The sequence below is a fragment of the Morus notabilis genome, unplaced genomic scaffold (assembly GCF_000414095.1).
Source record: "Morus notabilis unplaced genomic scaffold, ASM41409v2 Scaffold42, whole genome shotgun sequence".
In the NCBI taxonomy this organism is placed as follows: domain Eukaryota; kingdom Viridiplantae; phylum Streptophyta; class Magnoliopsida; order Rosales; family Moraceae; genus Morus; species Morus notabilis.
In genome coordinates, this window is record NW_010360565.1 from 901,076 (window position 1) to 953,421 (window position 52,346).

General features: G+C 35.3%; 6 protein-coding genes across 6 annotated transcripts; 3 read left to right on the top strand and 3 right to left on the bottom strand.

Moving 5' to 3' along the window:
* The first annotated feature begins 10,228 nt into the window (after positions 1-10,228).
* LOC21409033 (uncharacterized acetyltransferase At3g50280) lies at positions 10,229-12,081 on the top strand. Its single transcript, XM_010096763.2, has one exon. The coding sequence runs from the start codon at positions 10,361-10,363 to the stop codon at positions 11,801-11,803; it is 1,443 nt and encodes a 480-aa protein (XP_010095065.1). The 5' UTR covers positions 10,229-10,360; the 3' UTR covers positions 11,804-12,081.
* A 3,731-nt stretch (positions 12,082-15,812) lies between these two features.
* On the top strand, positions 15,813-17,280 carry LOC21409034. The gene is made up of 2 exons (XM_010096764.2): positions 15,813-15,890; positions 16,075-17,280. The coding sequence occupies exon 2, from the start codon at positions 16,398-16,400 to the stop codon at positions 17,013-17,015; it is 618 nt and encodes a 205-aa protein (XP_010095066.1). The 5' UTR covers positions 15,813-15,890; positions 16,075-16,397; the 3' UTR covers positions 17,016-17,280.
* Positions 17,281-17,527: 247 nt separating this feature from the next.
* LOC21409035 (26S proteasome non-ATPase regulatory subunit 7 homolog A) lies at positions 17,528-20,982 on the bottom strand. Its single transcript, XM_010096765.2, has 10 exons — positions 20,627-20,982; positions 20,080-20,172; positions 19,896-19,977; positions 19,695-19,791; positions 19,510-19,585; positions 19,253-19,311; positions 18,912-19,034; positions 18,467-18,524; positions 18,254-18,339; positions 17,528-17,907 (listed from the first exon to the last, which is right to left on the bottom strand). Exons 1-10 carry the CDS (start codon positions 20,811-20,813, stop codon positions 17,836-17,838), a joined length of 933 nt encoding a protein of 310 aa, XP_010095067.1. The 5' UTR covers positions 20,814-20,982; the 3' UTR covers positions 17,528-17,835.
* A 1,408-nt stretch (positions 20,983-22,390) lies between these two features.
* On the top strand, positions 22,391-37,143 carry LOC21409036 (deoxyhypusine hydroxylase). The gene is made up of 7 exons (XM_024164748.1): positions 22,391-22,740; positions 23,395-23,528; positions 29,078-29,304; positions 29,391-29,529; positions 36,278-36,404; positions 36,531-36,649; positions 36,742-37,143. The coding sequence occupies exons 1-7, from the start codon at positions 22,575-22,577 to the stop codon at positions 36,772-36,774; spliced, it is 945 nt and encodes a 314-aa protein (XP_024020516.1). The 5' UTR covers positions 22,391-22,574; the 3' UTR covers positions 36,775-37,143.
* Positions 37,144-40,038: 2,895 nt separating this feature from the next.
* LOC21409037 (WUSCHEL-related homeobox 5) lies at positions 40,039-40,774 on the bottom strand. The gene is made up of 2 exons (XM_024164762.1): positions 40,376-40,774; positions 40,039-40,278 (listed from the first exon to the last, which is right to left on the bottom strand). Exons 1-2 carry the CDS (start codon positions 40,772-40,774, stop codon positions 40,039-40,041), a joined length of 639 nt encoding a protein of 212 aa, XP_024020530.1.
* Positions 40,775-45,082: 4,308 nt separating this feature from the next.
* On the bottom strand, positions 45,083-49,902 carry LOC21409038 (eukaryotic translation initiation factor 3 subunit F). The gene is made up of 6 exons (XM_024164745.1): positions 49,587-49,902; positions 48,532-48,611; positions 48,164-48,393; positions 46,506-46,627; positions 46,312-46,425; positions 45,083-45,429 (listed from the first exon to the last, which is right to left on the bottom strand). The coding sequence occupies exons 1-6, from the start codon at positions 49,797-49,799 to the stop codon at positions 45,340-45,342; spliced, it is 849 nt and encodes a 282-aa protein (XP_024020513.1). The 5' UTR covers positions 49,800-49,902; the 3' UTR covers positions 45,083-45,339.
* Positions 49,903-52,346: the final 2,444 nt, after the last annotated feature.

Sequence of the window (52,346 nt, forward strand, 5' to 3'; positions counted from 1 at the left end):
GGAACCAACAATATATATATATATATATATATACTACAAGAAATTTGACTTTTAATAACTAATTTTTTAGTCGTAGAAAGTCCAAATTTATTATATGCTTAAACCTTTCTCATGAATTTTTATTTAAACTCTTTGGCTTAATGATGAATGAACTTATTGATTGACAAGTATACTTTTGGTTGAGGTACAAAACTTTTTTATGTCCCTATTCCTCTACTATATATCAGGCACGTCCCTTTTTTTCACTTAATATTTAACATGTTAATGTATTAATACATACCACATAAAATAAAGTTGATATCCTATATAAACTAATATTAATGTAAAAGAAAAATATATTAACATAATATATTAGTAATATATTAATGATATTTATACAATAAATAACATAATTTATTAATGATGTTAATATATACTATACAAACTAATATTGATATTATATATACCATATAAACTAATAATACAAAAAAATCAGGAAAATAAAAAGTTGGAAGCAAGCAAGCATAAGTAACATAAATTAAAAATATACTATATAAACTAACATGGATATCATATATACCATATAAACTAATAATACAAAAAACAAAGAAAAAGAAAGAAAGGAAAATAAAAAGTTGGAAGCACACGTCCCTTTGTTTTCACTCAATGTTTAATATGTTAATGTATCAATATATACTATATAAACTAATGTTGATATCCTATATAAACTAATATTAATGTAAATGGAAAAATATGTTAACAAAATATATTAGTAATATATTTTTTTGAAATGGATATTAGTAATATATTAATGATATTAATATATACTATATAAACTAATATTGATATTATATATACCATATAAACTAATAATACAAAAAAAAAAAAAAAGAGAGACGAAAATAAAAAGTTAGAAGCATTCAAGCATACTGTTGAAGAACGAAAATTTTAAACCAACATCCAAGCTTCTTTATATACTAGTATGAGGGACGTGCCTCCCGAGTAACCAAAAAAAAAAAAAAATACAATAAGCTAAATAAACAACACAAACAAAAAAAAGTACAAAGGATATTTTATAGTAGTAAAAAATAATCAAAACAATTCAAGAACAATAAAAAAATGATGAAAATACAAACAAAAAAATGTAGACCATAAAGTAATTTATAACAATATATGTATTAACATACTTAACAAAAAAAAAATGATGTCTACTAATATTAAAAAAACAAAAGAGAGTAAAAGATAGAATATATATAACATTTAATACATACTAAAAATATATACAAGTAACACAAAGATGTATATATATATATAATATATATACTAATATAAAAGATAAAATAAAACATGAACCATACTTAAATGTATTAATAAATAAACAAATACATTGATACATTAACAAAATAATAAATATATATAGTAATGGTAATATATTAGTGTACGCTAATAGATAAGGTAATAGAAATTTAAAGATTAAATATATTAACATGGTACTTATTAATATAACCATAATATTAATATTTAACAAGTCAACTAATAGTGGTGTGTGAGAATGATTAAGCCATGTGGATAAAACATGAACCATTAGATTGAAAAGAGAGTAAAACTCTTGGATTGGTTCAATTAATGGTTGAAGGGAAATATACAGAAAAGGAAAATAAAAAGTTGGAAGCAAGCAAGGATAGTGTTGAAGAACAAAATTTTTATGTTGCGTTTGGAGTAAGGATTCGTGTCATGGTTCGGATCATGGTTCATGACACGCTACAGTGTTTTCTCTTAAAAAAACAGACGTAAATCGAGAATAGTTCTGAATTATAGTTCTGAACCCATGAACCAAACGTCCACTTAGACTCACATCCGTGCTTCTTAATATAGTATCGGACTAGCTTGGGAGACGTGCCTTAGGCACATCCCCGTTAGTAACCTCCTTTTTTTTCACTTTACAATTTTCATGTCTTTTTTAAATTTTATTTAAAATTATTAAATTTGATAAGTCATGTATACAAATATTTTTTTTAATAGTTTCTATATGAAAATAAATAAGTATGCTGATAATTCAAGTTATAATTTAAGTTGAACTTAAACAAGACATGCTAACAATGTTTTTTTTTTTTTTTGGGATGCCAACAATGTTTTAATAACAATAAGCATAAATAAATAAAGCCAATTGAAACTAAAAAAATGATATCATAACATTTTTTACAGTAACAATGTAAACTTATTCTAAAGTTTTTAAATTTAACCTAAATAAAAATTGTGGTTGTATGAAAATCAACAATTTCATGCATAATAATGGTTGAGAAAAAAAGTTGAAAAAAATAGATACATCTTCTCGATTATAATAGTATAAATCTATAGTAAAGAGTACAAAGGTTCACAAATTAAAATATTTATGTAATAAAAAAATACTAAATGAGGTGATTAAAAAGAAAATTAATGAAAAATATTTTACCTGAAAGCAAAATACAATTTTTAATAAAGATTCGGAAAAAAAAAAAGAACAAGCAAAAGCGTGCAGCAAAATGTGGAAGAAAAAATTCAAAGTGTGAAGGTAAGAAGTTGAAGAACAAAAAGTGCAAAATTCATCCACACATGCTAACTTATATTAAGTATCTAATCATTTTTTTTAGGGATGCCAACAATGTTCTAATAATGATAAACCTAAATAAATATGGCCAATTTATAATTATTTTTAAAACTAAAAAATGATATTCATAAAATTTTTTCCCATTATAAGTTTTAAATTTTAACCTAAATAAGATTATAGTTTCATAAAAATTAATGATTTTATATTATGCATAATAATAGATGAAAAAAAATTGAGTGTCTTCTTCTCTATTATAAGTATATATTAATTAGTGAAAATACTAATGAAAGTAAAAAAAAAAAATAAATGAGGTGTTTAAAGAAAAAATTAATAAAAAAATATTTCAATGGGAAACAATGAAAAATACAAGATATAAAAAAGAAGAAGAAAAAGAACAACTTTTGAAATACAATCAAGAAAATGGGAAGGAAAAAAGTTGAAAAAAAAAAAAAGCTTGAAAGCAAAAAAAAAAAAAAAAAAAAAAATTTGTATTTTTTCCTATAAAAAAATATTTCAATGAAAAACAATGAAAAATACAAGATTTAAAAAAGAAGAAGAAAAAAAATAACATGTAAAATACAATCAAAGAAAATGGGAAGGAAAAAATTTGAAAAACATAATTTAAAAAAAAAGAAAGAAAGAGAAGCAAGTAGGCACAAAGTTGAAGTACTAAAAATTTAGCTGTCCATCCGTGCATCCGCGCTTCTTATATATAGAATAGTATAAGATAAAAATATATATATATATATATATATTGGCCCCGTTTATTTTATCTATACGAGTTTTGTTACAGTAAAAAACTCTAAAAAACAGTTATATCTAATTTTTTTATTATAATAAAAAACTCTTACATAAAATTATATCTCAACTCAAATTAAAAATTCAAATCAGTGAACTAAATGGCCACTTGAATATATAAATTATGGATTTATATGGGGAAACTGCTCTGCGCATTTTGACAAATGAGGTTATAATTAAGCTGCAAATATCATGAATACATTCAAAATTCTCAATATAAATATAAGAAACAGTGTATACATTCTCTCAACTTTTTGAATTATTTTTTTTCTTTTTAATATATATTTGTCCCCTCGGACATAGTATTAGGAGGGTTGAAGGAAATAGAAAATATATGTTAATTTTGGAATCAAATTATGTTACTTTAAAAATTATAAAATTTTCTCGATTCTTAAGAAATATTCTCTCTTAGTTGTTAAGAATTGATCTCTTTCTCTCACTATAACTTTCTCTCTTTTAATTCTAGTAAGAAATTCTCAAATGGCGAAAAAGATCCCTTTTCCATCGGGGTACAGGTATTTATAGGTTTTTATTTATCCTTTCGGAATTTATTCTCTTGAAGTTTCATCTTAACAATTAATTAGTGTTGCATATTTTTCTTCTTCTTCTTCTTCTTTTTTGTTTTCCTTCTCGTTTCTTATATTGAAATAATCAGCTCCTTAATATGTACTTTATGAGATGTTCATGCATGAAACCATGTACAAACAATACTGTTGCAAAAATAGTCCTTTAGCACACGAATTATTTATGCTCTCCTCCACACAGAATAAACCTTAAATTATATATTAACACTCTAAAAAATTTAAAATAAGTGGAACTAATGTTTGATTGACAAAGTATAGTTATGATATTCCAGGTTAAAGGCAGTTATGGTAGTTTATGGGGTTGACAAACATGCATATATTATGGGGGCAATGACCACATCTTCAAATTCCTTTAGTTTTGGACCTGCAAAAAGCATGTCTACATTTATGCTTGGAATCAATGTCAGTATCTTCATCATCCGAAAACTACCTCTGCTTTCTCGATCTAACTACTTGTAGAAAGACCATATTGCCCGTACCCATTCACCCTCCAATAGTTCTTTCATAAGGAAGGAATAGAATGAACAAAATCGAGTAATGGATGTTTTAATTAGCACCATTGTAGTGGGGACAATTGCACCCTTGAGTTTTAATATCTTTTAATTTTGAGATATAGGTTTTAATTGTGGTCTAATGGTTGTTAACCTACGCCAATTGATAGACAAAAATGTCCCGAGATCGTTACACAAATACATCATAAATATTTAGTGTGTAGGCAAGTTAGACTCTAAACTCTCTTTAATTTGGGCGTGTTGGATTGGATTGTACTATTAAGAAATGTCAAATTTAGAGTCTTAAATGCTAAAATTAAAAGTTTTGGTTCAACTCACAAATGATGAAAAGTTCATGATGCATGGGTACGAGACAAAAATTAATATTGCAAGGATTATATCTTTCCACCAAGGCTAATTAGTTGGCTAGAACCTACACTCTTTGTGGACGGTGGACCTACACCACAAGAAATGCTGTGAAGAGGCTCGACTGATGAGGTTCAAATAAGGAGGCTCGACCAGGAGAAACCCTACTCGTAAATCATTCCTCTTGCTATACACGTTGCAGATTATGGTTTGGACTTAGTATGAGCCCGTTTACTTCGCTGATTCGAGTTGAGATGTGATTTTGTGTGAGAACTTTTTACTGTAGTAAAAAAGTTAGATGTGATTATTTCTGAGAGCTTTTTACTGTAGTAAAACTCAAATTCTAAACTCGAATCGACAAAATAAACATGGTTTAAAACGATTGGTTTAAAATTTTAGGAAGATGTGCAATTAGAAACTTTTTGTGACGAGAGTCTTGTACTGACATTGTACGTTTCTAAACGTTACATCACTTCAGTAACTATTTAAAGTTGTGTAATACATTTCAATAGAAAACAAGAACAAAAGAGACAAAATAAAATCAATTGGTGGCACAAACTTGTCAAAGAAAGAAAGGGGACCGGGGGAGAGTCACCGGCCTAGCCAGACCCAAGCCCTAAATTCAAAGAACGTCAACGGGAATAGAGATGCAAAGAACTGCGTATGCACATCTCCAAATGGCACAAAAATCAGGTACATGAACTCTCACCCTATCTTTTTTTTTATCTAATAAATTCCAATTTGTTAGTTTCATGAATCACAACTCTTGGCCAATATAATTGTCACGCCTAGGAGATAAAGTAATTAAGATTTTTGCCCATTAATGACACGTCCGCATTAGGTACCAATACCTTGAATGTACATGAGTTTGTTGGGTGCTTGTCATCTTCTTATCTCATCCTTGCAAATTCTGTAAAATTATTGATCTTTTTATTGCAGTTTCCCCCTTAGGTCTTAGCATCTACTCGTTTGGACTTAATTAGTTTGGATTTATGTGTACGTTCATACGCAGGGCGAAGTGTTTTAAAAAATATACAAGAACCACTAATGTTACACTTTTTGTCGTTTAACAAGAGAATAAGTAAAGCTCAATACCTTTTTCTAATTATTTTTTCTTACAAAAAAATTGGGGAAGAGAGAGAAATCTTGAAGAATGATCAAGGAATTATTGGTGTTGGTAGCTTATTGTCAATGTTTCATTTGTGTTCCATAATGTGAAGCAAAATGCGTGAGTGCACCCAAAACTTCAAGAGCATAGAGCAGAGAGACAATTCTCTGTCCCTGTTTTCTGTTTCTTTTGTCTCTGAACAAAAAGTTTCCCCATCCCTTATTGTTATGTTATTATTTAATTGCTCATAGAACCACTTATTCTGAATCCTACTAGATCACTACGAGAACATTTGCTATAAAAGAAGGAAAAGTTTCAAACAAGGTGGTAACTTTTCAGTTTTCACAACCTGTAAAAAAATGTTTTGTCTTAAATTTGAAGGACACTAACATCTCCTGACGGTTATTCACAGGACAGAAACTAAAACAAGATTTCTACTCCTTTTCTTCTAATATCATGGTGTGATATGATATTATTTTAGACCAAAAGAGAACACAAACAAAGGAGATCTATAAAAAAATATAATAATAATAAAAATAAATACATTCCATTAGTAGAAACTAGAAAGAGACACCATTATTGTTAAACATCACAACTAAAAAAAAGTGAGCACCACTTGTTAGTCCCATATTGCGGGACTTATATTTTATTATAGGCACCACTAATACCTTATAAATGTTATAGGGCACCGGTGGTGTTAAGCACTACTATTTAAAAGAAGGTGGATCCTGCAACGTGGAATTCACGTGTGAAACCCATCTTTTATTAGATGATAGTGCTTAACACCCCGATAGTGCTCTTTACCATCTTTCTTGTTTTTAACAGTAGAGGTTTGTTTTGTATACCTCTTATTATTATTATTTTAACATGATTAATTTTGAAAACGTTTAAAGCACTATTGAATTCATATGATAAAAAGTGGCCTCTATATATATACATAAATTTATTTCACAGAAAAGTGAAAAGCAATTTTGTGTGTGTGTGGTTTTTTAACTCTAATGGATGAGAAAAGAAAGGCCTTATGATTTGCATGCATGGTTGGTCTTGAACTGTCACTAACGTGTGGGAGATCTCAAGGTTCACTTCACTGCAAATAAACACACACACACTATTGAGTAGTACTTGTGATTAGGAGCAAAGCACTTGACCCTTAATTTCACTCATATGGTTGGTCTTGAACTGTCACATATGTGGCATTTGTATCCAGGTACGCTGCAACAAGCACCTGGACTCCTAGTACTTGTACAACCCAATTTTGTTTCTCTTTCTCTCTCTTAACACTCATAATTTTCCAAGACACCAAAAAAAATTAATTATTAATCAATTAAAGAAGCAATTGGACCTTCCAAGGGAAGCAATTAATTTACAAAAGCTACATCCATATATCCATATAATTTATTTTTTTTTTTGCTGATTATGCATGTAAATATATCATAGTTACTAAAAATGTGCTACATGTTTAGTATTTAAATGCTCTCTAGCTAGCAAAGTGATTAATATAATACGTACTTGGCAATTAAAAAGTGCCACACGCCGACAAATCAGAAAGTGGCCGGTATTTGGAGATTCTTAATATTTAACTTAATAAACCGACCTTTTTTCCCATTGGGTAGTCTCAAACATAAGATATGTATTTCTTTAAAGTAAGGAGACTTGTATTAATAATGGATTATTCTTATGAGAATATATAATACTATAACGTATGACGTTACAATATAATTAATTAGGGTATTACATATGCTATTATAATAGTGAAGATATATCTCAAGTAACCCTTTTATTTATTTGTCATAAGACAGTTCAGTGTTATAGCCAAACAGTTGAGATTCTTTGGGGCCGACTTTTCTAGGGATTTGGAGAATGACAGCCAACTTACAGAACGTAAATAGTCGGCGCGCGCTATAATATTCTCATATTTTTGGATAATTAAATTTCAATTGTATCAAATGGATCACATATTGATTAATCATTGGTATTTCCTTCATATTTTGTGTGTGAATTTGAAGTTAAGCCGAATATACAAATTCAGTTTTCAAATTCTAAAATATAAAATTAACAAATAATCTATATTTGGCATGTGTACTTAAATCATTGGAACAACCTCTTCATAGATAGATATCAATAAACTTTGTCATAACCTTGTCATCCACTATGTAAGATGATATACAAAATTACCCTAAAAATCATATAAAAATAATGTGAAACAGTATAATATCCAAACCAGCAAGCATATACATCCAAAGTAAGTTGTATTATATTATCGCATGAGAAATAGACTAATAAATATTAAAGGAGGAAAAGGAAATATATAGGGGTAAAAAGATGAGATTCACGTCCATTCTAAGTAATGTATATATAAACACAATTAAAATCCTAAGCCCGTTTGAGAACAAATCTTTGGTGAGAAAGATAAGCGTAATTTGATTGGATTTGGATATATATATATATGTAGGCATACAAGCGTACGTGCATATCTGCCAAATATATATGTATGGAAATTGTGTAAATCAAGGCCGGCACCTGTGGATTCTGCCGAGTATACTCAGATTTTGAGAGATTTGAAGAAAATATTTCAGGGAGATTCTTGGTAATCTTAGTGTTCGTTTGATTCGTGTATTCAGAATCATGATTCAGAACTATTCTCATTTTACGTGTATTTTTTGTGAGAGAAAACACTGTAGAGAATCATGAATCATGATTCAGAATCAATGATGAATACAGAAAACAAACGGGCTCTTAGTAATCCCAAGTTGGCATGGCAAGATCTAAACTGCCAATTAAAGCCTCCATTTTCTATTATAAGTAGTCAATTTTGTTACGCTTGGCCACATATCTTCCGAGTCAACAACGAAGAACTCTAGGACGCCACGTGGCTTTAAACGCAAATTATGTGTTGCTCAGCATGTCAAGATCTTATTGGCTAAAAGAAAATATAATGTTTTTTTGCTAGCATTTCTTACAAAGAAAGTCATATCCTCCTTGAATAATACCAAGTCGTTATCCAACTTGTTGCTTCAAATACCTTACTTTATTTTCATGGGCTAGCTTGTATTTGATCCGAGGACTGAGAGCTTCTTGAGTTGTTTCTCTTCTCTATTCGGTCTTATTTAAGGCTACTTAAATATATATTTATTTACTATAAATTCATAATAAGAGATAAAAATTCCTTAACATACGTCTATAATCACTAGGTCGAATGACATAAAAGTAGAAAAAGAGAGCGCATATATTCGAAATTATTGTACATGAAAGTACTAAATTATCATTAGACATTTATGTTGTCTTTAAGTTAGTCTGATGTCAAATAACTTGATACTTTTCTTCTTGTCTTTTGGCTCATAACTAAGGGGAAATATGTAAAAAAGAAAGAAAGAAAGACTTGCACTATAATTTATTATTTTATTTCTATCAATTTGATTGAATAAGAATATCAAACTTTAACGATACAATTCATCTAAGCTCTTTTAGTTAAAAGTTGTGCATTAAACTAATTGTATGTCAACATCTTTACAATAGACATGGAAATTCATGTTTAAATAAATGATTATTTTGATTAATTCAACATCATGATACAGAGATATGGAACACACATGTGGAGAAATTGATGAGCCAAGAACTTAAGATTCTTTGAATTACTGGTCTATTCAGTAATCTCTCCTCTACACACACATTATGTGTATATGTATGTATGTATATATATATATATGTGTGTGTGTGTATCACCTTTTTCTTCTTCTTCTTCGTTTATTTATTTTTTCTTTGTGATGAGGTATGCATGCATCACTCAGTTTCAGTAACTTACCCCTCCAAGAATACGGAAGAATAATAAGAGAAGAGTAAGCGATGAGATCACACCAAACTCCAAAGAGATGGAGAATTGAAAATGTATAGTTTTGGGATCAACACAATCAATCGCTAATGTTAAAGCCAAATTACCTGTTCTTTTTCCCTCCAAGTAAATTACGGGGGATATGCATGTTTTCTATCATCGAATAAATAAATAAATATATATATATATATATAAGAGAGAAAATTTGGATTTCAATCATTATTATAGATCAAACAAATGCATCTCAGATAGACATCCACAATGTCCACATAATCTCCAAAAACACACAATAAATAAATAAATAAATAAAAAAGGGTCCCCCCAATAAAACAAAACCCCATGACGTTGAAATCACTAAATTAAAGAAAGAGGCTAATATTAGCAGGAATCCACCTAATAAGCAGCAAAGTGCATGAACCCAAACCCAACTCGCTCCCCTATATATACCTCTCCCTCTCTACTCCCTACTCCCCACACTCTCTCTTTCTCACTCTTTCTCCCTCCAAAATCATATCAACCCATTTGGAGACAAAGAGAAAGAGTCACTACTACTGCTACTAACTTCATTAGAAAGTGATCAGATTGCACAAAAACTCAACACCACACATCAGAAAAAAGATGCCTTGTTCGCCGGTTATTAGCGTTGTCTCCAAATCAACGGTTTTCCCCGACAGGAAATCGACCCTCGGAGACCTCAAACTCTCCGTGTCCGACCTCCCCATGTTGTCTTGCCAATACATCCAAAAAGGCAGCCTCTTCACTCGCCCACTGCAAATCCCAAACGACTCCCTAATCTCTCTCCTAAAGCAAGGCCTTTCCCGTACTCTCTCTCTCTTCCCTCCGCTCGCCGGTCGCCTCACCACCGATGGATATGGACACGTGTTCCTCACGTGCAACGACGCCGGCGCCGACTTCATCCACGCCAATGCCGCGGATGTCTTCATCCGCGACATCCTGGGACCCACCCACGTGCCGGAGCACGTGTGGGACTTTTTCGCCTGCGACGGGACGGTGAGCTACGCGGGCCATTTCAGGCCCATCCTGGCCGTGCAGGTAACGGAGTTAGCCGACGGCGTCTTCATTGGCTGCGCCGTTAATCACGCCGTTACTGACGGAACTTCCTTCTGGAACTTCTTCAATACTTTCGCCGAGGCCTGTCGGGGTGTGAAGAGGATTTCTCGGCCCAGCCCGGATTTCAGCCGCGACTCTATCCTGATCTCGAAGGCCGTACTGAAACTGCCTGAAGGTGGGCCCAAAGTCACGTTTTCCAACGACGCGTCGTTGAGGGAGAGAATATTCAGTTTCAGCAGGGAAGCAATTCTGATACTGAAGGACAGGACAAATAACCGAACGGCACTGATCGAAAACGACATCGAGATTCTGGGGAAGCAAAAAAACGACACGTACTCGCAAAGCGACAACAACAAGGTGGCGTCCATAATCGAGAACTGGCTGAAAAACGGCGTCATTTCAAAACAAAACGCAGCAGTAGCGGAAATCTCGTCGTTTCAATCTCTCTGCGCGCTGCTGTGGCGGGCGGTTACACGCGCGAGGAAGCTTCCTTCCTCCAAAACGACGACATTTAGAATGGCGGTTAACTGTCGTCACAGGCTGGAGCCGAAGCTCGATCCGCACTACTTCGGGAACGCGATCCAGAGCGTGCCGACGTGCGCGTCGGCGGGGGAAGTCTTATCTCGGGATCTGCGCTGGTGCGCGGAACAGCTCAACGAGAGCGTGAGGGCGCACGATAACGCTAACGTGCACCTCTTCGTGAAGGATTGGGAGAGCAACCCGAGGTGCTTTCCGCTGGGTAATCCCAACGGCGCGTCAATCACGATGGGAAGCTCGCCGAGGTTTCCGATGTACGACAACGATTTCGGTTGGGGACGGCCGTTGGCGGTCCGGAGCGGGAGGGCGAACAAGTTCGACGGCAAGATCTCGGCGTTCCCGGGGAGGGACGGAAACGGGACGGTCGATCTCGAGGTGGTTTTGTCGCCGGAGACGATGGCGGCGTTGGAGAACGATTCGGAGTTCATGCATTACGTATCAAGCGTATTCTGATGAGTTTCGTGGACGAAGAGGGTAGTGATTGGGTACGGTAAGGTGTAGTGGTTGATGTGGTGATCTGGGTTGTGATATTATGACCGTTCTATTTTGTACTTTGTGGGGGGTTTTCAGTGGATATTAGATTTTAAATAATAAATGGGTTGAACTTTGAAGTTTGAACGGTGTTGATTTGGTCCGGAAGGGTGGGGCATGTTTCTGCTTTTTGTGACATGTATGTTTTGTATTTTGAGTTATATGTATGATGTATCTAATATTCCTTTTGGCTTTCTTAATCATTTAAGTTAATGTGTTCTATTGACTAAAATATAGTTGGTAATTTTTGTTTTTAGGAAAGATGAGGCATGCACAAATAAAGAAAGGGGAAAATTATGGGAATATATCTTTGAACTGGAAGGGAAAAAAAATTTGGATTAAATAGCAGGATATTATTTCCCATTCCTTACCCACCCAAAATTATGCATTTTCACACTTTCGTATGTTTCACGGGTATAAACTACAATTCCAACATTTGCTAAGATTTTTCTCTTATAAAAATTTTAAATTTCTAATTAAACCTATAAACTAAACTGGTCGTTAATTTTTCAATGTCCCAGTCAATGTTTGTGTCAAAATGATTTACTTTTGGTAGGATGAGAAAAAGAAGAGATGGAAAGGGATAGTGAAATTAGTAGAGGGACCTTAGGACTTGTGGTTAGGGGTGTTCATAAGTTGGATTTTATGGGTTAGAGGTTGATCTGTAATTCAATTCAAAATCATCAGATTGAAGAAATTCAACCCAATCCAATCTAAAACTAGGATTTTGCGGATTTTATAGATTTGAATTAAGATTGAATTATGAATAATGATGCTAACCTCTAAGATTCTCAAGTGGGTTGCGTTGTTTCAAAAAAAAGGACAAATAAATAGACTGGCACATGTTATTGTTAGTACCGGGATTGGAAAAAAAAAATGCATATATATAAATATATATTACTAAGAACTTAATCAAAACTATATAATTTATATTTTTATACTGTAATATATAGATAATTTGGATTCACGGATTTCACTAGTCGAAAAATGCTCAATTCAAAATCTTGAATTAGAATTTTTCAATCGGTTATCAATCTAAAATGCATCTCGATCCAATCTAATTTAGTGCATTTGTTTAGATTGAGAAGGTTGATCACGTTCATTAATTTAGTGAACACCATTACTTATCGCGTTCATGGATTAGCTGAGTGATTTTAAATTCTTCAAAAAACCTCGATTTTAATCTCCCTAGACACAAAAAGATTAAAGTAAATCTACAGTCCATCTCTATATCCAACAAAATACGATAAAGGTTCTCTTTTTCTGTATTTTTCTCACATATATTTCATATGTCTTTCCTGTTAGGAAACGTGAGTTTCCTATATTATGGGCCACATATTTATTTAATAATTATATTAAGTTATTTAATTATTTGGGCTAATTTAAGTGATCTAATTATGGAAAGCCCAACTAGTTTCCTAACAGGGTATGAGTTGAATGGGTGGATACCCATATTGACCCAATTAGGTTTAATGGGAGCCTAATGGGGCAGTATATAAAGAAACTAAGATTATGGTCCTCAATATGTCAAATCATAAGACAGTTTTCATTCTTCTCCATCTAGAGAGAAAACACTCATTAAGGAACTAAGGAGATTTGACTGAACAAGACAATAACCGTCGTGTTCGTTATCTTAGAGAATTCTATCGGAGATCTAAAGGCTGCATCAATGAAAACAGGTCAGAGTTCTAACTTATTTTCTTAATAATTTGGTGTGATGATTCCTGGAATGTGAAATAAGGATTTAAAGATCCAACATTTCCTTCCCAATTTTTTCCATCTTACCAAGCATAGTTTATATGAAGTACGATCATTCGTCCATTGTTCAAGTCAAGTATATTATGTCAAAACTTATCTAGAATGCGAGCTTCAGAGTGATATCCATCTTTATTTTTTTTTTCTCCCTTTTGGTGGAAAAAGCTTTCATTAAGCAAAAAAACTGAGGACAGCCCATACAAATGAATGGCCTCAGAACTAGTGAAAGGAAAAACACATTAAGCAACTACACTGTATGAACAATAGAGTGGGCAACTACAGTGTTTGATATCCATACTCTTCTATTACACACAAACTTTTCAAAATTATATGAATCTTATTATATATGGCATTGGAACGCCAGTGGTATCGAGAAACATATGGTTAATTATTCCACCACCCCAGCCTGTTTTTCAGATTCGTTCCCTAGAAATAACAAATAATGAATGGATAACCAAGAGCTTGAAGGTAGGGGTCAATGGTGATGGGTACGTATGAATGGATAACCCAAATTGGAGCCAAATTGACATTTTAGTACTATTTTACAAATACCAAGTTGACATTTTTTAACAATAAAGAAAACGAAACATAGTCCAATTTTCCACATCCATGGTACTTGTTTTGCCCATACCTTTCCATGAGGGGTCGCCTTCGCCAATATCGGTCTTAGCATCCTCTGTCTATGGGTAAGGCATACGCATAGCATCTGGCTTTTGTTATTATCACCGATCAATAATTGGCGACGTCATAAAAAAATAACTATAAAAAAAAACCTAAAGTGAAGAAATTTGTACTCAACACCTTGCGTTATGCTACAATACAATCAGGTGTGAAATCATTATTAGGCTATAATGTAACTACAAAATTTATCTCTTTTTTTAAAATCATGTCCCTCTCAATAAATATTTAAAAAGAGAAATGTGACCATAAATTATGCTTTAGGGGAATGTTCCTCTAGTAAATGATTATAAAGACATGCTCTTTTTTTAAATACTATTATTTGGCATAATTTCCCCATTTATGCGTTAGTTTAAAAGAGAATTCTCGTCCACTTCGCGGATTCGAGTTGAGATGTGACATTTTTAAAGAGTTTTTTACTGTAGCAGAAAATGTTAAATGTGACATTTTCTAAGAGCTTTTTACTGTAGAAACTTAAAATTGAAAAATCGAATCGGTAAAATAAACGATGTCTTAAAAGAATAACACAAAGGAGTTGTTTTATTCTTCTCTTATTTATTTTTTTTTATGCATAAGTAAATTAGTAACGTGATGTTCATTCGTTGGATACTCATACGGATCAACTCTGCGTAAATTACGTTGTGTATCACTTCTTCTACTTTTTTTTTTTTTTTTAAAAGAAAGTTTCGTATCACTTCTAAAGTTTGTTCTTTATTTGTATCACTTTTTTATTTTTTTGAAAATCATTTATACTACTTTAATATAAGATCTAAAATCTGAAATTTATTTTTCAGCTATTCATTATAATATTATACTATCATTATTATTATTGTTATTATTTATTATTATTATACGGAAGTCTAAAAAGACAATCTATCAGCGGCATTCGTGTAGTTCACCCGAAACTTTATGGAGGTCCACTAGCGCGAGTGGCCTTAAGAAGCCCATTTAATTGAAATTGGGCTACACTCATAAAGAGTGGCCCATAAAAGGAATAGATTTGTCCCAAACGCTGTTCACAGTAAACCGGAACCAAGATCCCACCGACCCGCCTGAGAACAGAACTGATTTAAACTGACCTGACCGAAAACCGAATAAATCAGTTTTAAAACCGAACCTACAGTTTCTGTACACGGTTCGATTTCGATTTAGGGTTGGTTCGATTTCGATTTAGGGTTTGTTCCTGTCGGTTAAAACCGAACCGAAGTTCTTACTTAAAATATGAAATAAATAAATCATGCAGAAATGAGGGATCGAACCTCAGTTACAAGGTCAAAACGCTACAAGCTCCACCAATGCTCCACTCGGGTTTCTACGTCAATAATAGAAATGCGTTAGTATTTATTAGATACAGAATTCCAGGCTTTTTAATACACACAAACGCAATTTAAGAGTCCCACATCGAAAATGTATTGAAATCTCAGTCTTCCTTCCTCTATAAAATGCCATCAACGTGTGCAAAGTTGCTCCAGTTGAACTCAGAGCCTCAAATGGCCCCATTTTTTTTTTCCACATAAAAAATATTTAACTTTTTCTTCAGAACTCGATAATAAAACTACGGCTTCATTTTTTTCGGGTAACTATCATATTCCCTTTTTCCACAAATCACTTTTTTTTGGTAACTATCATATTCCCTCAATATTCTTTTCTTGTTGCAAATCTCGCCATTTTTTTTTTCTTTTTGGTATCTATAGCTAAAACTCTTAATTTTTTCTTAATTTTTTTAGCTAAAACTCTTAATTTTTTCTTAATTTTTTCAGGAACCAAACAGACATGGTTATTTATGGGAGTGACATAACTCTGCATTTATAAGAACCACCGCAATATGTGTATATTTGTTCTAATGATTCGCTTGCAAAGTTGTTTGTCTAAGATATAGAGAAACCAGATTCAAAATATATTGGTTATTTATCCACATCCAAAAAGGAATTTTTTTTTTTAAATACTGGTGCTTGTCAAGAATTGTTAAAAAAAGCAAATTTTCTGATAAGTAAGTCTAACATCGATACTATATAGTTAAGTGGGACCCCTTTTTGTTTTTCACAATATAGAGAAATTAAAAGTTTTGAAGATTAGAGAAAAGATGAAGAGAGACAGGTTTATGAGGAATTCAATTTCCTTTGTATGGTTGGTTGTGCTTGTTGGCTGCCTATTTGTGATCCTAATCTCGACGCTACGGCTTCCTCAAGTACAACTCGAAAGCATGCCGATCGGATTGTACCGGACTACAAACATCCGACAAGCTTTAGAGAATGAGAACGCCATTGGAAAATTTGGACAGATGATGATCGAAATGTTGCCCGAGGATCTTGCTTTCACTGTCTTTGTCCCGTCGGAGAGAGCTTTCAAGCGCGATTTGAGGCTGTGGGTGAACGAGAGTCTTGTGGGGGAGAAGAAGGGAGGGAAGATGAATGATGATTCATATGCAATAGTTTCTAGAGTTCTTGGATTCTCAGCTGTTCCTAGGACTCTTGTTTCGGATGATGTGCCTTTTGGGAAGGAAGTTTTGTATGATTCTATATCTGGGTTTGTGTTGTATATCTCCAAGGACGTGGACGGAATGCTTGTAGTTAACAGGGTTAGATCCCAAAGAGTTGATATCAAGAAGAAGGAAATTATTGTGCATGTTATGGATGGGGTTGCCATGGATGCTGAGTTTGAGGAGTCGGTTCAGCCTGACAATGATGATGAACAAAGATAAGTGAACTTAAGGAATGGATTGGCTTTGTGGATGGCAATGTGGAAAACTGGAAAGTTTGTACTGTACTAATGTTTTGTGAAATTTTGTATCTTCATTATTTAAGGGAGATGAAATAGGTGAATTCATGACCATTTAGAACTGTACTAATGTTTTATGAAAACCTGACGACATTGACGACATTGAACTGTTGTACCAATTTATACTATTGCAAAATTCTGTAACAAAATGTGTGCATTTGCTAGCAAAACATTTTTGCTTCTCAATTCTTCCTTTTGTGTTATCATGTTTTCTTTCCAAGCTCGTTAGTTTAGGTATCTTATAATTTCAAGTCATGAAATCTATATCCATATATTTGAATAAGTTTTGCTCAAGTTTTTCAAAATTTTCTATGCTGTGTTTTACACTTTAGATTGTTGCTCAAGGATGTTTTGCATTATATGTAGCACCGAATTCTCTTGGTGGATTTCTGACATAAATGTAACGTTGGTAGATTCTTGTCTGACAAAATGCAATTGCTAAAATTCAAGATTTTGGTTGATCAATTGAAAATTTGAAAAGAGAGTACATCTTTATATCCCCAGAACATTTCTGTCATCGATTTGGCAAATTGGAGAACATAAATTGAGAAAGAAACTGTCCCCCATGTAGGACAGGAAGTCATAGGGATAAAATTAAACAGGCCAAGATGTCTGCATCATCTACTTCAGAGTTCAGATCGCGCAAGATTTATAAATGATCAAAAAAGAACTGGAGGATCAAATCATTGAAGCTTTCCATCGTCATATGGAGGCGCCTAAATCCAAGCCTGACCTTAAAAACTCTAGCTTCCTGATGCAGTTGGTACGGCAACAGGCTTTGAGTCTTCCGCTTTTTCATGCTCCTTGTTAAGGATCTGAAATATGCCAAAGTTTTGTCATGACCAAACTTCAGTGACATTTAAGTAATTTTGACAACAGCATGAAGTCATGCTAATTGATTGCTTAGTGAGGCTCTTTGAATAATCCCAAAACAGATTAATTAGCTTGAAAATATAATAAAAATTTAGGTGGACAAGATTCAGATTTGAGCCGTAAAGACCGAATGAACCACACATTTAACAAAAGTAGAACAAAGCATGAGAAGGATAAAAAAAAGTACCACCTATGCCAGGCTTCCCTATATCCATCCCTAAGACCTAAATCCAATTTGAGAATTCAACACAAAGTCAAACATGGGAACTTGGAATGTGAGAACATCACCTTGTTGTTGATCAAGTTGTGGAGAGCAATTACACTTCGGATCAGGGAAGAAAGATAGATAACCAACATCATGTCATTTGTTTTCACTGCTCGTATCATAAGAAAAACATGAAACAACACACTAAACAGTAAGACAAATTGCTACATCAATTATCAAACAACCTAAACACTCGATTGATGTAATACAGTACATAATGTTTTAGCTTTATTTACCTGCGAAAGCTTTAACCAACTCCGAGATATTAAGGTTTGGAAGTAGATTGAACACATTCTGTAAGAATTTCGTGGCAGATAAGGAAAGAAGGCAATAATCACTATGACAAAAAAATATTCCAAGCAGCAAAAACAGCCAAAGGATATAATTGTTCAAATGGAAAACAAACGAGGTCGTTTCATGGCGTACGTTGAACAATGAACACTATGCATAGAAGAATCAAAGGGCCGTGACAAAATATTTTTTCAACGATGCCATCTTTCATTTGCTTCTTGTGATCTTGTATTGCAGTCATAAAGACGGCCTGTGAAGGCCTTTGGAGTATAAAGTTATGAATGTGCAATCAGTCTTAACTCCTCAAACCTATTTCCTTTATTAATTCACTATCTAACCGTTGACTGTTTGAGTTAAGAAATCAAGATGTATGTTAAAAAGAAACTGAACCTGTAGGTGATACAAAATCTCATGGTTTAATGGGAGTTTTTCATCAACAACAAGGTCAAGATAACTCCGAATCTCCCTAAGTCGTGAATCCAAGCCTTTCAAGGCTGTAAGTTTTCCCGTAACCTGCATAAGACAAAAAGAAACCCATGTCTTGAGAATTGCGAAGTTCCTCGGAAATCAGAATAAGATCATTTCTTTTGGTTCATCTCGGATATTATACGGTCCCCTGGTCAGAGTTCATCCATGATGTTTTTCTCAATGAGGGGCACCAAAATGGGTAAACAAAAAGAAAGAGGCAAGGTCGAAACAAGCACTACAGAGAATGAAAATAAAAACCAAACCTCTGTTGCAAGGGTGCTAATGGTTGTATCCTTCACATCTCTAAGTAAGTGTTCCACTCCTGTCAAGGGCAAATGATAAGTAAATGATGAGAATGCAACAGAAGATCAAATTGACATATTCAATGTCATCCAATAAACAAAATATTCTACACACGTGAAAGATAAAAATCCCTTTTTAATTTGATATTAGAAAATTAGATCAAGGTAGAGGACCGATATTTTAACTAGGAGTGTCAGTTTCACATCACATTGCTTACCGATTTCCTCAACTTCATGAGCAGCAATTTCTGAAGGCACGTGGACAAACACCTTCTGGCTTTTTTGGGTGGCATTCTATAACCACATTGAAATGTTAGTTAATATGCCTACAGTTGTTTTATCAACTGAAGACAATGAGAAAGCAAATAATAAGTTTCAGGTACAAAAGAACTGGTGCCTCTACCTCCTTAACCTCCTCAACAGCGCAATAAGCTTTTGTGGGTATTCCCAGTTCTTTAGGTTGGACATCAATTATGACCAGAACAGGATTAGGAACATAGCTGTAAGATCAAGGCAAACCTAGTTTAACAAGCGTAAAATTCGTTTCCACCAAAAACAAGCCTATAAATCATAGTTCATTTATTGAAATAAATTGCCATCTTACTCATTAAATAATCCGTGAATATCAAGATCATTTTCACGCAATTTCGGGCCAGTGCTGTACCACCCAACGACATGCTCCTTGGCTAAAAATAAAGAAAGAAAGGGAAATAAAGAAAAGACCATTAATCACTTCTAACGTTAACACAAAAATTTGGATAAGTGAAGTGAAATTATCCAGCCAATACCATTAATCCTCTTGAACATGGAGAACATGGACTCATGGTAGTTGTGATCAAGGAACCATATGCTTGGGTCCTTTTCATCTTCTTCAAAAGGAACTGTGAGTAAAAAAGAATCAGACTTTCACAACTCAAAATAAGCTCATTCAATGTGATAAGATTAAAAAAAAAAAAATTACAAGGTAATATCAAACAGCCCAGAAAGATATATATAATTTTTTGGTACCAATCGCCTAGTTTCACAATGGGTAAATCATTGTTTGTTTCTTTTTTTTTTCGTTTCTAGAAAGAATTTCGTTCATTCTTTTATGTGGCTAAACTGAAAAAAGGAAATATTTTTACTTCTAATGTTCCTTTCTTCCCATTATTACAAAATCCAAAGACGAAAAATTGTTATTCAACACGCCCAAAACTCTTCAACCAAATCAAAAGAAAACATAATTCTCACAAAAAAAACCAACGAATTCCCAAACAAAGTCCGAGTCTTTTACCCCCAAAAATAAAATTAAAGGCTCAGATCGAAAGAGAAGCGAGAAAAGGGGAAAATACGAACCGGCATAGCTGTTGGTGACGTCGACGGTGCCTTTGAAGGAGCTTCCGAGCAAAACTCCGACGACGCGCTTGCGAGTGTCCTTGGCGACCCTGTTGTAGTTGTCGACGATGCTCAGCAAAACCAGAGGGTGAACTATCACCTTCTCGATCGGCCTCGCCGAAATCTGCTGCGTCTTTATCACATCCATAACCACCAAAAATTTCGGAAACGATTTTTCTGGGTTTGTTTGTTTGTTTGCTTTGTTCGAATTTGATTTTACTTTGGTACAGTTGTCTTCTCAGATTTATATATAAGACTGGTTGTCAGATCCGTCGAGACTCGAGGGTAAAGTACAGAGCAAGAAAACTAATGTAAATGTGAATTTCTTTTCTTCACTCTAAAAAAGAAAAGGAAAAAAAAAAAGAAAAACTAATTTTTTTTGTTGTTGTCGTTTATAATTCGTCGATTTTGAATGCTATTACGGGTTTTCGCTCCTGTCGTATATATGCCGTTTTTAAGAGCCCAGTCGCTTTTAATGTTATTATTACTCATTGGTTTTCTACTTCTATTTGTTTTTTATTTTCATTTTGTTGCCCATCATCTGTTGTATATTTTTTTTACTCGTCGTCTTTAAAATATCTGTCGTTTTTCAACTTGTAGATGCTGCCCTTTCCAATTTGTTGTCGTTTTATTGATATTGTCGTTGCATTTTGATTATTTGTTGTCGTTTCTTTGTCGTTTGGGACAATTCTCGTTTTCTGCTTCTCATTGGTGAGCGTCTTTTATAGTGCTGTTGTCGATTTCAATGTTGTCCTTATTATCAATTTTCATCATTTTTAATATTTGTCGTCATTTTCTTGTTCATATTATTTTGCCTACAAACAATTCGTTTTTCTCTGGGAGTTTTATTTATTTATTTATTTTTATTGAGTTTTGGTTCGCTAGTGATTGTCGTTTCCTCTTCATAATTGATTAGTTGATTTTAAGTAGCCTTTTTATCATGGTTGTCGTTCTTAAAAAAGGTTGTCGTTTTCTAGTATGATGTCGGCGCTTCTTGTTACATCCTTTTTTCACTGTCGTTTTGTTCTATGATATCTTCTTATTCTTTCGGTGCCGTTCGTCGTTCCGATGAGTAAGAGAGTGTTTATTTTTATTTTTTTCCCGTCTTTTCTAACTGTTTTGTCATTTTTTTTTTCCATTTAACCGTCGTTGTAGGACTTTTTTTTATCCATTGCAGATTTTTTTTCCTTACAAAATGTGGACATTTTGTGTCGAATTGTCGATGATTAGTTTGGAACAAAAGAAAGAAAATCAATTTATCTAAAAATATAAAAAGTTTTAAGGAAACTTAAAATAAACTAATCATCTCAAGTTTTTAAGTCTTTTTTTTGAAGGATTCTTCAAGTCCTTTAAGTTGTAAGTTTATTAATTCAGCAAAATGTTGCAAGTTTATTAATTAGAAAAATAATAAAATAATATAAAAAATGAAAATTCTTAAAAAAACTAGTACACATAAAATATAAAAGGTGACTAGTAGTAAATTATTCATTAAAATTTTAGTCACCTTTAATACTAGATTTTTAATGAAATTGGCTATTAAATTCTAAAACCCCTAATTCTTAATGAAAAATAAAATTAATTTTTAAGGTTTTTAGTAGTGAAATTAGTTCTTTTTAGAGAAATAATAAGGAAGAAGCGATTAATATTTCATTTGATTGTTTTAATTTGACCATCAATTCTAATAAAAAAAAATGAAAAAGTGGGGGTGGGGAAACCAAAAAAATAAAAAAAAAGTAAAGAAAAGAAAGAAAGAAAGAAAGAACAAGGGTGCCAGTTGCCAAAGTCACAATCGTCGTCTTCAATTGGAAGGGGACTTTGATTCTATTCTGCTGAATGAAAGAGAAGAAAGCCCTAAATCCATTCCTAGCAGGCAGGCACAGCGTAGCTCGAAGAAACAATATATAATTACATGGGTTCGTTGAACAACACGGCGAGCTTCGAGTCGTCACCGGAGATGGAGAAATTCCTTTGCGATCGATTGCTCGACCAGAACCAGCCCATCTCCAAGCGCTTCAGAGCTCTCTTTTCTCTCCGCAATCTCAAAGGTTCCGCTCCTCGCAACGCTCTCATTCTCGGTTCGTTCTTTCTCTCCAATTTCTCTCCTTTTTTCCTTTAATTTTAGTTTTCAAGTTACGTTCTTTTTTGTTTCTCTTCCTCTGTTTCAGATTATGTAATTGAATTTTGAATTTTTTGCTTAGATTTCTTTTGAACATTCTCTATATGTGATTATATCCAGTTTGAATTGTGTGCAATGAATCTCCACTGGAAAATAGTTCCATGAAACTAATAGTGGAAAAAGATTATACATATATGTGTGTGTGTGTGCGCGCGTTTTCTGGAGCTCGGCCTATTTCGTAACTGAATCCTGACTTCATTAGTTCACAAGTTTACATCTTGTAATGGCTATATGAGCTGCATATTTGTTAATACCCTCTAAAGTGAAGCTTATATAAGTATAGAAAAACATAAGATGAACATGATTTATGGTTCGAAAGATTTAGGTTTTCAACTGTTTACTCATATGTTGGAGAAGCTTCTGTAGGATGTTGGTTCTCTGCTCCATTATTGATGATACTCTGCAACGGCTTTTATGGAAGATGAAGTTGATATTATGAGTCTTATAGGGTTTTACGAAGTTAACATGTAAATTTTTTATCTGTTCAATGTTTTTTTTTTTTTTTTTTTTTTTTGTGAATCATCCTCTGACTTAGAGCGTTTTACCATCGCAGCGACAAGGGACTCTTCAAATTTGCTGGCTCATGAGGCTGCATTTGCCTTGGGTCAAATGCAAGATGCGGATGCAGTCCCTGCTTTGGAAGCGGTTTTGAATGATCTTTCTCTTCACCCTATTATTCGTCACGAGGTGATTCTTTGATTTTACTTTTTTCTTATCTGTTACTTCTGTTATCACTCAATGTGGATTTATACTAGGTAACTGATGAGAAACCAGGCCAAGGGCTGTTGTCTATACTCGGAAGAAGAAGCGTTATATTAGTAATTAGGCTAGGCCGATGTGCTGATGTGGCTTTTGTAACTGCTTCGGTTAGTTGTTAGCTTGAAAGTTAGTTTGTTAGCAAGAAAGAATTGTAAATAAGGCTGAGGAGCCTATAAATAGGAGGGATTGGGAGAGGTTAGGGAGTTTTTGGGAAAAGTAGAGAGTTTGGAGTGGAGAGTCGGTGATCTCTCGAACATCACCATTGTAGAGCCTTGGATTCCTTGTGATTGAATAGAATCTCATTCTTTCGTTTCTTTTTCTATCAATTTGTTGTGTTTTCTATCAAATTGGTATCAGAGCAGTTCCGTCTGGGAATGGTAGTGAAGAAAACCAATAGGAAAATGGAAGGAAGAGTGGAGAATGTGGAGAAGGAAGCCGGTGAGCTTGTGATGAACGTCGGGGGACTCAAGGAAGTGGTCGGACAACTTTCGGAGGATATCAGCGCAGTGAAGGAATACATGAAGGAGTTTTTGGTTTGGATGAGGTCAAGAAGTAACATGAATCAGCCGGCGGATCAAGCTAGGGCTTACACTTCGAACGTCAACGAAATTCCATCGGTCCCGGCGGGACAAGCCGAGAACCCACCTGCAGAGCGAGCTAGGGCTTCGGTTTCGAATGGTGGAGCCACGACGGCGGCGTTTCGCTTTGGATATGGAACAGCGCCGAGTGCTCAGAGCAGCGGAGATTCACAATTTTTCCGGATAGAGGTTCCTATCTTTAACGACGAAAATCCACATGGCTGGTTATTCCGGCTAGAGCGGTACTTCTAGGTTTAGGGCGTGGAGGCGGCGGAATGAGTAGCGGCTGTGATTGGACTCGAGGGCAAGGCATTGAACTGGTTCTAATGGATGGAATCCAGATGCCACAAACCGGAAATCACTACGAGGCTTTGATCGCCTTACGACAAGATTCGTTGGTGGCGGACTTCCGGGAACGGTTCGAATTGCTCTCGGCTCCTGTTAGGGAGGCGGATGAGGAATTCTTGATCGGTGCTTTCTTGGAATGGACTAAACGAAGAGATCAAGGCTGAGGTACGTATGATCAAGCCTAATTCTCTCATTCAATTGATGGACCTGGCCCAAAAAGTTGAAGGAAAAAATTGGGCTGGGCCGGTTTACAAGGTCTAGGGTTAGTGGAGATGGTTCTGGAATTTTCAGAGATGTCTATGGGTCAAAGAAAACTGTGATAGGAGGAAACTTAGTGACTGGTTCCAGTTGGACTCCACCGAGATTTCCAGATAGTAATAGGGGGTTAGAGTTGCCACGGGCCAGTTCTACAAGCGCTCCACAGTCTAACGTGTCAGTAAACAAGGAGCATACTAGTTCTCCTTCTCAGCCTCTTCAGCGGAGTGAAGGCATCAGAAAGAAAATTTCTGATGGCGAGATGTAGAGAAGAAGAGAGAGGGGACTGTGTTTTAGGTGTGAGGAGAAGTGGCATGCCGGCCATGTTTGTAAAAACCCTCAATTACAAGTCTTGATTGTTGCAGTCGAAGAAGAAGAGGAGCATTTGGCTGCTGAAGAGCCGGATTCACCACCCACAACACAGGAAGAAGGATCCGTGGAACTTTCTATAAATTCCATTGTGGGAATTCCTTCTGTTAACACTATGAAGGTTAAAGGTACTATTTTGGACCGAGATGTTGTTATTTTTATCGATTCCGGTGCTTCACATAATTTTCTTTCTAAGGGGATTGTTGAGGAGTTACAAATACCGGTAGATGCTACTCCTAATTTCGGAATCATGGTTGGGAATGGCTATAAGGTCGCTGGTCAGGGGTTGTGTCGGTAGGTAGAAGTCTAGTTGCAGGGTCTATCCATTATCCAAGACTTCTTTCCTCTTGAGTTGGGTAGTGCTGATGTTATTTTGGGAATTAGTTGGTTGGGAATGTTAGGGGAGGTCAGCGCTAATTGGAAGAACTTGACTATGCGGTTTGATTGGCAAGGGAAACGGGTTTTGCTCCAGGGCGATTTTTCTTTGTCTAAGACTCTTGTTTCTCTCAAAGCTATGATTAAAGCGATTCAGGAGGAAGGACAGGGGTTCCTCGTTGAATTTGGGCAGGTGTCCATACTGAATCAGTCAGGGGAAGGTGTGCGTGATGCGCACTTGGAAAAATTGTTGGCAGAGTTCAACTCGGTTTTTGAACCTTTGGCCGGTCTTCCTCCTTCAAGGTTTCATGACCATGTGATTCCATTGAAGGATGGAGTTGATCCACCGAATTTGCGTCCCTATCGTTTTCCTCATTCACAGAAGAATGAGATTGAGCGCATTGTTAAGGAAATGATAGAAGCCGGTATTATTAAGCTTAGTAATAGTCCTTTTTCTAGTCCTGTGCTGTTGGTTAAAAAGAAATATGGAGAATGGCGATTTTGTGTGGATTATCGCGCTTTGAATAAGATTACTGTTCCTGACCGTTTTCTGATTCCTGCCATCGATGAACTGTTAGATGAGTTGGGAGGGGCTGTCTTCTTTTCTAAATTGGACTTGAAATTGGGCTATCATCAGATTCGGGTGCGCAAGGAAGATACTCCGAAGACTGCCTTCCGGACTCACGAGGGCCACTATGAATTTTTAGTTATGCCATTCGGTTTAACTAATGCACCAGCTACGTTTCAATCGTTGATGAACGAGGTCTTCCGTCCACATTTGTGCAAATTTGTCTTGGTCTTTTTCGACGATATCCTTGTCTACAGTAAGGATTGGGACTCACATTTACAACATTTGCGACTGGTGTTTACTTTACTGCAGCAGAATCAATTAGTGGCCAACAAGAAGAAATGTGTTTTTGGGTAGCAAAAGATAGAATATTTGGGGCATATAATCTCCAAGTCTGGTGTTAAAGCTGATCATGCAAAGATTGCTGCAATGGTGGACTGCCTCCCAAGAACATCCGTGATTTACGTGGTTTTTTGGGCCTCACGGGTTATTATAGGCGTTTTGTGCTGAATTATGGTAAAGTGGCTGAACCTTTAACTCACTTGCTCAAAAAAGATGCTTTTTCTTGGTCTTCGGAGGCTCAAACGGCTTTTGAGGAGTTAAAGCAGCGAATGGTGTCATTACCGGTGTTGGCATTGCCGGATTTTACCAAACCGGTTATTATTGAGACGGATGCTTCAGGACGAGGTTTGGGTGCTGTGTTAATGCAAGAAAACCGGCCCATTGCTTTTCTTAGTCAATCCCTTTCCGATAGGGGCCGCTCCAAGTCTGTGTACGAGCGCGAATTAATGGCTATTATCTTGGCAACCAAGAAGTGGCGACACTATCTTTTGGGAAGACATTTTGTTGTCCGCACGGATCAACGGAATTTGCGTTTCCTTCTTGAACAACATGTTATGAATGAAGACCAACAACGTTGGATCTGTAAACTCATTGGATTAGATTTTGAAATTCAATATAAGCCCGGTCGTGATAATAAAGTCGCAGATGCTTTATCCCGCAAGGGTGAGGAACTCTTGCTGCAGTCCTTTACCGTGATAGATACTCGGGAATTGGAATCAATTGAAGACGATGTTCAGGGTGACAATAAGCTCCGATCTATTGTACAAGGACTCTTGTTGGATCCACAGTTTAAATCCGGTTATCAGCTCAATGGGGGACGACTCTATTACAAGAACCGATTGGTTCTATACCTGCCACCAAGTTTTTCCGTGAATTCCACTCTTCGGCTATGGGGGGCCATTATGGTTTCTTTCGGACTTATAAGTGGTTGGCTGCGGTTTTATTTTGGGAAAGGGATGAAACGCAACATTCAACGCATGGTGGCTGAGTGTGAGATTTGCCAGCGAGTGAAATGCGATACCCTTAAGCCGGCAGGTCTTCTTCAACCTTTACCAATTCCGGAGCAGGTGTGGGACAACATTTCTATGGTTTTATTGGTGGCTTACCTCGAGCTTTGTGGTATGACACCATCATGGTAGTGGTGGATCGCTTAACCAAGTATGTTCATTTTTTCTCGTTGTCTCATCCTTTTACCGCTAAGGAGGTTGCGGGAGTTTTTGTGAAGGGTGTCGTACGTTTGCACGGTTTTCCTCGTTCCATTGTGTATGATAGAGATAAAGTGTTCATCAGCAATTTCTGGAGGGAGTTATTTCAGTTGGTTGGTATCGAACTTCGCATGAGTTCCGCTTACCATCCTTAGACAAACGGGCAGACCGAGGTTGTTAACCGCAGCTTGGAGGATTATTTGAGGTGCTTTTGTGGTAGTAAGCCACGGCAGTGGCCTAATTGGTTAGGGTGGGCTGAGTATTGGTTTAACACCACATTTCACAGTTCGGCCGGCATGTCACCGTTTAAGGCATTGTATGGTCGTGAGGCTCCTACTTTGCTGTGTTGGGAAAGACAGTGGTTCGACAGTGGAGGCTGTCAACCATCTGCTCCGCAATCGGAATGATATTCTTCGGGAGCTTAAGGACTGCCTATATGCAGCCCAGCACCGAATGAAATTGTATGCTGATAAGAAACGCCGTGACATCCAGTTTTAGGCCGGAGATTGGGTTATCTGAAGTTGTAGCCTTATCGTTTGAAATCATTGGCTCGTCATCGCAATGAGAAACTCAATCCTCGTTTTTACGGCCCTTTCTAGATCGTGGAACGGGTGGGGAGCGTTGCCTATCGTCTCCAGCTTCCCTCTTTTGCACGGATTCATGATGTTTTCCATGTGTCTCAGCTTTGGAAGGTTTTACTTCCTTCGACACCTGTGCAGCAATTTCCAGCTACTTTGACAGAGGATGTGGAGCTGGTGGTAGAGCCGGTTGAGTTATTGCAGGCTCGGAGACTTTTGAATGGTTCGGTGGAGGTGTTGGTCAAGTGGAAGGACCTTCCGGATTGTGATAGTACGTGGGAATCTTGGGAGTTACTGTCACATTAGTTTCCTCATCTGAACCATGGGGGGTAATGATGAGAAACCAGGCCAAGGGCTACTTGTCTATACTCGGAAGAAGAAGCGTAATATTAGTACTTAGGCTAGGCCGATGTGCTGATGTGGCTTTTGTAACTGATTCGGTTAGTTGTTAGCTTGAAAGTTAGTCTGTTAGCAAGAAAGAATTGTAAATAAGGCTGATGAGTGAATAAGGTTGAGGAGCCTATAAATAAGAGGGATCGGGAGTGGTTAGGGAGTTTTTTGGAAAAGTAGAGAGTTTGGAGTGGAGAGTCGGTGATCTCTCGAACATCACCATTGTAGAGCCTTGGATTCCTTGCGATTGAATAGAATCTCATTCTTTCGTTTCGTTTTCTAGGAAAAGTAGAGAGTTAGGGAGTTTTCGTCTCTCGAACACCACTATATTAGGGTTCTTGATTAGTGGCTGTAGTTTTGTGATTTTTTTTTTTTTATAACATTCAGTCCAATTTCTCTGTTATTGTGCTTGGTATCTTGACAATTTACATGTTGTTTAAATATAAATGGTTTTTGCACTATTGGATAGGCAGCAGAAGCCCTTGGTGCCATTGGTTTAGAGAGCAATGTTCCTCTGTTGAGGAATAGTTTGGCCTCAGATCCAGCTCAGGAGGTTCGGGAGACATGTGAATTGGCTCTTGAACGAATTGAGCAGTTGAAGGTTGACAGTGGCAAATCCACCATTGAAAAGTCACCTTTTATGTCGGTTGATCCAGCTGCAGCATCTGCTTCATGTTCTTCAGTAGCTCAGCTTAGGTCTGTCTGGTTTATTGCAAATTGCTTAACCCCTCTAAGAGTATGCATGTTTATAAGGTTTTTGACTTGTATTACTCAATTTTTAGGGATGTTCTTCTGGATGAAGAAAAGGGCATGTATGAGCGATATGCATCCCTTTTTGCACTAAGAAATAATGGTGGGGTTGAAGCTGTAGCTGCTATAATTGATTCTTTGGGTTCAAAAAGTGCTCTTCTGAAGCATGAGGTTGGTTAACCATTTTTTTTGACAAAATCATATTTAGCAAGTCTAGATTCTATGGGTGCGCGTTTGGAACTCGTTTCAAAATGATTTTTTTTTCTATATGAAAATGAAAATGAAAACGTTTTTGAAGAAATTAATGGAATAATTCCGATTATTCTTATTCATAAACAATGAAATGCAACCTAATATATAGGCTAGGGTGGCTGACAAACCAGTCCACCGAGAAAGGGAAATAGAATCCCTGAAAATCAGGAATTTCACCAAATCAGGAAAAAACCGGAAACTACAAAATCTAAATAAGGAAAACAGAAACTGAAATCTATTCTAAGAAAATAAATAACTTCCTAACTAAATGCAAGGGTTGGCTACTTTCTACACTCCCCCTTAAGCTGGGTTGTATATATTATACAAATCAAGCTTGGAGTTCAATTCATCGAAGCTGACCCTTGGAAGTGCCTTAGTGAGAATATCAGCAATCTGAAGTCTTGTTGAAACATAGCTTAGCTGCACAATCCCATTGTTGACCTTCTTTGAGATGAAGTGTCGATCAATCTTAATGTGTTTTGTTCTGTCATGATGCACGAGATTTTTAGCGATGCTAATAGTTGCCTGACTGTCACTAAACATCTTAACTGCATCCCTCGTCTCAACCTTGAGCTCCCTTAATAGCCTTTGAAGCCACATTCCTTCACATATTCCTAGTGCAAGAGCACGATATTCTAATTCTGCACTACTCCGAGAGACAACAGCTTATTTCTTACTTCTCCACGTGACGAGATTTCCCCATACGTATGAATAGTAACCAGTCGTTGACCTTCTATCAGTTAATTCTCCTGCCCAGCTAGCATCTGTGTATATCTCAACCTCACGTTTTTCCGATTTTTGGAAGAGCAAACAATGTCCAGGAGTCATCGTTAAATATCTCAAAATTCTGTTCACTGCTTCCAAATGATCCTCACTCGGATTATTCATGTGCTGGCTCACTACACTGACTGAGTAGGCAATATCAGGTCTTGTGTGTGATAAGTAGATTATTTGCCCACAAGTCTCTGATATCTTCCCTTGTCAACTGGATTACTTTCTTCATTTCTGTTTGGCTTTTTGTTGGGATCTATGGGTGTGTCAGCAGGTTTACACCCAAGAAAGCCAGTTTCACTTAACAAGTCTAAGATGTACTTTCTTTGGGATATTATAATTCCTTCCTTAGACCGAGCCACCTCCATTCCCAGAAAATATCTGAGAGTCCTGAGATCCTTGATCTCAAATTCTGTTGCAAGCATCTTTTTGAGTCTAATAATTTCCTCTGAATCATCACCTGTCAAAATGATATCGTCTACATATACTATGAGAATAGCTATCTTGCCTCCAGAATTGGATTTAACAAACAGTGTATGATCAGTTTGACACTGATGGTATCCATTAGTAATCACAGTTGCGGCAAACCTGTCAAACCAAGCACGAGGAGATTGTTTCAAGCCATATAAGGATTTCTTCAACTTACAAACAAACCTGCTGTTTGAATTATTTTCCAAGCCCAGAGGTATAGTCATGTAGACTTCTTCTTCAAGGTCCCCATTCAAGAAGGCATTTTTAACATCAAGTTGGTATAGAGGCCAATCTTGATTCACTGCAAGAGAGAGTAGAACTCGAACCGTATTGAGCTTGGCAACGGGTGCGAAAGTTTCCTGGTAGTCTATCCCATATGATTGCATGAAGCCCTTTGCTACAAGTCTGGCTTTGAATCTTTCGACACTTCCATCTGCTTTGTACTAATCGTGAATATCCACTTGCAGCCTACAGGATTTTTTCCATGAGGTAATTCTGTAAGGATCCACGTGTCATTCCTTTCTAGAGCCCAAATTTCTTCCTCAACTGCTTGTTTCCATGCTGGAACCTTTAGAGCCTCTTGGATAGAGTTAGGAATCTGCACACTATCAAGGTTGGACACAAAAGCCCTATAAGGTGGTAGCAACTTCCCATAAGGTACATATCTTTCGATTGGATGACCAGTGCACCCTCGAACACCTTTCCTGTGGGCAATTGGCTTATCAGAGTCATCAACCACTAGCACAATAGAGTCATGAGTTACGAAATTCATACCATTGTGATTATCGGATGCAAGAGGACTTGGTTCTGGTTCTTGACAGTCACGGGTCTGCATGGTGTCCTCTATATGCTCGGTTGGTCGTCTCCTTCTGGTATAGACACGAAGTTCATGATTATTAGTGTCAAGTTGAGGTGGAGTAGGAACAATTGGGGCTGGAACAATTGGAGCTATTTTAGTGGCAGAGTTTGGTTCTTCAAGTAGGGTCGGTTGAGTGGAAGTGCTCGGGATTGTTGAAAGAAAAATGGCCTGAGTGTCTTGGAAAAGATCCGAAATCTGATATTCCCTCGAGTTCTCCCCCTGAATTTCGGATTTGGGAAAGTAAGGTTGATTCTAAAAAAAGGTGACATCCATGGAGTTGTATACTTTCCTAGTGATTGGTGAGTAACACTTGTATCCTTTTTTATTAGAGGAGTAACCGAGGAAGATACATTTGAGAGACCTGGGATCAAGTTTGGTCTGGTGTTGTTGATGGATGTGAACGAAGGAAGAACAATCAAAAACCTTCAATGGTAAGTCGGAAGAAAAGGAGCGGATATGTGGATAGGTTTCCATGAGAACATGACGAGGAGTTTGGAATTTTAGGACTCGACTAGGCATCCTATTGATGAGATATGTGGCTGTGAGTATGGCTTCCCCCCAAAAGTGTTTAGGCACATGATTAGAGAACATAATGGCACAGGCCACCTCAAGTAAATGTCTATTCTTCCGTTCAGCAACCCCATTTTGTTGAGGAGTATCAACACAAGAGCTTATATGAATAATACCATGCTTGGAAAGATAAGGACCAAGAATGGAATTGAAGTACTCCCTGACATTATCTGTTTTAAGAACTTGAATGTTGCTTTGAAATTGAGTAGAGATCATGGAATGAAAGGATTGAAAGATGGTGGATGTTTCGGATTTTTCTTTAATAAGGAATGTCCAAGTTGTTCTCGTATGATCATCTATGAATGACACAAACCATTGAGCCCCATTGATATTTTTTACTCGTGAGGGTCCCCAAATATCACTGTGAATTACAGAAAATGGATGTGAAGGCTTGTATTGTAAACTAGAATATACATGTCTAGTATGTTTTGCAAGCTGACAAATTTCACATTGGTAAAAATTGAAATTTTTATTGATAAACAAATGCGGAAACAACTTTTCAATGTATCCAAAATTTGGATGACCAAGGCGACAATGCCATAACATGACTTGACTCTCAATTGAAACAGAATTGGAAACAAGATTAACGGAATTTGAACTAGACTCAGAAACACAACTTGACGGGTGAACTTGTCTACCAAGGAGATTATTTTCTTTGAGCAAATATAGGCCACCACGCATCTCAGCACTGCCTGAAAATCACAAAAATTGGAATAAAATTTAGTCACATTTTAAGTTACGAGTAAGTTTGCTGATTGAAAGTAGATTGCAGTCTAATTTAGGGACATAAAGGACAGGGTAAAGGTGAAGATCCTTTGTTAATTGGACTGATCCGGTTCCTGCCACTGGTGAAAATGAACCATCAGCTATTCGGACTGCAGAGTGACTAGTACATGGACTGTAATTTCTGAAACAGTTAATGTCTCCAGTCATATGATCCGAGGCTCCCGAGTCAACTATCCACGGTTTTGGTGATGTATTTTGGACAATATGAGCATAGGATAGGATACCTTGGTGTGCTAGAAGGCTGGTAGGTTGCTCGGCAGGGGATTGTGATGTTTGTGGTGCTTGTCCGGAACTAGAAACATGACCAAGCATTTTCTGCAGCGCCTCAAGTTGCTCCTTGGTGAATGGACTGACTTCTGCATTATTTCCTGTTGTAGCAGCAGCATTTGCACGGTTTTCCTTGTCAAATCGTTCACTAGATGGCTTCTAATCTGCAGGTTTTCCATGTATTTTCCAGCATGTCTCCTTCACATGACCAAGTTTCTTACAATGGTCGCACCATGGACGTCCTTTCCTGGGCTTATTATTCTGAGAGGAATTGTGAGTGTACAAGGCTGACCCTTCGGAAGTGGACGTAGTGTGGTTGTCTGTCATCATCAGTTTCTTTCTGCTCTCCTCTCTACGAACTTCTGCAAAAGCCTCCCGAATAGTTGGGAGAGGTTTAATCCCCATGATTCTCCCCCTGACTTCGTCTAGGTCTTTATTGAGGCCAAGAAGAAATCTGATGGTCCTTTTTTGTTCAACAATCTTCCTATGCAAGGCCGAGTCATCAAGACATTTCCAAGAATAAATCTCGTACATGTCCAATTGCAACCAACAGCGTGTGAGAGTGTTGAAATATTGAGTAACACTCGATTCTCCCTGTCGTAGATCATACAATCTGGTCTCAATCTCAAACAACTCTGAGGAATTCTCAATGCTGGAATACGTTTCACGTGCAGCCTCCCATATTTCCTTGGCTGTCCTGTAGAGCAGAAAGTTCTCTCCAACATCCGTGGTCATGGAATTTATTAGCCATGACATAACCAGGTGATCATCAGTTTTCCAGGCCCTGTATTTTGGATCTGTTGTTTCTAGAGTAGAGATTTCGCCTGTAAGATGTCCATCCTTCCCTCTGCCGCAGATGTACATAAAAACGGACTGCGACCATTGAAGAAAATTATGGCCATGATGTTTCTGATTTGTGACAAGATGAGAGGAGGAATCGGGAATGATAGGGGCTGAAGAATTAGGCTCGGATCTAGAAGTCATTTCCGAGGAAGCCATGCCGTATTTTGTCATGGTGAGAGTACGGCAAGGGAAAAAGATGTTTGGAGAAGATTAGGGTTCAGAAACCTAGGGCTCTGATACCATGAAGAAATTAATGGAATAATTCTGATTATTCTTATTCATAAACAATGAAATACAACCTAATATATAGGCTAGGGTGGCTGACAAACCAGTCCACCGAGAAAGGGAAGTAGAATCCCTGAAAATCAGGAATTTCACCAAATCAGGAAAAAACCGGAAACTACAAAATCTAAATAAGGAAAACAGAAATTGAAATCTATTCTAAGAAAATAAATAACTTCCTAACTAAATGCAAGGGTCGGCTACTTTTTACATTGTGCAAATAGTTTGTTAGTTTCTTATAATAGATGGAGTCCTCTACATTATAAGAAATTATTTAGTAAGCCCGGGTAATTGATTCCGTCCAATTACTGAAGGGATTTGAGTTTTCCACAATTGGTTAGAATGGAGACAGGATGATATGAATATCTGACTCAATGAATTAATGAATCAACTTGGTGATACAGGTGGTTCTTGACTTGGATGAGACACTTGTATGTAGAATCCCTGAAAATCAGGAATTTCACCAAATCAGGAAAAAACCGGAAACTACAAAATCTAAATAAGGAAAACAGAAATTGAAATCTATTCTAAGAAAATAAATAACTTCCTAACTAAATGCAAGGGTCGGTTACTTTCTACAGTTTTCATTTCCATTTTGGAATCATTTCTGAAAATGCGTTTGGTAGTTTTATTCTGAGATTATTTTCAATTTAAAAAAAACTAAAACTGCATTTGGTGATTTAATTTTTAAAAACATATAATAATATTTAAAATAATAATATATTAAATAAACAATAATTGAATGCCAAATAAAAACACTAATAATTAATATAAAACCATTCTTTCATTCAAAATACAACACATATAAAAAAAACAACTTCAAGATTTATTGTTCTTTGAACATAAATTAAAAATATATACAGTTAAATTGAATTTTGACTATCTAAATTTATCTGAAAAAACTATCAAATGTAACTAATTTCAAACCACAACCCATAAACCCAGTTCTAATATACTTCAGAACCATCAAAATACGTAATAGCAATCAAACCCATTTCTTGTAGCAAAAGTACAATAGACCCATGTCTATGATGTTCTCAAAGAAAATGGAAACAGAGGCCAACACCCATCCAAAATCCAACTTAGCTACCCAAAGCATTCATCTAATCAAAATACAAAGAAAATCATAGAAACCCAACAGTCTCAAAACTCCCCACCACCTCCGATACCCTATCGCCAACCACCTCCTGCACACAATACAAACTATCTCATCCCCTTGCATCTCAAGATCAAGACCCACCCACCGTCCCTCTCCATCGCAAGAATGAGACCCTACTTCCCCTGTTGTTGCAAAATCAGAGCCCCCTTTCTTTGCAATTGCAAGATCAGAGTCCCCCTTTCCCGCCGTCATTATCAGATCCACCGTTTAGAAAGTGGGTAAGAGGGGAAACGGAGAAGAGGGAGACTGGAGGACTTCAGCCCGTCGAGTATAAGGAAAGAGGGAGGAGAATTTCTTGCGCGATTCCACTGACAACCCAAGGCTTAGAACGGAGAAGAGGGAAACATAAGAATGAGATGGGGGAAAATGAAACTGAGAAGGCAAACGATTAAGGATCGTTTTCAGTTTTGCTGACTTTTTGGGAACAAGTAGAAAACGTTTTCAATTTTTGTTTTTCAGGAAATGCGGTGCCAAACGCGTATGTGAGAGCATTTTCGTTTTTTAGTTCTTGGAAAACGTGAAAAATATTTTTGAAAATGCTTCCAAACAAGCACTACAGTTCTAGCTTTTTTGTTGGCCATTGGAAAGGCTCGGAATGATTTAGCAAAAACTAGTCTGTGGATGCTCTAATTCCTTAATTGTGGCTTCTGTAAATTAAGGTTGCTTATGTGTTGGGACAATTGCAAAACAAAGCTGCTTCGGCTGCTCTATCAAGCATTCTTAAGGATGTCAATGAGCACCCGATGGTTAGACATGAAGCCGCTGAAGCACTTGGTTCCATTGCAGGTATATGTCATTGACTCGTTGCTATTTTACTCTCGATCTTTTGTGTCCAGTTTTATTACATTTAAATCCCTATGGTTTTCGATTATGAATGACTTGACCAACATGCTGATTTTGGCATACTTGAAGATGATGAAAGCATATCACTTCTCAAGGAATTTGCCTCGGATTCCGAGCCAATTGTTTCAGAGAGTTGTGAAGTTGCTCTTAGCATGCTAGAATTTGAACGATCGGGAAAGTCATTCGAGGTAAGCATTAAACGGTTGTACTCTAAATGGGTTTTTTCATCATTGTTAAAACATCTTCTATAAGGATAACTAACACTGGTGTACTTCTGCAGTATCTCTTCATGCAAGCTCCTCTAGTTCAATAACAGTTTCTCTGACACCGGCTGGTGCATTCATCCATACGCCAAGAAAAGGATTCGTTTATACGAGAGAATTAATTAATCTTCTACAACTGCGACCGAGAAGTTGGGGGCAAAAAAGGGTATTGGGGGATAACTATTCTTGTTAATTTAGATCTTTATCTCCTAAAGCATGGTTTCCTAATTTATGTTGTAACGTCTAATTTATGGAGTTTGAGGGCTTGGAGGTTTTCCTCTTTTTTTTTTAGCATTAGTCGAAAATATAAATTATATAATGGCAATAATGATGGACCCCTTTTTTTCTTTTGTGTGCTGGAAAAATTTGCTCAAAACAGAATATATATATATATATATATGTGTGTGTGTGTGTGTGTGTGTGTGAATATCATCTCTTTCTTGTTGCATCTATCTTCAGAAGCCTTAACAGTAGCATCTCATAGAGATTTTATTATTAATGTTGTTGTTCTATAGTTTAACTGGATTTTTCTTCGCCCCCTCTTCTAAAGACTCTCGGCTGGTGTTCTTTCGAACTTTTCTATCTCAATTGAAATCGATAAATAGATTGGGTTGGAGGGTGGATGCACCAAAGTTGAATGTCACCACATTAATTTGCTTGTCCAGTCGCCATTCAACAATTTTATTGTTTTGGCTTTGTGAATTGTTCTCTTCTTATTTGGAAAACTTTATTGAATGTTAACTTTAGATATTTCTTTCTTTTTTTTGTTTTGTTTGTTTTATGTTCATGAATCAAATCTTGACAAATATCATTTGAAAGTGTATATTCAGTATTTTTACTCTTTATTCTTATTTTATTACTTTTTTTGTCAAATAATTATACTAATAAAAGTATATTTATTCAGACTCATGTATTTTTAAGGATAAGTTATGTAATTTTCTTAAAATTTATTAGAGTAAATTGATGATTTAGTTGATTTGTTAATACTTTTAGGAGTTTTTATCAATGATTCGCCTTTATAAATCAAAACTGTTGATTAGGCCAATAAGAAATATTCGTGTACATTGTCTATGGAAAAAAAAAAATGTTAAAATTTTATTTTTGCACGTCATTATATTATTATTATTATATTAATTATAATTATAATTATAATTTTTATTTTGCACAACCCCTTTTTATTCACACCCAGCAAAAGTTTGTGGGTTGGACTTGGTAGGTCTGAGGGTTGATAATTATCCTTTAGAAGTGTATAGGTTAAGCTTCTTAATTTATAATTTTTTAGTTAAATAATTATACTAATAAAAGAGTATTTATCAAGAATGAAGAGTAAAGGTTTAAATTTATACACTCTCAAAGGTAACTTCTCTAGTTTTTCTAATATGGGTTACAAGAGAGGCTGGGAGATGAAAAATTAGGAAATCTGCCTCAAAATTCTTATTTATTTATTTATTAAATTCAGTGTAATGCTCTTAGAATTTTGCTACTCTTAAGTTAATATTCAAAAGGAGAATTTACAACGTTTAAGGAATGTTATAAATCTGAATTCCCCTCATTAGAGGAGCATTCCTCCACATCTGCTATTGTAGATTTCAACTCTCTACAATATAAAGCTACTCTCTATAGGTTGGAGCTTGGACCAATTATGAATTATCTAGGTGAACTTGCCGAGCCTGGTGTTGCTGCTCTTTGCTATGTATGTTTATAAACTTCTAGTATATATATGTGTGTATCTATATGTTTGGAGGATTTGAGTATAGCTTGGGCAAAGGTCAAATTCATACAACAAGGGTTCATACTGGTCAGAAGTTTGAATATCTTAAAGTGGTTCAAGTACTTGACCAGGAAGAGACATGGCAGGCAATTAGGCTTGATGCTCTCAACTAAATCTGACAACAAATTCTTGGTGGAAATGCTTGGTCCATTTTTGAGACTGAAGATTAAGAATATGGCTATTTTAATGCTCATTATTTTTGAAGTAGTAGAAGCTGATAGTTGATACCCTTACTATGGATTAATATCCCTTTAAGTGATATAATTATTTATGATATTAATTAAGAGTAAGAGATGAAAATCTAAATTCATGTAGTTTAAGAGAGTATTTGTCTCTTTTCTCCTTTTTCTCATTTGATTTGAGTAAACATGGTCGGTGCAGGCAGTAGCCATCGAACTCACTTGTTAACCAAATATATTACAGCCGCTAGGCCTAATTCGGATATGTAATTTAACCGAATATTCTTGGGTTAAGATACTTTTCCATTTTTTACGAGATTAATTATACTGCTATTAAACTTACCTGTTATTACTAATTATATATGTCATCATCTAACATAATAATGTTTTTTGCTGGCTCAATATGTCCCATATTGTAAAAATCTGTTGAGCTTATACTACAATTTTGGGTTCATTTTCACTGCATGCAGGTTAATGATTCATATTAAGCCAAAAGAAAAAAAAAATTGGTATAACGGTAAGATGACACTAAATCACTCATGTGATCATCGATCAAAAAAGTCTTACAGTATTCGTACTAGTTTATTAAAAGTTTTCTTTATTCCTATGTTCAAACGACTTCCTTTATTATTTTTTTATTATAATTATTATTATTTTTTTAACTAGCTAGATTCGCACATGAAATTCAAAGATGGAATCAGACCCGAGGTTTGACCCATATGTGTGAAATGTACCAAGTATATTCATGAACTCCAAGGAGACATCTCCCATGAGAGGAAGAGCTTTCCAATTTCCAAGCAATATTATTCATAAAAACAAGGAATCCAACAGAGTAAATCACAGAGAGATAACACCAAACTTGTTTTGAGCATGCAGAGGAGAATGTCCATCCTATTTCAATTTTTTAAATCATGATACAAACTTTAATTAACAAAATAAAATTCTATCATCACCCACTACAATACTAGTACTTCTACTAACTGCCTAAAATCTCTTTCAGTTACAAGTTTTCAACTCTAAGGCCTGTTCACCTCACTGATTCAAGTTGAGATGTAATTTTGTGTGAGAGTTTTTTACTGTAACAAAACTCGAATTGACGAAATGAACGGAACCTAAATCTATCCCCCAACCATAATTTCTTTTTTTTTTTTGCCTTTTCAATAATTCTACATAACTATAGTATCAAAAGATACTATATCAGTATGGATCTCATGTTTTGAATCATTAGATATGTATTAAACTATAACTTCACATACTTTTTATTTTGATGTGATTTTAACCGGATCTAATATTCATAAACATAAACTACCGATGTCCTACCGTAGAAATTTTTTTTTTCCGCTAAAGATGTAAAACATGCATAATTAGACAAAGCTTAAGCGCAGATCCAGGGGTGGATGATCCATTTGATCTGTCTCAAATGTGTACGGAAAAGCTGCTGTCTCTTTGCACTCATTTGCATGGAATCTTCTCAGCTTCTCAGAATCCGAGTACTCTCCGAACGAATTCAACGGAAATAGTTGGAGGGTCTCAATCACTCCTTCCTGCTCATGACAAACTTGATCCTCATAATCATGATCACGACGACGATGATGATGATATATCTCCGCAATATCTGTACGTAGTAAACAAAAAAAAATCAATCAATCAATCATAGAAAGAAAATAACGTAATATAAAATTAGGTTAATTTCTCATATACATATATTTCATACGTACGTTTTGGTGATGGAATGTTCTTGTCTTCTCTGAGAAGGAAATCCTTATTCATGTCAATATTCTCATCAATGGAAACTTTGCGGCGCTTCTGTCTTTCCCTGGCTTTATGGTTCTGAAACCAGTAAAAGACATTCTTGCTTTCGATCTTACCGTAAAAGCTGAGCTGAGAGGAGATCTTCTGAATCTGGTCGGTGCTCGGAGTTCGGAGACCGGACCGGAAGAGATCCGTCAGAACTTTAACCTGTTCGCTCGTGGGATTCCAACGACCACACTTTGTTCCTGTCGTGCTTCCGTTACTGCCACCACGGACGACGACGTTATTAGTATTAATATTGTTTCCTGCTTTGAAATTGCAAAAGCCTGACATGCCTGCATCTTCCATGTTTTTGAGCTTCAAAATCTGAAAGTTTTCTTTCTAGAGCTAGCAGCTTCTTCTGATCAGCCTTTCAGCTCAAAACGATGTGAAACCCGTGTGCATGTATATATAATATGGCAGTTCTATGCCCTTAAAAGCTCTGAAGACTATTTTGAATTATATTACTCTTTTCTAATTTGTTAAGATATATATACTAACATTATATTATTATATACATAGTTTTTTTTTTTGTTGTTAGTTTTTTTTTATTTTAAAGAAATACATAAAAACCACATGATCATATTTAACATCCTCTTTTTTCGTCTAATTTTAATAGAAATTACAACAAAATGGGTTAAGTGAGAACAATTCAAAATTTATCAAGTAAAGTGAAAGTTTTTAAAATTTAAAAGACATACTGAGAATGAACTTGGAATAATCATATTATATACATAATTTCTTTTTGTTGTTGATTTATTTTTATTTTTATTTTTTATTTTTATTTTTTTTTGCTCAAGAAAAGTTCGGGAAGAGATATCACTGTTAGCATATTTCTTGAGCGTTATAAAAAAGGCTCCCTAAACGCGGGCAAGAATGTGCGCTGAAAATTCTACGTCTAATCTACCCTAGAACAGTGAGCGCGTAGAGTTTGTCTACACTATAATATATAGAAGTGAACGTCTAACATTTCATTTATTTTATATAACAATGATCTTAAAAATGTATAACCATATTGTGATAAATAATTTATTTTATTATTATATTTTATAAAATTATGATGACATAGAAAAAATATCATATTATACAATTTATTTCTGCCACGCTACGTACATGCGTGAAGGAGCTAAGCCTTTTGTTGTTAAGTATTTGCTCTGATGGAATCATCCCATTTGTTTTATAATATATTAGTAATGCATAGTTTATGGGGAATGTGAAGATTGATTATGTGGATTTGCTTCGTCTCATCTAATTTGCACTGTTTTTTGTGCAAAAGAGAGAAATAGAAAATTTTGAGAGAGACATGCGCGAAAGCTGCCACTGTTCAACGTTTTGGTCTGCGAGCAGACAAGATGAAAGTTTCACCAAATGATGTATAATATAAATACTTATCTTGAAACTCAATGCCTAAAAACTAATTAATTAATTCTCCTCTTTATCACTTTTTTTTTTTTTTGAATAATCTCCTTGAGTTCATCTCATAGGAATAGGGGTTTTTGTGTTTTTTAGTAAAGTGTGATTTGCTGCTATTATATAATAAGTTTAGTTTCATATAGATCAACATGCTTTTAGTAAACTAATATAATAATATCTAGCTGAGTCCAACAAGTCCCACCACGACATGTGAGAAAGCCAAAAACATAAATCTTTTTATACAAATGGGTGTTGTCTGCTAAACATATGATAATTATACAATATTGCCATATTATGCATTTGGTTATCTTTAGTGGGGTGATTGGCAAAAGTACAGATTGATGGAAATGGAAGTCAAAGTTACACATTGTCTGATCTAATAAGGTGGATGGTTGTGATCGTAACAGACTGACAAAGATACTCATTTGGGTTGACCAAAGCTACAGTTCAGTCAAATAATGTTGTTAAAGTGAGGTTAATAAACTTAAACTTAAACCTTCTTTTAAGGATGTGGGGACATAAACAAAGGGACAAAAATCCACTGAGTTGGTATTTGGGAGGGACAACTCATGAACAGCCAAAAGAGGAGCATAGATTGGATTTTCTTATGTCATGTGGCTCATGTCCTAGGCAACTACAATACTACATAACCCCCTTTTTTAAGTCACTTGTTTGGTACATCTTTAATTTGGTCCAAAATATATAAATCATGGGGAATCTAAAAAGACACTTCTTATTTGATTTGTAGGGTGACATTTTTCCTGTGGAGTGATCTAAAGTGCTAGCTAGATACAGATTTTTTTGGAGTCTAGGGCTTTGTCTTCCTATAAGAACGTTTTAGTGCATGCATGCCCATGTAGAGAATTGAGTATCTCTATGAAAATGTTGAATTTGAAGGTGAAATTGGCTAAGATTAAGGCATTTCAAAATTGTTAATTATCTCGTGTTAATTAGTAATTAACATCAGCCTGGACCACCACTAGAGCATATCTTGGTCCACCTTTTCGGCATCATAGATAAGTTCAATCTAATATTATCTCGAACTTTCTTGTTTCCTCCTTGTAAAGAAGTACAAAAGTATTCAAAAAGCAGAAGAAACAAGTACGAGAACTCAAAAGGTTAAGGAAGAAAGGATTTCAAAGTACACCACATGACATCCTATTGACTATTGTCGAATTAATGATGATAAATACAATTTTTTTTCAAAGCAGTTGGAGATAAAAAAGAAAGGAGAATTCTACTTTTTCATACCAACTAATAATGTTATGTTTTAAACTTTTCGATAAATAAGGTTCTGTCAATTTTATAATTTTTATATTTTTATGCAATTTTGATCAATGTATGGATTGAAATTTTTACCATAAGCTCACAAAAAAAAAAAAAAGGGAAATGGGAAAGAAGTTTACAAGCAATATCATTTGCATTAAAGATATTTTGGCTAGCGAAATGGAGCAGGGCCAAGTTGTGTCTAGCACTTGCCACAATTCCCAAGAAATGTTCTGCTCACGAGCATAAACATTTGTCTTTTTGTACTTGGCACGACAGTTTTGAGCTGTGTTCTAACTCCTAGGAGTTTGGTCTTCACTAAATTAACCAACCACTTTTTTCGTTTACTTGTTATGCAGGTTACAAATATTATCCTCGTAACAAATCAATTATCACAAATAAAATCATATTTAACATTGTGCAGTTAACAGAGCCATTAATAGCTGAATCAGTTATTCTAGAGTCGAAATTCTTTCTCAGTCCCCGTGAATCGCTACTCTTCTCACACTAGATTATGCAAAGAACAAAAGGGTAAGAAAAACGGTACTTGAAAATTAAAAGCAGTTGTGATATGAAAGAGAATTGAAGGGTCAAGTTTGGTAAAAGTGCCATGTGGTTGTTTGCTTCTGTCTGTTTGTTATTGTCCACCCAAATCCTAAAGTACCAATTTCTTTATTTTACTTGCACAGAGAGAGAGTAGAAAATATACATACATGGGTTTTAGAAATCCGACATACAGAAAATTAAGTGGAAATTGTTAATCAGTGAAATTCGAAAAGTGTAAATGCTAGAATTATGGCACGCGTGAAATTGAGGCCGCCCCGTAACTCAAAAAGTTTCCGTAATTTCATTGTCTTGGTTATTCCCTTGTCTCCAGCCACGTTAGTCATGTCAGTGCTTTGCTGATGCAGCGAGCGAGTGGAAAGTTCACTACCACCATTTGGGACTAAAATGGGGTGCAAAACGCCACTTAAATCCCGTGTTCCGGAGTACAAAGGCATTCTCATTATCTAATCAGACATTCATGTCCTGCCCATAATTGCGAAGTGGGACCCAAGAGAATTTATAAAGTACCTGCTTAAGTGACTCTTTTACTTGCGTTAAGTGTCAAGTGTTAGTCACACTAATCATAAGTATCATTTTGTGTCTATTTGTAATTTTGTATTTGCTTCATTTGATTCTCCGCAGGTGTAAATACATAGTCAAGAACAGAAATCGTGAGGTATAGTCTAACGATAACAGAGAGACAGTGCGCGCGCGCGAGAACAGAGTTGTTAATCTAGCAAGTTCATTTATTTGATTCTTTTTTTCATTTTAATTCGGTTATCATCTTAAGACAATAACTCGCTTGTTTCATATACTTACAACCTATTTAGTAAGTTAATTTAAATTTTTAATTTGAATTAAAATGTGACTTTATATAAAAAATTTACTGTTACAAAAAAGTTAAATATAACTGTTTCTATAAATTTTTTACTGTAATAAAACTCAAATTATAAACTCAAATCGGTAAAATGAACAAGACTTTAAACTCAAATCAGTAATTCTGTTACAGTATTTCTCTTACATAAAATTTAAATTTTAAACGTCAAAATCAAGAATTATAATTTGACTAGACCTTCAAACAGCCCTAAGACAACCAATAAGATCACAAATTCAACAAACTACAAATCTACGTGTCAAACTTAGTTTAAAAAACAAGAAATAGTGATCAATACTGATCAGCATTTTTCAATTTTAACAGTCGAGACAAAAACCATAAAATAGGTCAACTAGATTTGGAAGTTAGTTGATGCTACATAGATTATCATGAGCATTTTGTTCAACTACGCGCCTAGCACTGGATATCCGGTACTTTTGCGGGGAAAAAATATATACAACAACCATCCTAGAGAGGAATAAAATTTTGGATTGTACTCTATAATCAGAAAATTAGTGTTGGACTTCAAAAACGAAAAAGAGCTTATTTCCAATAATTAAACCAAATAAAGCAATCTTGACATAGGGACAAGCTACCTAAACTGAAAACGAAGTAAAATATCGTTGCAAAAATAAGATGACGCAAAATATTACCACCTCTTCAAATAAAAGGCCACATTTCTCGAAGTTGGCCATATAGCTGAAACAGAACTTTTTTTTTTTCTTGTCAAATTAACTTGTCCCGCTACATATATTCCCTTAAAGTGAGACAGAAATTACAGAATCTGAGCGGCTGTGTTCAACTTTTCTGCTAAACTGAGTTGCGTTCTGGTGATGCTTGACAAATATAGCAACAGCAAATGATCCTGAACATAACCAAACAAACATTATCTGAGAGATATAGATAACTTTTAATAACCCAGGTAAAAAAACTGGCAATAGGACGACTACCCTGGACAACCAAGGTCTAACTACAGATATAGAACATCGACTAAAACCCAGTAAAGCACTAGCAATATAAATTTTATGTTCTATTTCTTTAACCCGAAAAAAAAAAAATACAAAATTAAATTTTATAACCCAGGTGAAAACACTGGCAATTGGACAACTTCGCTGGACAACCAAGGTCTAACTAATAGAATATCCACTAAAACCCAGTAAAGCAATAGCAGTGTACATTTTATGTTCTTTTATTTCTTTAACCCAGAAAATTAAATGCAAAATTATCCCGTTTAGTAGTGTTTGTTTTCAAAATGTTTTGTTTTTAGTATGAAAATAGAAATGAGAACTTTTTAGGAATGGTTTTGAGGTTTTGAAATTGCATTTAGTTAATTTTCTTAGAGATTATTTTAGGTATAAAAAAAAAGGGTGAAATTGTGTTTGGGTATATTTTAAGAAAGGTATATTAAGTTATAGCTTAGAAATGAAAATGAAAATGGGGAAACAAGTTTCAACCCTTTTCTATGTCCTTAACAAAGCCATTTTCACTGTTTTTTGTTTTCGTTCTCATTTTCAAAGTATTTGCTAACCAAGCGCCGTTTGAAGACCATTTTCATTTTCCTGCCCCAAAGACGTGCAGAAACGTTTTCAAAAACAAGGTGAAAACAGTTCCAAACAGGCCCAATTGTTATATTGTAGAAATCCAAAGTAGGGTTCATGTAACTTGGGCAGTGATTAAGAACCACACTCGCATATGAAATTACCAGATTGGATGATGGATGTTGCCAAATAAAGCAATCGTGTTTTACCTGCAGACTGTCATTGAGAAGCTTATCAAAAGCCATCGGTGACAACTTGGGAACAGAAGCTAAAGTATCTGAGATAAATCTCCCTATGTTGTTATCTGGTGCTATGTTCCCTTCCTGAGAGGGAAAACAAATTTAAGTTATAACATCAAGCCAGAAGTAGGCAAGGCTGGACAGCTAAAGCAAAGACTCCTTACCACAACATTGTCAACATATCTGGAAACATCATCAATTAAAGCCAACAATCGCTCCATTGAGGCCTCCATTCCTTCCAAATCAGTTGGGATTTTATCAACCGCTGTAGTCTTTAGAATATCAACTGGACTCATTGAAGAAAAAATTTCGAATCAGACAGTCATTAACAAGTCCAAACAACCTTACATCATTGCCAGCATAGATATCCACATATATACAGCAATGACTTCAAGATTAAAGTGTAATGAACCAAACTTATTTCTGGGGAAATTACTACAATAATAAGTGGAGTGAAACACAAAATAAATTATGTTGCAACCATATTCATAACAGCAGAAGTGTTCGTTTCCTATGGTCAACTTTTTTCAATGATGAAAAATAACATGCACAAACTTCTAGGTTAAAAAACACAATGCAAATATAATAGTTGCATACTTCAAAAGCATTGAAATGAAAACTTCATGATAAATAGAACGACATGGTTGTGGCAAGAAGGCATTTGCACAAGCTTTGGAAAAAAAAAAAAAAAATCAACTCTTCCTCTTTGACAAAAAGAAAACCATTGAACAAAAAGTATTAATTTCATAAGACCCCCCAAAAGAATTAAGCTATTACGAGCACTTTGCCACTAATTGATGTCAAACTATTTCAAGAAACATCAAACAAGTAAACTGTATAGCCCCTTCATATCACACGCTCTAAGATTATTACAGCTACCTCCATAAGTCATAACTCTCATTTGGACATACAACAACAACAACAACAACAAGCCTTAATCCTAATTTAATTGGGGTCGGTTATATGGATTTCACTTTTCCACACAGCACTGTTCAAAATTAAACTTTCCTCAAAGCCTAGATCTAGAATGTCTTTTCTAACGACTTCGGTATACGTAATTCTTGATCTACCCCTCCCTCTCCTAGTATTAGGTATAAGAATGTCCTCCTAAGCACGAACTGGTGCTTCTAGCGGTCTACGTTGAACATACCCGAACCACCTCAAGCGGCCTTTGCGCACCTTATCTTCTATTGGTACGACACCTACTTTACTACGAATAACTTCATTCCTTAAGCGATCCATTCTCGTATGGCCACTCATCCATCTTAACATACGCATTTCTGACTCATCTTAAATATATGTTGTCTCTTAATGGCCCAACATTCACTACCATATAACATAGCTAGGCGGATTACAGTTCTCTAGAACTTAATAGGCATCTTGCCATCACATAAAACTCCCGTAGCATTCTTCCACTTAACCCACTCTGCCTTAATCCTATGTTGAATATCCTCTTCTATATCTCCTTTGTACTGCACTATAGACCCAAGGTATCTAAACTTCCTAGAAGCCCCAATCTCCACACCATCTAAAGAAATTCCATCACTCTGATTACTTGAGTTACCAAACCTACAATGCATGTATTCAATTTTCGTCCTACTTAACTTAAATCCCTTCATCTCGAGAGTCTGTCTCTACAGTTCTAACTTACGGTTAACTCCTTCCCTATGTTCATCAACTAAAACTATATCATCAGCAAAAATAAGTAATTTAATCTATCAATAGAGAAAAACCGTAAATGAAGGTGTCAATACACCCCGGGTAGGAGATTATAAATATAAAAAAGTTACATAAAGAGTGATAAGGTTAAGCAAATGCATACATCCAACTTGCTCAGCTTCAACCATACGAAGATCCAACGGAATCTCTTGAAATTGCGCAGCAATTTGCCGGTCTCCAAGAGATAAATTTACAGAAACATAAGCTTTAATTGTACCCTCTCCATTATTAAACCCAGTATCAACAGTCAAATGAACAGGGTTGGGAACTTCTCTAGAGTAAAATTCGTGGATCAGTTGACTGCCACTGTTAACTCCTAATCCTGTTGAGTACCTGCAACAAGCATGAAGGGCTTATTCCATTGAAACATGTTCATTAACGTGAACAATCAGCAAAACAAATTTCTAATATACGAGCATGTGGGGATCAGACTCCAAGAAAACAAGAAGTAAATTACTCAAAAAATTAAACAAATAAAAAAAAAAAAAATATATATTCACCTTCTGGTGGGACATCAACATATTGTGGTGGTACTCAATATCCACAGCAACCTGCAACCACAATAAAGGACAACAAATAATAAATAACGTAAGAAGATCTAGAAATTTTACTGATATTACTTAGGAACAATCATGACAGTCATAACAAGCATAAAAAACCACGAATTGCAAGTGCAGTGCTTCGAAAGAGATTTGAATACTTCTGTTTTGACTTGCAGAAAAGTAAACAAACAGATAAGGACGTCAAATAAAAATTCTATTACATTACAAGTTATCAAGCGTATTTCCCTATTCTGTGATTTAGTAAAATGGTTGGTCCTTGAATTTAGAATTTAGAAAGAATACAGAAAAGCAATATAGAAAAGTCTGATTTAAGAGTAAAGTATCAAATATTATATAACCACCCAGCTCCAGTGAATCTAAAATCCATTCTATTCTAAACACATTGAACATTCCAAGTCTTATTTAAACTATTGTTTCGAAACCAGGGGGAAAATAAAAGACCCTTGGAAATTTTCACTTTGCAAACCTGCCAGGTATTACTAGCTTGTAAACTTTTAAGCAGGGAATTACAGTGACTTCCAAATTAATCATAATATCAAATCGCAATTATAAACCAATTAATAAATCCTCGTTAAAATATAAAGCTACCACTTTCTCAACTCCAACAAAAACCTAAACAACACTTCTCCCATTAGTCTGCTAACACTAGGTAACACAAACGCTAGAAAGTCGAAAATCGGTGAAAATTAACAAAAGATTCCAACTTTCATTTTTTCCGTATTGAAAAGGAAAACGAAATCATTGGCTACACTAAACCGAATTGCAATACGATTAATCTGAAATAAATTTATTTAAGAAAATTATGCGAGGCTGCTCATAATAGATAACGATAGACCAATCCCACAAACCTAAAATCACTAATCCCAGCTATGGAAATTGCTCAAAACGTCTGAGAGAATCGAACGTAAACAAAAAGAGAAGCCGCAAAATTGATACAAATTACGACGGAGAGAAGAAGAAAACCTGGTCGCTGATCTCATTGTGAGGAACGGCGTAGGAGTTGCGGATATCGACGGTTCCGTCGGGGGAGATGGAGCCGAGTAGGGTTCCGATGACGCGCTCGGCCTGGTCGGGGCGTCTGACGTAGCAATCGCAGATGTTGAAGATGACGAGAGGGTGGACCTTCGCCGACAAGCTCGACGACGAAAACTGCAACACTGTGTGCTCGCTCGCCATTCTCTAGAAGCTTCCACGGATCTGACGAAGAGAGTGCGAGACGGAGCACACAAGCGGAGCGAAATCTAGGGTTTTTTGGCGAGCAGCCGAGAGAAGGAGAAGCATTGATTTTATTTGATTCGTTCTAATTGGGCCTCTCTTGTCCGAATGTGTTATAATGGGCTTACATCGGCCCAAAATTGATAGCCTCGAAGGGGCGCTTAATATGCAGTAATCTTAAGAATGAGAATAGAAATCTGCAATATTATTATGTTTGGTATAAGAATTATAATTTTTAGATTCTCAAGAAAGTGATTACCATAGGATTTACTTTCTCTCATTTTAAGATAATTTGAATACCATCTAACAAAGTGTTATTCAAATTCTCATAAATCTCAAAATCATGAAAATATTATTATTATTATAATATTATTATAATATTATTATATTTTTTTATTTTCAATAATAATAATATATAATAATAATATTATTATTATTTTAATAATAATATTATTATTATTATTATTATTATTATTATTATTATGGATCTTCTTCCATGCGAACAACCAAACACAGTAATATAATATTCTTGGGAATTTGAAAAAGATTCATGTATGGAACCAAACACAGTAACGTATTATTCATAGGAATCATATTACCCTCCATCACTTTCCTGAGAATATGATTCCCACTGATTTCCGCATACTAAACGCCCCCAATAGGCATTTGTTAGGTATCCCGGCCCATATAGCAAAATTTAAATAATAAAGTTGAAAAACAACACTAAGTTTGAAAATTTTTTAAGAGCATTTTTGAAAAATTTTACAAATATCAAAATTTGACATCACTAAAATAAGGATTGATTTTAAAAATTCTCCTGAATTATGACCGTTGTAACACTTTGCCCCCTGAATTTTAAAAAAATAACATTCGTTCCCCCTGAATTTTGTTATGTCTGTTACAATGAGTGACGAAATTATCACGTGTCACTTATTTAGTGAGAATTGAAAGCGCAATTACGCTTATACCCTCCTAATCAGATAATTCTCCATTTTCATTGAAAAAATTCACCATTTTCGTTCCCATTTTGTTTCCTTTTTTTCCCCCACCTCGTTCATCCATGGCAAGTTCCATCATATCCACCTTCTCCTCCTCCTCTTCCAGGCTAAAACGATTTCAATGGATACTTGAACGAGAATCTCAAAAACGGCGTCGTCATCGTTGCCGTTGATTTCCCCACCACGAGGCCTCCTTCGGCCACCGAGATCGGCGGCGATATTGCATGAATCCCTATTTTCAGATACAAACTATCCATTGCTTCTTGTAATACTCGTGTTTATGAAATTCCTCTGTTTTGTTTAGGATTTATTTGTTTCTTACTATTTACGAAGCAAAGAAATGCGGAAGATTGTAGTTGTATCAGTGTCAGACAAGTCTAACACAACCAAAAGACAAAAATGAGAGAGAGAGAGAAAGGGAGAGATAACTGATTATTTGTTGGAAATAGTGTCCCAGAAGCATGAGATGTAATATGATATTTATTATTTAATTAATAAAAGAGTTTATTCATTATTTTATGTGCATATCTATATGAATATTTTATGAATATCAAATGAAAATTCTGTGATCATTTATGTAACCTTAAACATTATATATAAGTGTTATATATGAGAGGATAATGTTTAAGGATAATAATAAAAAATGTTGTTCATAATGAATTTAATTAAAGTTCAGAATCTTTAATTAAAACATTATTAATATATGTCATTCACATTTAGGATGGAACGGTGCTATCCGCACTGTAAATATGGTGAGATATTGAATGAGTGTATTTCGCATAATGGGATAGTGTGGAACAGGGACACTGACACAATATGAATTTCTAATAATTTCTGTTAAGCATAGAAATTCTAATTTAGTCTACCGATGGTCATATATAGAATGATCTTAATCCTGAGTTCTTAACAAACTCCTATTTATGGATTTATGTCTTTTGATTTACTCGGTACGGATTCCGAGACCCTGAAGCCTATTCTTTGTATTTTAGAGACATGATGAAATAGGTAGCCGGGAATGTTATTATACGAGATGGAATCCATTCCTTTTTGAGAAAGAAGTAGATAAATAATTCTCTTGAGTATTGATTCGGTACTTGGATTAGTAAGAGCGCTATGGTTCATGAATGTGTTTTATGAATCACTATCCACTAGAGAATCAATGGTACTTAAGGATGAAGATATAATTAGAGAGGTTAACGGATTCTACCTGACTTTAATTATGAATTATTTATGGAGGGTTGATCTAAATGCAATGACTATATCAAATGGACACTTCACAGTTTAGAAGTAATTAATATCTATAATTTCGAGAGTTCAATTCTAAGTTTACAGTGGAGTAACTATTGGAATTGATAGAATTAATTAATTAATTAAAGTGTTTAATTGATTATTAATTTTATTGGAGCTCGGGATTATAGGTCCATTAGTCCCCGCGTCGTCCTAGTAATTCTGCCAGACACAGAGGGCAAAATGGGAATTTTAGAATTACGAAATTCTAAAATTAAATACT

Coding starts and splice junctions, on each gene's coding strand:
- LOC21409033 (XM_010096763.2), top strand. CDS start 10,361: ATGCCTTGTTCGCCGGTTATTAGCGTTGTCTCCAAATCAACGGTTTTC.
- LOC21409034 (XM_010096764.2), top strand. CDS start 16,398: ATGAAGAGAGACAGGTTTATGAGGAATTCAATTTCCTTTGTATGGTTG.
- LOC21409035 (XM_010096765.2), bottom strand. CDS start 20,813: ATGGATGTGATAAAGACGCAGCAGATTTCGGCGAGGCCGATCGAGAAG. Junction 19,978..20,079: donor CATGTTCAAGAGGATTAATG/GTATTGGCTGGA, acceptor CTTTATTTTTAG/CCAAGGAGCATGTCGTTGGG. Junction 18,340..18,466: donor GTTGGTTAAAGCTTTCGCAG/GTAAATAAAGCT, acceptor TGATACGAGCAG/TGAAAACAAATGACATGATG.
- LOC21409036 (XM_024164748.1), top strand. CDS start 22,575: ATGGGTTCGTTGAACAACACGGCGAGCTTCGAGTCGTCACCGGAGATG. Junction 29,305..29,390: donor TCTTCAGTAGCTCAGCTTAG/GTCTGTCTGGTT, acceptor CTCAATTTTTAG/GGATGTTCTTCTGGATGAAG. Junction 29,530..36,277: donor GTGCTCTTCTGAAGCATGAG/GTTGGTTAACCA, acceptor CTGTAAATTAAG/GTTGCTTATGTGTTGGGACA.
- LOC21409037 (XM_024164762.1), bottom strand. CDS start 40,774: ATGGAAGATGCAGGCATGTCAGGCTTTTGCAATTTCAAAGCAGGAAAC. Junction 40,279..40,375: donor AACGTACGTATGAAATATAT/GTATATGAGAAA, acceptor GATATTGCGGAG/ATATATCATCATCATCGTCG.
- LOC21409038 (XM_024164745.1), bottom strand. CDS start 49,799: ATGGCGAGCGAGCACACAGTGTTGCAGTTTTCGTCGTCGAGCTTGTCG. Junction 48,612..49,586: donor ACAATGAGATCAGCGACCAG/GTTTTCTTCTTC, acceptor TTGTGGTTGCAG/GTTGCTGTGGATATTGAGTA. Junction 48,394..48,531: donor TATTTTTTTTTTTTTTATTT/GTTTAATTTTTT, acceptor TGCTTGTTGCAG/GTACTCAACAGGATTAGGAG.